This window comes from Leuresthes tenuis, unplaced genomic scaffold, assembly GCF_036924035.1.
Source record: "Leuresthes tenuis unplaced genomic scaffold, fLeuTen1.0.hap1 SCAF_24, whole genome shotgun sequence".
In the NCBI taxonomy this organism is placed as follows: domain Eukaryota; kingdom Metazoa; phylum Chordata; class Actinopteri; order Atheriniformes; family Atherinopsidae; genus Leuresthes; species Leuresthes tenuis.
In genome coordinates this window covers 27973082-28045170 of record NW_027325378.1, presented here as the reverse complement: position 1 = coordinate 28045170, position 72089 = coordinate 27973082, and the positions used below count along the sequence as shown (strand labels likewise).

Here is a 72089-nt window from a genome sequence, read left to right as displayed (position 1 = left end):
CCACCTGACAACACTACACAGATACACAGCAGAGGGACCTTAATTAACTCTGCCCTCCTGGCTGCTCCACTGTTGGGGTTCCCCGTTTGGGTCACCGCGATGGAGGACTTGCTGCTATGTATCGGGACACATACACATCCAGAGGGATGCACACAGAAATCATCTCCTTCCAGTCTTAAACTATGAAGATTGGGTCTACTAATACATTCTAATGTGTGTTAATCAACCGTCCTCCTGGTGTCTTTTTAAATGATTGTACCGACATTTTATCCTTTGTCACTGAATTGGAGACCACTTGAGGATTTTCACAAGGCGGTGTTTTGGACCCAAAAAGCAGACTGAAACGCTGGAGATAAAATCCAGACAGGTTTATTGACAATGATGTCATGCTCTAAAGACTATCAATGAATCTTAACTGAGTTCTTTGTTGGTTTGAGGATCCCCGGAGCAGAATACAGGGACGAGTATTAGCGAGGCAGGCAGACAGGTAAGCTTTCCAAGTCCATGGGGCTGAAAAATGTCAGGCAGGTATTTCTAGAGGTTGGTCCTCTGAGCAGGTGAGTGCAGGTGTGGCTCGACAAATGGTGCAATTCTCCAAACGCTGACAGCAGGGATACCCAGATATGTGGCAAACAGTTTTCCAGTTGTGAGTTCTTCAAAGAACCAAAGAGAAATTCGGTTAGATCAGGATTTGAGATAAACAGGATATTCAGGAGACTTAGGGTGGCCGATTGTACCACAGAGGTATTACAACAATCTAGCGCTGAGACTGGAGCATATATGCTGCAGGAACTGATGAGCTTGATGGGAGAGAGCTATGCCAGGAGAACCTGCTGAAGTACAAAGGCAGCCACACCTGAGATTCACTGAGATTGAACCACAAACACAGCAGGGGGAGGCAATACAAGCACACACGAGGGAAAAGGGAAAATGACATAAAAGGGGAAAAAAACACCTGAACCTGGAGACTCGTGACATCCTTCTGATCAAATGCCCCTGAAATTAAGGACTCAAAGACGCATCATTACTGAGACTTCTGCTGAGTGGCTTTCAATTCTATCCTGTATTTAATTCTAAAAGCCAGGGAAATGTCAAATAGAGTAATTACATAGTTAGACAGTTTCGTCCCGAAGCGCTCGGGTTCAAAGATAACAATTTCAGTTTTGTCTGAATTTAGAAGCAGAAAATTCAGTCATCCAGGTCTTTTTGTCTTTCAGAGAGGCTTGTAGTCTAAATAACTGATTTATGAGGTAAGGTATGAGGTATATATACTGTCAACAAAGACAGATTGATCAAATCCAATATGAAAGTGTCAATTAAGAGAAAAACGCTTAAATCTACAAGAGTCTTGTCTGGTTGGGATTGCGTCTGAAATCCACATTGTTACCATACTACTACTATGTTACCATACTACTACCATAGCTAAGGCTATGGTAGTTGTTAGCTCAGAGAGATTGACAGGACAGAAACAATCTAAACCCAAATCAGGTCCTGAAGACATTTCTAAAGTTGCTGTACTTGGTGATTGATCAGCTGAAATAGTGGGAAGGATTGTGTTAGAAAAATTATGCAGTTGTACTATGAGAAAAGCTGAAAGAATAAAGGTTTATGTGATGGGGTGAGGCTTCCTCCTACCTTTTGGTTCTCATAACACTGTGTAGCGAGTGAAATTGTTTTTGACTTTTCCCATAACATTGTGTGGCCAACAAATATAAACTATATAAATAGCAATAGCACCATTTTGTTAGTCAGACAACTCTGAGCCAGCTTCCTGACAGGTTGTGCGGACTTGTCTCTTTCTTGCAAGAAATAAATGTTTTGTGTGAATAATTTGTTTGGTTGTTTGCTGCAGTGGTGTTATGTTTGCTATGTATGTATAAAATTGTGAAAAAGCTGCTGGTGGTCTATCTGTGTTGTTGTTTGTGTAATGACAGGGGTAATGTTTCACTGACTAGTTCAGATTGGGTTGAAGCTGTGGTGAAACAGCTGCTGCAAACCTTACGGTCTAGTTGTACTGTTGTTGCTGGTGACATAAAGACAGAAGTAGCATTTCATTAACTAGTTACTCAGTTTAACTATTAAAAATTGATTAGCTGCGAGAGAAAAAATATGGGAAATACCTGTTTCAAAGCTAACCGGTGGGAGTGCTAAAATGATGTTTCAGAAAAACCCAGATAATATGAGAAACTTAGACAGATGGGAGAAGAAATTTGGTTTTTGAAGGAGGTTTCGATGTAGTAAAATGCACAGAATTAGTGAACGATAGCAGGCTGTAAAAATAATTATAATAAAAAAAAACTGAGGCACACTGCAGGAAATCAGAGAAAGAGAAAAAATAAGCAACAAAAAGAGCTGTTGACGCAAATAGATGAAGAAGATGTAAATGCGGTTTCTAAGAGGGGGCATCCAGATCCTCCCTCAACATTGACAGAACCACCAGTTTATAACAACTCGGGAGCTACAGGCGGGTTGAGACCCCAACCTAACTCCCCACCTTTAGAACCGTTGTAAACGAACAGGAGAGTTAAAAAAGATCCTTAAGGGGGATGAGGCACATTTAACCAGGTCAGGGAAAAATTTTAGGTCTGCATGGAAGGTGTACCGTAATACACCTGGGAGGGAAACTCAGACACAGAACACTGTAGCGAACTCAAGTGTGGAATTTAATACAAACTTAAAACTTTAAATGACTCCAACATTCTTTTGTGGGGATGGTCAGTGTGGAGATACCAGATGGGGGATTTCTACATCAAAGAAGAGAAATTTACACCAACCTATGGCCCCATGAAAGCATTTTGGGGGAGTTTCTCAGCCCCTCTTTCCACAGACCTGTGCCATAAATTTAGGTGAATGTATTAATAGCTTAATGCTAACTAAGCTGAACAAACAACGAACCCTGTCAAGAGCGTATTGGAGAAAACCAGAACAGGAAATTCTGATCTTATCTGGGTCAAAGTAAACGAATAGTGACAGTTGCCATGACTCTGCCAGGAGCAGATGCCTCATGGGACCTCTCGTAATGACCTCCCTCAGATCCACTTTTAGCTGAATCTTGAAACTGTATTAAATGTGCTTTATATCTTAGTGCAAGTTCTTTCAGGTTCTCAGTGAAATATTTTTTGATATCCTTATATAACAGATGTTTATGAGACGGAGGAATGCAGGAGTCGAGTTGATTTGAGGCACCCTCGTTGCAGTTCGTCTTACAAAACATGCCCAGGCAGACATCACAACAGTTTCAGGCATACCATTGGCTGAAAGTGTAGCGTAAGCCTACGTCATGCCCCGCCTCCGCGAATCAAACTCCGGAAACCGCGAGTCTGTTCAGCAGTCCAGAAGAGTCCAGAAAAGAGCTCTGGAGTCCAGATCAAATGAGAAGATGAAGAGCAGAGAGTTTTAAGATTGATGGAATGAGAGTCTGGCGGAGAGTCTTTGAAAATGGCAGGAGAGGAAGATGAGATGGAAGAAGAAGGTCCGAACAAAGACAGAAAGAGAAGAATGTAGTAGAAAGATGCGTTTTGCGTTTTTGTTCGACCATCATCCCGTCTCCTTTCCATAATGCGTTTTAAACTCTGCTGCTGCAGCTTCCTCACCTATTTGCTCACCAAGAAAGCCACCGTTAAGGTTGTCAACCTTTTTGTCAATCTTTGGTGAATTTAAGTTCACCTCATCAGAGTTGGTCAGCAACCAAAACCAACTCCACCCTTGGACAATTTCATCATTATTTTGCTGTAAATTCCGACACACCACCCCGTTTGTCTTCCGAGCTACCAGAAGCCCTACGGCGTGGGAGAGCGACCAGTTCAGTCCTCGAAAGGCAACCACGACGAAGGCCGTGAGACGCGGAACCGAGAGAGACCCAGTTGGACCCCCTGGCTTTACCTGTGGTTCGGAGCTGACAGTAAGATCTGTGCTGTTCTTACATTTCAGACGGTATGCGGTGGGTGTCGAGAGAATTTGCTGTTAAAATGATAAATTAACCCAAGCTGTTAGTCTTTGAATTCAAATAGTAACAAACCTACATTTGAATGACTCCGGTATCCATCCATCCCTTCCCCATCCTTTCTTTTCAATTCACTAAGTGTTTCTTATATGAGCATCCATATTCGAAGCATTTCTCCTGTTGTCTTAAGGTTCATCTCTTTGGTCATATCATTTAAATAAATGGTTCTGTTGGAAAAATTATATAGTTATACTATGACAGAAGAGTCCCTCCATCTTTTCCTCTTCTGTGATTCAAGCAAAAGTGTTTTGACTCTTGTACTAGTCTTTCCCATAATATTAACTGGTGAGAAATGCCTTTTCCCATAACATTGAATGTTCCTTCCCATAATAATGAATGGTGAGAAAAGCGCCTTTTCTCATAACATTGTGTGATCAGCAAGCATAAACAACATAAATAGCTGGAGCACCATTTTGTCGGGGAGACAACTCTGAGCCATCTTCCTGACAGGTTGTGTGGACTTGTCTCTTTCTTGCAAGAAATAAATGTTTTGTGTTAATCGTATCCAGCGACTCTGAGCCTAATTTTTAAGAGAATTTTTCTAACAAGTTCATATATATACATATATAAAATCAACCGTTTTTTGTATATGTGTTCTTTACGTATGTGTGAGTCCAACAAAACGAGAATTCACGAGTAGCGACTATATGAGACTGGAATTAATTATTAATTCATAATTGATTATTAATTTAACATACCAGAATCGTAAGATTCTGTCTTTTACTTTCGATTGAAGGTGGTGCCCAAAACGAGATTAAATAAGGCTTATTCAGATAGTGAGAACTTTCGGATAAATCCTTATATTTGATTTCAGCCTAAAAGAACACACGTCACCCCTCTGTTCATTGAACTCCTCTGGCTGCCCTTAGCCGCCCGCATCAAATTCAAGTCACTGATGTTAGCTACAAAGTGCTTAATGGAACGGCTCCCATCTACTTGAATGCTCTTGCAAAGGCTTCTGTCACAACTCGGTCCCTCCGTTGGTCCCAGGATTGTCGTCTAGCAGCTCCTACACCACGCCTAAGACAATCCAAACTCTGTTCATGTGTCGTCCCACGATGGTGGAATGACCTACCGAGCGCTACCAGAACAGTCCCTGTCTATCTTCAAGAAGCTCCTGAAAACCCAGCTCTTCAGAGAGCATCTCCTATCCCAGCACTTACCTTGTACTTACCTACCCCCTCTATCTCTGCACTTTATCTTTCTGCACTTCCTTCTATGCCTGCACCCTATCTCTACTCTGTCCCCTCTGACAGAGTCGGACTCCTGGGTTTCTTCTATGTAGTTTATTGTTAGCTTTATATATAGCTGTTATATCTTGATTTGTAAGTCGCTTTGGATAAAAGCGTCTGCTAAATACATAAACATCACATCACGCTACGTGTGTCCGTTATTTATTTATATATTGTTGGTGCCCCATGTGCTGGCTATAGAAGGCCACGAGATGTGTAACCGGGAGAGACGCAGTTGGATCTGCTGGCTTTACCTGTGGTTCGGAGCTGCCTTAACATTAAGATCTATCCTTTTCTTAGATTTCAGACGGTATGCAGTGGGTGTTGAGAGAATTCACAGTTAAAATGATAAATTAACCCAAGCCGTTAGCCTTTAAATTCAGATAGTAACAAACCTAGACTATTTGAATAATTCCAGTATACATCCATCCCCTCCCCTTAGTTCTTTTCAATTCACTGTGTTTTGTTGAGGTCAACCTGTACCTCTTTCCGAGTCCGTTGATGCAGTGAAGGAGGAAGACAGAGGAGACGATATAAGAATCAACACAGTTTTATTTGCGCAGTTTGCAAAGTGCGGAGAGCAGTTCAGTACAATGCATGCGAACAGCACAAAGTACGGAAAAGCTCTGTCTTTGTCTAGGGGTGTGATGTTATATAGACTTGAGTTCAGTCTCCGCCTTATGAGATGTGTGTGCGTCAATATCTTATCTCTTCCTCTATGTGTGTGCGTGTGTGTACTGGTATAAGGCGTTACTTTCAGAAGACCGTTGTGGGTGCGGTCCTAGTTTTACAACATGTTGTTCTCAGAGATATTTCCTTATCAGGCTGCTGTGCAAGCACAGAAATGAGCAAGCCAGTTATACAGGATATCACCTTATACAGCTATCCTCACTCACAATACCCCCTTTTGATCTCTATTAAGAGATCACACAAATGGCTGAGTAACAATACATGACTAAAAATAAATTGAAAAACCCCACGCCCCCTTTTGATAACAACAAGATGATCACACAATCTCCGACATTCTGATGATATCATCTTCATCTATATCAGGATCGGGAGGGTTCAGCAGTGGCATTACCAAAGGGGAGGGAGCCTTCCCCTCTATAGTGGTAGTTATAAGTCTAATGGCAAGTGAACGAATACATGGGATACAGCAGCAACCACAAGTCACCAAAATAGCGACGAATATAGCAAGAGATACAAAAAGTGACATTATCAGAGTCTTCCATTTCCCAAACACCTTGGTCAGCCATTCATCCAGCGGATTGTCAATCCCCGAGTGTTCATGCATTGTTTTAGAGAGCGTGCGCAAACCTTGTAGGGCTTTCGATACCGAACCATCTGGAGCCGTATTATTGGGGATAAATGTGCAACACATATCACCAAACATGGCACAAACACCACCTTTTTCCGCTAACAACATGTCTAAGGCCATCCTATTTTGCACCGCCATGAGCGAGGTGGGAGCGGTCTGTTCTGCCAAACCTGCAACAGCATCCCTGGTCAAATTGGTCAGTCGCAACACGTTATAATGTACATAATTAATCCGATCCACATTTTTATTCGGAGTCACCGGAAAGAAGGCCGCTATAATAGGAATATTCTCGAATCCTGCCGCAACTTGATCCGCCAATTTAAATTCGTTAGGAACTCCACGTGGTACTCCTATAGCATCCACGTAGGTGGGGTTATCAACTGATAAATCAAAATTGTGTGTGCTGCGCCGTGTAAGAATATGGCGACGTCGTCGGCGAGTCAAAGCCGCACTGCTGTCCCGTTCCCCATGTAAATGTCTTAACCTATCTCCTAACAGGATAAGAGGAGTACGTAATCTGACCATCGCGCAAACCCCCCTGCTGTGAGGTGGGACCCTGACATGTAATTTAGGTTGACCACAATAGAAATACAATCCTGCTCTCGCCCACCCTCCTAATTCATTACCTGGCCTCATCCCCCGACACCATGAGGGATCTATAGCGCCTAACTGAACATCGGGTGATGGCTTGGTATGATTAACCCTGCAGCGCGGGGTTGTAATGTTAAAGCACACATACGAACCATTACCCTTCTCTGGCGTAAATGGGCCAACTATAGTCTTGTTGCTAATTGGTGGGAAAAGACTGCCCAGAGTCTGGCAGCTTGTATCTCTGCCCCAAGTGAGATTCATCATACATTGATACCCTGATGTGTCATTAGTAATTAGAGGAGCTGGGACGGTAACCAGTTTAGGGCGCGCAGACGCACAGGCCACGCAATCTCCTTTACTATTTTCCTGAGCAGTTTGAGCTACCCAAGATAGCCATAAATTTTCCTCTGAGACGCCAGTGGCCATACGCACTACATCTGCGGGTTTCAGTTGAGAAAAGTCAATTACCTTAAACTTAGAATTACTGTCTTGGATTACCGATTCGGCCAGTTTCTTATCCTGTCCAACTGGTGGGTTTACAGTTGTGTCTGGCGAAGGGGTGCTAGTTAAATTGACTGGTGGTGTGATGAAATTGACTTTTACAAAAGCCTGAGGGTCATTACCTGAGGTCTCCACCCCGAGAATGAAATACACTGTTTTGTCATGATTTTGCCCTTCCGGGTGAAATCCGCCTGTCATTTTATCAATTGATAACATGAGAGGGTTCAGACCTTGCTTATCATTAACCCATCCTTCTCTGGCTAAGGCGACTTTCGCAGCTTTGGTTGCATTCCCATACGTATAAGTGGGCGTCCATGGCCCTGTATAACCCACCGCCTGACCCCACGAGTGGCACAGACGCTTCCACCACGTGGAGCCACCTGGCGTTCGGCGCCTTGCGCAATCTTCACTTACAAAGGAGTCAGCACAGAGATAAACATCATATCCTCTCCAACCCGCTGCATTGCCTCCGCATTTAATAACGTCGCACAAATCGAATTGAAACGCTGTGGTGGAGCCTACTGTGTAATTCAACTCCAAGCCGCCATATTGGTTCAGACAAAAATCTTGTTTTTGAGTTTGTCGTTTGGGTCGTTTGTGTGCAGGACTGGGTTCACATAACCAGAAGATCAGGGGGACAATCACGCACGTGATGGCTACACAACATGTGAGAATTTTCCAACTCCCAAACAATAACATTCTAATATGTTTCACTGTGTCTCAAGTATGATAAAAATAGCAAGCAAAACTTTCTTGGTAAGTCAGACCGTATCCGTCAGGGTGCTCTAGGCGGGGTTACCCCTAGAGGAGCTTTAAACCTTATAGTTTGTCAACATTACCCAACTCCTTAGCAAATAGCACACATTATTAAAAAGATAACATAAGAGTGATACTGCAATGATTATAACTTGGTATGACCTGTAAGAGCAAGTTTAAGCAAAGCCCCAGCAAACACGATTATGAGTATAACAAATCCAAAATAAACGAATTCAACTGCGATGACGTCATCTGGTCCCGTTCTTCTGAGAAGCACAACTCCGGGTGCTCTTTAAGGAAAATCAGTCGCTGGTAATATGAAGAGGGTGAGGGCTGACGTTTCCAGATGAGGGTTGAGTTGGAGCCCGGGTCTAACACCCTTCCTGCTCGTAAATGATGTCGTTGCAAGGAGGCAGAAGTGTACTACTTCTGCCTGCAAAATGCCACCAGGGGATTATTCTGCCCCTTGTTGGTTGGTGGTCTTTTCCTCTGTACCAGCTGGTACAGTGTGCAAATCTTTCAGCGCCTGGTGAGTCGCTGCTAGGGAGCGTTGAGGTTCCTCGGCTGCCGCACACTGGCTCCAATGGAACCACGTATCACCTTTCCCTTTGACTCGGACTGCGTGGGAGGTCCTCTCGGTCACCTGATAGGGCCCTGTCCACCTTGGCTCCGACCACTTTCTTTTGATGACCCTCAGCAATACCCACTCAGCCTCTGGAGCCGGCGCTGGTTGGCCCTCTCCTCTGCTACTCGCCACCTGCTTTGAAAATTCTGCAACGAGACTTTGGAGTTCATGGAAATACATTTTGTGGGTTAGGTGTTGTTCAATATGTCCTGTTCCTGGCAACTTAGATTGAGGTCCAGGAAAAGCTCTCCCTGTCTGGAGCTCATGTGGTGTAAACCTTGTGGACTGATTAACAGAGCTCCTGATGGACATTAAGGCTAAGGGCAACGCATCTAGCCAATTCATTTTGGTCTGTGCACAGATTTTAGCCAATTTGCTCTTCACTGTCTGATTCATTCTCTCAACCTTACCCTGTGATTGTGGATGGTAGACAGTACCAAACTTGTGTTTTAGCCCTAGCATGGCCTCAACCTGTTGCAACTCTTGGTTTTTGAAGTGAGTGCCGTTGTCTGACCTGATCCTTTCTGGAAATCCATACCTGGGGATATAATGGTTGATCAGAAATTTTATTACCGACTTACCATCCTCTTTCTTGGTAGGCCATGCTTCAGGCCATCCTGAATATGCGTCCACACACATCAGAATATACCTATACCCTTTCACCGGTGTGATCATGTCTGTGTAATCAATGATGATTTCTTTCCCTGGCTTTACCTCCAATGGATAACGTCCAGGGTGTGGTTTCACTGTTGATCTGACATTGTACTTTAGACACTCCTCGCATGACCCCACAAAATGTTTGGCCATGTCCTTTAGGTATGGATGCCACCAGTGCTCTAGATTTCTCATCATTTGAGCTACCCCCACATGTCCCACTCCATGTGCCTCCGCCAACGCTGTCTGTCTGATCCCTGGAGGTAGTATAGGTCGTCCATCTGGGCCCCTCCAGAGGCCGTGTACTTCTGTCGCCCCTCTCGCTTTCCATAATGTCTTTTCTTGTGGAGAGGCCGCAGCTTGCTCAGCTATCAGTGCGGTCATGTCTGTGTCTTTCTATGTCTCAGCGCACATGAGGATCGCCTTCACCACATATCCTGCCGCGGTTTTAGCTGCCATATCTGCTGCGTCGTTTCCCTTTTTTGTAGGTGAGTCATTTTTCTCATGGCCCTTACATTTGATAACAGCTACTTTGCTCGGGAGTAGTAGGGCCTCCGCTAGCTCTTTCATTTCTGCCTCATGTCTGATGGGTTTATTTGTTGCGGTTAGAAATCCAGCCCTCAACCACTGTTTCAGTTCCACATGTACTGCTCCTGCTGCATAGGCTGAATCTGTGTAAATGTTTACTTCCTGCCCTTCCCCTAGCCTCAGTGCTGCTATTACTGCCAGTACTTCTGCTCTTTGTGCTGACTGCTGTCCTTCCAGTCTCTCTGTTTGTCGTGTGATCAGTTCCCCTTGCACGTCTTCTACAACTGCATATGCTGCTTTCAGTCCTTCTCGTTCATCCCTGAAGCAACAGCCGTCTGTGTACAGTTCTCTGGCCCCTGGTATCGGTTCTGTTTGTAGGTCCAGTCGTACTTTCTCCTCTTTCTGCACTCTGTCCGTACACTCATGTGGCTCACCTGTTCCTAGCTGATCTGCCATGTTTATGCCTTCATGAGTGAAAGTCAGGTTTGGTGCCTCGAGAATTTTGCTCAGTCGTCTTTGTCTCAGAGCAGTCAGCGTAAAAGTCTGTGAGTTCACATAGGCCACAACGCTATGTGTGGTCAGAATGTGCAGTTGATGTCCCATGACAATGTGTGCAGTTTTTTGAATGAGCTTTGCTATCCCTGCTGCCTGTTGTGTACACATAGGATGGCGCTTTTCCATATTGTCTAGCATCACACTGATATACATTAGTACTACTCTCTCACCCCCTTTTCTCTGGAACAGGACGCCATTAGTGCAAAGTTCTGTTCCAGAGACATCCAAGTAGAATGGTAAGCTATAATCGGGTATAGCTAGGTCTGCTGCTGTGGAGAGGGCCTGTTTTAGTGCAATAAAGGCTTCCTCCGCCTCCTGAGTCCAATTCAGGGTCGCTGACAGGTTGCGCATGCCTTGTTCTTTCACTAGGGCCCGCAGAGGTCTAGTTAAGCCGGTGTAATTGGCTATGTAAGTCCTACTATAGCCCGTCAACCCTAAGAAAGACAACATGTCCTTTACCTTCACTGGCTTAGAGTGATGGAGAATAGTAGACCTGTGCTGAGGGGAGAGCCCTGCTCCTTTTTGGGAAATTTGCCTGCCCAAAAACGCTACCTGCCGCCGTGCAACCTGAAGTTTGGCTTTGCTGACCTTGAACCCTGTTCTTGCAAGATGTAAAAGGACATTTTTAGTTGCTTCCAAACACAGAGCCGCAGTGGGCGCTGCCAACAACAAATCATCTACATACTGAACGAGAGTCACCTGCTCTGGTAGTGGGCAATCACTCAGGATATCTTTTAAAACCTGGTTAAAAATCCCTGGGGACAAAGCAAACCCTTGTGGCAGCCTGGTGTACTGTAGCTGCTTGTGCTGATACGAAAACGAGAAAATGTGCCTGCAGTCTTCCGCCAAGGGAAGACAAAAGAATGCATTAGCCAAGTCAATGCAGGTAAACCACTCATGTTTAGGATCCAAATTGGTTAGAGCCACATATGGATTCGGAACAGGAACTGTAGGAGTGAGGAGAATATCGTTGATTGCCCGTAGGTCATGTGCCATGCGATATTTACCTGTCCCTTTCTTTTCAATAGGTAAAATGGGTGTGTTCCACTCTGAGGACGAGGGTTCTAACACCCCCTTTTGTAACAGGCCATCAATAGTGTCCCTAAGTCCTTCTTCCGCCTGAGGTTTATGAGGATACTGCCTTATCCAAATAGGGGGACCCTCACGCACCTGGAATGTAATGGGCTTGTACTTAACTTGTCCAACATCTGTCGGACCCTGTGCCCATAGGTGTTCAGGGAGGCTGGCGAGTAGAGCTGCCGCCTCCACGTGATCTGTACGTTCACGGCCATGATGTCTAGAGATCTGTGCATGCTCTAATGTGACTGTATCTTCCCCTGAAACCTGAATGCGATATGTGCGAGCTTGCGCAGAATACTGAACTTGTGGAAGTTGTGTATTTACCCAATCGGATTGTAGGAGTGCCCGTTTAACAATACTCCCTAGCTCTTTTGCCTGATGCTGTGGGTGTAATGCCAATGATACATGTGGGGCCGCTTCTTCTGCCATCATATACCAGGGAAGTTGTGCAGAGGTCAGGGCAACACCTGCCGCCACGCCTTCAGGCGCCACATAAATATTATGTGTCTTAATTTGCCAATCTCGACCTTCAAGTTGGTCCTGAAAATTTTCCTGATACCAATCTGTCTGTAACCCATCATAGAATAGAGTAACATGGGGGGAATCTGGAGGTGAGACATAGGGTTCGAGTTGGGAAATCCAGGGTTTCCACTGGAGGTAAGCCGAGAGGATACCACGCCGCTCAGATGTTTCCGGCTGTAATAGACCCCAGTATATGTCCGCGTATTGTTCATTCACTGGCTGCACAAGATATTGACCAGTGATGTTCTCCATCGGTCCAGAGCACGGCAAATGAGATCCATCAGGCATGACAACAACCAGGCCATCGGCGCTGCAGAGTATCGTGGCCCCCAGTTTTATCAGGAGATCTCTTCCCAGCAAGTTCATCGGTACAGAAGGTGAATGTACAAATGGATGTGTCACAGTCTGTTTTCCCACCTGGGTGAGTAGCGGCTTAGTGAACGGCAGTGTCTTTTTCTCCCCAGAGAAGCCCATAAGCGTGATGGTACGTGATGACAGGGAACCAGATGGTACAGCTTTCAATGTGGAACATGTGGCTCCGGTGTCAACCAAGAAAGGCAGATCTTTTTTCACAATCTGAACTGACAGCATCGGTTCTGCCGTAGTGATGCTGTCTGAGAGTCTCTGTGGGGTGTGTCAATACTGACCGGACTGGTCAGGGTTCTCCCCATTGTCCCACAATGGGAACTGACCAGCAGCAGCTGCTCCCCAAGGCTGCTGAGGATACATAGGTGCAGTAACAGGAGGTCCGGAGCCGCGACCCCTGCCTCTCCCAGGAGGACCACTATCCACACCTTTCTGTGCTCTTGGATTATGTGGGCAGCTTCTTATCCAATGATTAGGGTCTCCACAGAGATAACAACAACGAGTCTCCCCTGACTGTCCTCTTCCTGTACCGCCCCTTAGTCCCCGACCTCTTCCCCCAAAGCCTCCACCCCGCATTGGTCCTCCCCCATGTCTTCTCCCGCCTGATGGGGGCTGCGGTACCCATGGTGGGACCGGAAATAAATCAGGAACCTGTGGTGGCTCGGCAGCCAACATGACCCTCGCAGCTTCCCCTTTTTGTTTTTTATCTTTATCATTACATTTCTGTCTGGCTTCCGTTAATTGTAATTTTAACAGCTGAACCTGCAATTCTTTTAAGTCATCCTGTTCTTTCTGTGTATTATCTTGTGCACGGGTGAGATGGTGAATTAAGTGTTTCTCCCAGACATGTGATTCAGCACCGAGCATGTCCGGGTTATTAACCATGGCTGTTTTGACATTCTCCGGCACTCCATCCAGTATAGCCTGTCTAAACCACTCCCTCTGAGCTCCAGCTCTCCCTGGGTGGCATCCTGTGTGTTTCAACCATAAATCCTTGCTCTGATCCACATACTCCCTGGGATTTTGTTTGGGGTCCCATCTCATCTTTGGCATTACGGTGGCGTTAGGTAGTGGATATTTTTCTCTCATAGCTTTCCCTATTTCAGTGCTATGATGCGTGAAAGGGGTGTCATCTGTCACCCTGTCTGTATGAGCGATAGTCTCAATTTCTCTCATGTCCCCACCCGTCATGCATCGTCCTGCAATAGCTCTAAAGTCCCCCAATGCCAATTTCTGTCCTGCCGTCAGAGAATCCAATTTGCTGAGCCACAAATTTCCACCCTCGGCTACAGGTGGTAATTTCTCCACTATGGCCTGTATGTCCCCTATAGTAAATGGTCAGTACCGGTCACCTTGTCCTGGTACTGCTGTTAGTGGGTACATTGTGACCGGAAGGATTGTCCCACCACGTCGGCGCTGGCTAACTCTTCTGCCTATCGTATCTGTCAGTTCCTCTGCCGCCTTCATTCCTTTCTCTACACTTCTCACCAGTCCGTCCCTTTTTTGACAGAGCTCTTCTATCTCTCTCCGACATAACTCATCTAGCTCTCTCTCTTTCCTGACGGCTGAATCTTCCTCCTCTTCCCTCCATGATCCTGCCAAGCTAAAACTTACTGGTACTTCTTGTCTTTCACCTTCCCACTGTCCCTTTCCTTGAAAAGAAGCTGTCCCTGCTGCTTCTGCTTCCTCCTCACAATCTGAAATCTCACTTCCCCTCATGACCTGCCTCCGTGGCTGTGGTGTGACTTCTCGTTCTACCGTGGGCTGTGGAGCCTGTTCCCTTGCCCGTCTCTGCGAGAATGGGTCTGGGGGCGCCGAAAGGTTATCACCTGTGAAGGGGTTATAAGAGGATTTGGACGTCGTCCCTGTCCTTACTGAAGTCTCAGCGGTTGATGCTGTAGGTGTGGCTGCACCTGCTTCAGTCACACTGTCACTTACAAGTGTCTCTTCTGAGGATCCAACCTGAAGTGTACCACTAGTCACATATAGTGTGGGATATAACCCTGGTGTCGGTGCAGCAGGCGGTGCATATGGAGGTGGGCATGTAGGAGTGTCAGGTGCAGTTACCATTTGTTTGCCTCCTGGTTTTCCTGCGTTCTCATGGAGATGTCTCACACTTTGCCAGAAGACCGCCAGCTCAGACCAGCCCCGTCGTCGCTCCTCCTGCTCTTTCGCCTCCTTTTTTAATTTCGAACGTTGCAGCACACCTGCCTTTTGTCCCTGCTCTGCCAGCTCTTCTTTCCTCACCTTACATTCTTTCTCCTTTTCCCACAACCAGGCCCCTAACGGACCGGGGTCTGACATTTTCTTGCCCTTATATCTCACCAATTGTTCCACTTGTCCCTTTATGTCGGCTAATTTCCTGTCCCTACCCTTTTTAGGTAACACTGCCCCTGCTGCTTTTAACGTATTCTCTAACTGCAGCTCGAGGGGCCTCCAGGCACCCATACCTGGGCCCCATCCCCCATCATCTATTTCCCTGTCAAACTCTCCCTCCATTTTACTTCTCTTTTTCTAAATTCTGAGGCCAGCCGGTTTGTATGACGTACGTCCGAGCAACAGGCCTTGTAAGGTGATGATTTATTAACGGCCAGTCAGTTTGTATGGCATAACACCCGAGCAACTGACCCTTTTGACAAACCAAGCCACTTATGTTAGCACCGCTAGGTTTCGATGGCTCAGACAGATTACGTTATCACCGTTAGGTTTCCTCTGTCTGATTGTCGAGTTTGTCAAGACACCGTTTTATGTACCCATTCACCTTTAGACACCTCAGAATTTTATTTTTCCCACAGCCCGCTTCTCCTTATTTCTCTCAAACAAATACAAAACACACAAAGCACGTTAAAATCTTCACAAACTTTTTCAAAATGCACTTATAGAAAAATACCTCAGGAACCCTGTTCCTGTACTCTAGTATAGGGGACTCTAGCCCCAAACAGACTTCAAGAATTTATGAGGAGTATAACCTCAAGGGACTCTAACCCAACTCCGTAGAGTATACTACTTTAGGGGACTCTAACCCCAAACAGACTTCAAGAATTTATGAGGAGTATAACCTCAAGGGACTCTAACCCAACTCCGTAGAGTATACTACTTTAGGGGACTCTAACCCCAGGGACTCAAACCCAGTAGAATTCGGGGTGTCTTCACCTCCCCGGGACTCTAACCCAGCAGCCTCTCAGGCTTCCGGTTCCTCGTCAGGCAACCGGTGGGGTCCGCCACGACCAAAGACAGTCTGTTTTATCCTCTTTTATATTCACTTTTCTCTTATAGTTTCACGCAGTTATCGACATTAATTCTTATCGTCTTTTGCTGATTCAACCACCAGTTTCAGGACAGGACACGTTGTTTTAAAATATTCAATGTGCAGAGTTTGATAAAACAGGTTCTGCTTACCTCTGTGTTAACGTGCCGGCACGTGTCCCGTCTCTGTCACCGTGAAGGAATCTTTTATCCGAATGAACTCCGTCCTCTCCTCACCACATCCCGGACGAGCCCCCAAAATTGTTGAGGTCAACCTGTACCTCTTTCCGAGTCCGTTGATGCAGTGAAGGAGGAAGACAGAGGAGACGATATAAGAATCAACACAGTTTTATTTGCGCAGTTTGCAAAGTGCGGAGAGCAGTTCAGTACAATGCATGCGAACAGCACAAAGTACGGAAAAGCTCTGTCTTTGTCTAGGGGTGTGATGTTATATAGACTTGAGTTCAGTCTCCGCCTTATGAGATGTGTGTGCGTCAATATCTTATCTCTTCCTCTATGTGTGTGCGTGTGTGTACTGGTATAAGGCGTTACTTTCAGAAGACCGTTGTGGGTGCGGTCCTAGTTTTACAACATGTTGTTCTCAGAGATATTTCCTTATCAGGCTGCTGTGCAAGCACAGAAATGAGCAAGCCAGTTATACAGGATATCACCTTATACAGCTATCCTCACTCACAGTTTCTTAGTGTTAAAATATTCGAAGCATTTCTACTGTTGTCTTAAGGTTCATGTCTTTGGTCATGTCATTTTAATAAATGGTTCATATTAACCGGTTGTGTTCTATGTGTTCTTTACGTATTGGTGAGTCCAACAAAACGAATAATGTGAGACTGGAATTTATTAATTATTAATTTAACATACCAGAATAGTAAGATTCTGTCTTTTTCCTTCGATTGAAGGTGGTGCCCAAAACTAGGTTAAATAAGGTTTATTCAGATAGTGAGAACTTTCGGAAAAACCTTTCTACCTTATCACATCACGCCACGTGTGTCAGCTACAACTGTCAGTTACCAGAGAGGAATTCAGGACGCAGATGCAGGGTCTTATGGTTCAAGATGGTTTTATTTTCAACACAAGACAAGATCGCGGCACTGCAGGGCGCTCTCCCGGCAGTGCAAAAGAAAAGGCTATAAACGCCTGAACGCTCTCCTCTGTAACTAAGGTGGAGAAGGAGCGCGGCTATGAAAGTTAACAAACGTAAAATCTCTCCACAACAGGAGGAAAACTAAAAGCTATGAACTCTTAACAATACAAAGTCACGCTCTCAAAGTGAGGCGGAATAAAACAAAGGCACTCTTTACAAGAACAGAGGCTCTATGAAACTTTAACTGTTAGAAAGGCTCCAGATTTCAATGATTAATGTTGTTTGTTATCCGTCTTGGTAGTTCCACATTGAACAAGTAGTCCGCACCACCTTAAGAATGCAAGGTATTCTGGTTATTGTAGCGGTACCAGAGAAGTGAGCGCCCGTTAAGTTTAGTTTAGTCATCATTATATGCTGTTCAGCACCGAAGTGCCAGTGTGTGTCATTGTTGACTGTAAGTGCATTATTTAAATTCGGTAATATGTGTTTACTCATGTTGAGGTTTACTTCATTTACCGTTTCCAGACATGGTTGTATGTGTTCACGTGAGTTCCTCATTGCGTGCCTTAAGCACCGCCTTCGATACTTCTCACTTGGAATTTAATGCGTTGTGAGAATTTGTCTAGGTTGATGTGCACATTTATAAACATGAAGCATTTATGCTGTTTCACATCTGTGTTTTGTGTAGACGTGTGTTCGTGGGCGCCGCCCTTATGTCGCGCTGGTTAGATCTATCGCGGCGGGCCCTTTGATCGCTCGTTAAGCTTGTTAACGCCATTTAAGGCTATCGAGACCTTTATTTGATAACGGTTTATTGCTTACTTTATTTGTGGTCTATATAAGAGCTGGTATGGTAAATTGAGAGTGGTGAAGTTAGTGCACTAATCAAGATTATTCCTCATATCTGATCTTATACTGTGACAACCTGTATAGTGTAAATGCTACACTATCAAATACTATATTATTGCAATTATGTAATATATTATGGTATTTGTGTTTATGCTCATAATGGTTTCCTTTTCTGTTTGTATTCTGCAGAACCACACACACACTCAGACATCTATTCAGTGTTAGCACCGTCTCCTGCCATGTAAACAGTCTCATGCCTGTAACTCACCTGTGCCTGCCTCTCATCAGTAAAACTGCCTAAACTGGATTCCAATCTCCTCTGTTTGTGTCCCGACCGACGCCCCGGGAGCGAATGTAGCTTAAACTCAGAACATACCAACCCTATACAGTCCTTTATTCTAGTCTCACCAACATTAACTTTAACTAAAAGCTCTCCTTTAACGGAGGCGACTATAACAAGTAAGAACGAAAAATCACTCCTAAAAAATGGAGGAAAAACAAAGCTATGAAACTCACCGTTATAATAAATATCTAAGGCTATGGCTGTAGAATAAATTACAAAGCAAGATTGCACTGCAGGAGAGTCGCTCGCTGCAGGCTCGTGGAATCTGTGGAGACAAGACAAGGTGGCTGGTAATGACGCTCGAACAGAGACAACATACTGGCACAAGACAAGGGAAACGCAGACTATTTGAACACATGAGGGACCAAGGTGAACAGGTGAAAACACTTGGAATCAGGGAAGACAATCAGACGCTCGACACGGGAGGAAGGGCAAGATACCTGAAACGAGAGGACAAGATTAGTGCTTTTTTCAAAATAAAACAGGAAATGACGAGACAACACATGGAACAAAAAATAAACCGTGACAACAACGCTCTGAAACTTATCCCACAATCCAAGTACCAAATCCTAGAGAAGGGGATGCCGAAAATGATTTCATGTATGTCTTCCGACCATGGACAGCTGAGGATGTGAGAAAAGCAACTGAGGACATACTTCACCCAAACGTAAATGTTAAAGTGTTTGAGGATGGTATAAAAATGTTGTATGATAGCTACAGGCTGAATGAAGTGGAGTTGGAGAGATCATTGAGAAATGTGATGGGAGTGGATTGGTGTCCCACTACGATTCATGGAGTGGTGTTGCAGTACGATACAACAGATCTATATAACAGACTTGATGCGTTACTGAAACAAGCCCAAATTAGATACACAAAGTGTGCTGATTGGACTGAAATTAACAGCTGTGTGCCAAAGGAAGGGGAAGATGTAGATCTATATTATCACAGACTCAAGGAGGTGTTTGACATCCACAGTGGGCTAAATCCGCCGGATGATGGGGATAATGACTCTTCTTATGAACAGCAGTTGAAGAATGCCTTTCTTAAGGGATGTTTGCCACAGATAACCAGTTTCGTGACCAAGCACATGGTGGATCACCGTACCGTGAGGTTAGTGAGTTTGAGGGACTGGGTCAGACATGCAGAGGAGCACTTTAACAACAAAAAGAAAACCAAGAAAGGACTAAACTTTTTGTTTGAAGGGAAAGAAGAAACTATGTATGTGATGAGGGAAAGCAAAAATGTAGACCAAAACAGGAGCAGAGGAAGAGGAGGTAGAGGTAAAGGGAGAGACAGATCAGGAAGAGATTATGCATGTTATCTGTGTGGAAAGAGGGGGCATTGTGCAAAGGAGTGCAGGCGCAGGAAGAAGCACAGAGAGGAAGAATTTGAGATGAGTCAGTTATGACTAGATGAGGGGAAAACAAGAGTGTACCCAGATAGTCAATTTTGGTTTGCTTATACTTACAGGATGAAAAGATACACTTACACCAGGCTTCCACAAGGATAATGCGAATCACCAACAATATTCTCCCAAGCAATGTCAGCTAACCTAGCTAAGTTCAATCCTCCAAATGGCAGCCAAATATTGTTATATGTGGATGACATTCTTTTGGCTTCGCCGACACAACAGGACTGTAGGATAGACACCCTAGCACTTTTGCATTTCTTGGCTGGACAAGGTCACAAGGTCAGTAAAAACAAGTTGCATCTGTGGAAAACTACTGTTAAATAAAATAGGCTATGATCTCTCACAGTGTCAAGTGGCTCTCACTTTTGTGAGGTTTAAACTGCAGCTCCTCCACTTGAAAACGCAGCTTGCTCAGAAGATACGACTGGAATTCACTCAATGACCATACTTCGGACTTCTTTCTTTCTTTTCTTTCATTTATTTTTAAAATTGTCCAGGTCAAACCCAGGTGAAAAACCTTGAAATACAAACAAATAGATTGTCAAAGGAATATAATCCAAAAATGATACTTTTTTTTAATCTACTGGAAATTAACCTCAAAATAAGTAGAAAATACCCATAAGTATCCCAAAATTAATTAAATACATTTTTAAAGCATTATTTAATGATGATTTTAACCTTAAACTTTAGCAGCTTTTAACTCCTGTGACTACACACAAGTCATTTTTATCCAATTACTTTTAGCTTGAATATTTTTTAAAACACACCACATTTTAACTGTACTTTCACCCACATAATACTAAACATACATGTTATCCTGCATTTCAATCACATAATCTCAACTACAGCACATTTTCACCCACATTTGACTCCATAACCAGTCCACCACTCAACTCCAATTTGAGCTGCAAAGTCACATAACCACCCAAAAGCTCACCGGCTCCTTCTTCTGTCCATGCAAGTTTTAGTATTGCAGTCTCCTTTTCTCAAACTGAGATTCTCCAACCATTTGTTTAAAACACTGCTCGCTCTCCACTGCCCTGTGAGTGAGTGCCTCCAAACCCTGATCACCAGATCATCTCCACCTGGTGCATTCAATCTTCTGCCTCAAGCCTGGGACACACACCCAAACGGTGAGTTTTTGGGATGCTCGCGAGATTTCGTTGCGGAATAGTTAGTTAGGATAGTTTGGTGGAGTGCGGTAAATTAAAAAACAACACGAGAGGAAAAAAGTGAAATAAGGAGTGTTTAACATCATCACTAGAGTGTAGAAGGTAGGTAGAAAAGTAACTTACGGAGAGTACAGTGGGGGATATCGGCCGACGGCCTGTACAGGTCCGGTAGCGATATCCTAGCGCTACTTTTGGTAAGCGGGTGTAAAATGGAGGGGTATAGGGAGAGTAGTAACAATACGGAGATGAGTGAAGAGGAGTTTGAGATTGATAAAGAGGGTGGTGAGTGGGAGCAAGTAGGGATAGGAGGAAGGGGTAAAGGGGAATGTGGGAGAAAGAGAAAGAAAGAAGATAAAGATAGCGTAGAAGACACGGAGAGTGAGGGACAGGAAGATGAGGAAAGGAATAGGAAGAAGGGAAACTTTAATGTTGTAGTGAGATTTTAAGGTGAAGGGGGAGTTAAAAAAATGGATCCATTAAAAATTACAAAAATAATCAGAACACAAGTAGGAGAAGTCAAATACGCTAAAGTGTTAGGAGATGGAAACTTGCTAATCGGGTGTAACACAGATACACAAGTAGAAAAAGCCCGGAAAATGGTGAGTGTAGGAAAAATTTACAAAAACGTTGAGAGTTGGAGAGCAGAGACGTTTTGGATGTAAGGGAGTGAAGGGGTTCCCCTTGGAATCAGTATGAAAGTCGTAATAGAAAACCTGAGAGTAAGAAATACGACAGTTAAAGATGTTAAAAGAATGACAAGAGGGCCTGAGAAAAAAGAATCAGAAACAGTGGTTATAGAATTCGATGCAAAAACGATCCCAAAAGAAATATAATTTGGATTTTTGAAATATAATTTTAGAGAATTTGTCCCAAAACCAATGAGGTGCTTTAACTGTCAAGAGTACGGACATATTGCTAGCAGGTGCACAGGGAAAAGAAGGTGTGCAAGGTGTGGAGGGGACCATGAATATGGGAAATGTGGGACAGGTGTGAAGCCAAAATGCTGTACCTGTGGAGGAGAACATAGTGTAGCATACTGGGGATGTGAGGCTATGAAGAAAGAGATAACAGTGCAGCGGATGAAAGTGAATGAGAAAATATCGTATGCTGAAGCTGCCAGGAGAGCGGGAAAGGAGAATGATAAGCCGAAGCATAGAGAGAAACAAGTGGTGACGGATATTGGGCAAGAAATTGAAAAGAAAATGGTGGAGGAGAAAAAAAGATTGGTGACATTCATAGCAGGGGTAATAAATGCGACTGCAGATGTTAAATCTAAAACCGAAAGAATACAAATCATAGTCAAAGCAGCAGTGCATCATCTGGGTATGAGAGGGATACGATGGGAAGAAGTGAGAGATGAGTTAAGTGTTCAGGCCAGCCAAGATTCATCATGTATTGGATAGTATTAATAATAATGATAATCCTTCAATGGAATGCAAGAAGTCTAATTGCTAATGGTCAGGAATTTAAACAATTCATATATAGTCAGCAGGAAAAACCAGACATATTGTGCATACAGGAATCATGGTTAAAACCAAATTTAGATTTTATTATCACAGGATACATGGCAGTCAGAAGGGACAGGGAAGAAGGGGTAGGAGGTGGGTGTGTCACGTTTGTTAAAGAGGGCATTCCTTACAGGGTTATCGATATTGGAGTTGAGATGGAGACTATTATAATAGAAATATGGATAGGGAAGAGAAAGTTGGCAATAATATATTTTTATAACCCATGCAGGAAGTTGGATATAAAGAAACTGAAAGAAATGGGGGGCAAGAGCAATGGAAATACAGTGTGGTGTGGAGATTTTAATGCTCATAATACATTGTGGGGGAGTTAGAAGAATGACAGTAATGGGGAGATAGTGGAAGAAATGTTAGATGGACTTAATCTGGTTTGTGTGAATGATGGAAGAGGGACAAGGATAGATGTAAATACTGGGAAGGAGTCGGCTATAGACCTGACAATAGTGACCAATGTATTAGCACCACTGTGTGAATGGAATGTGTATCAAAAAGGGACCATAGGAAGTGATCACTACCCTATATATAATAAAATAAATATAGAGACAGTACAGGACACGGAGAGAGTAGGGGGAAGATGGATCTTAGAAAAAGCAAATTGGATAGAGTTTACAAAGGAAAGTGAAAAAAATCTGGATCGGGTTAATGATAACATGGAGGTGGAAATGATGGACAGGGACATAAAGCAGTGGATCATATCAGCAGCAAACAGATGTATACCTAAAAGTTCAGGGAGAAAGAAAAACAAGTTAGTACCATGGTGGGATGAAAAATGTAAACAAGCAATAAAGAGTAGAAATAAAGCGTTTAAGTTAGTTAAAAGATACCATAACTTTCAATACATGATTCAATATAAGCAAGCACAAGCAATGGTAAGGAAAACAATAAGACAAGCAAAGAGGTCGTATTGGAGGAAATTTTGTGGATCGATTGGGAGCAAAACTAAGATAGGAGAAGTATGGGGAATGTTGAGGAAAATGGGTGGGGATAGGAAGGATTGGACTTATCCAGTCCTGAGTTCTGGAGAGGAAGTGGCTATAACTAATAAAGAAAAGGTGGAATTAATGGTTAAAACCTTTGTTGCGGTGCACGGTTCAAATAATTTAACTGAGGAGGGAATAAATGGAAGGAAGAAAAAGAGAGACGAAAACAGGGAGGTGTTAAAAAGAAAGGAAAGTAGAGAAAACAAATTAGATGTACCATTTACAATTAGAGAAATGAAACGAGCTATAGAGAATACAAGAAGGAGTGCGCCAGGCAAAGATGGGATATGTTACACTATGATCAAACATTTAAGTGAGGGGGGATTAACAAAGATATTATCATTATTCAATAAAGTCTGGAAAGAGGGGAAAGTACCACGAAGTTGGAAGGAGGCAATAATAGTACCAATTAGGAAACCGGGAAAAGATCATAGTAAGACAATAAATTACAGACCCATAGCACTAACATCCCATATAGGTAAGATAATGGAAAGAATGATAAATGAAAGAATGATGTATTATATAGAAATAAGGGGATTGGTAACTAGACATCAGAGTGGGTTTAGAAGAGGTCGGAGCACTATTGATCCAGTAGTATGCATTGAAGACGATATAAGAAAAGCACAAGTAAATAAAGAAACAGTGGCAGCAGTGTTTTTTGATGTGGAAAAGGCATATGACATGTTGTGGAGAGAGGGATTGCGATTGAAAATGCATCGAATGGGAATTGAGGGAAACATGTTTAACTGGACTATGGATTTTTTAAGTGAAAGAGTTATACAAGTTAAAATAGGGTCGGAGGTGTCAGAGAGCTATGTGGTAGAGAATGGCACACCGCAGGGGAGTGTGATAAGTCCAACGCTATTTACAATAATGATAAACGATATATTCGACAGTATACCAGCAGGAATGGGACGATCTTTGTTTGCAGATGATGGGGCATTATGGAAGAGGGGAGGCAACATAGATCACATAGTTAAGAAACTACAGGAAGGGATAGATCAAGTGGAGAAATGGAGAGAAGAGTGGGGTTTTAAATTTTCAGTGGAGAAAAGTAAAGTAATGTTCTTCTCAAAAAAGAAAATTAGTGAAAATAAAAAGTTAAACTTGTACAGAAAGAACTTAGAGAGAGTAAACAGCTTTTGATTCTTAGGAATGATTATGGATTCTAGATTAACATGGAGAGAACATGTGAAGGGAATTGTAGAGAGAAGTAAGAGAGTATTGAATGTTATGAGGTGTTTGGCTGGGTTGGAGTGGGGTGCGGATTTTACAGCATTAAGATATATATACATAGCATTAATAAGGTCTAGAATAGATTACGGTTGTGTGGGATATGGATCGGCAGCAAAATCAGTGCTCTCGCAAATAGATATAATTCAAGCCAGAGCATTAAGAACTTGTCTCGGAGCAATAAAAACAGCACCAATATGTTCACTACAGGTTGAAGCAGGAGAAATGCCACTATGGCTCAGAAGAAAACAGCTCATAGCCAACTACTGGGTAAATTTAAAAGGACACAAAGATGAACATCCAGCAAAGAGAGTTCTGGAGATGTGCTGGGAAGAGGGGAAAGAGGAAAAAACGAGTTTTGGGTGGGTCAGTGAGGGTTTAGCAGAACAACTAAAAATACAACATATGGAATTCAGCCCAACAGTTCTGTGGACAGTAGATTATGAATTTTTACAGTGTTTAATTCTTGTTTTCTCATAGCATAAACAGGAGGGAAATGTTAAAAAAAATGGAGTTATACTATGAGAAAAACTGCAAGAATAAAGGTTTATGTGATGGGGGGGACTACCTCCTACCTTTTGGTTCTCATAACACTGTGTAGCGAGTGAAATTGTTTTTTACTGTCTGAACTTGTTTCCCCATAACATTGAATGGCTAGTAATGTCATTTTCCCATAACACTGTGTGGCCAGTAAACATAAATAATGTAAATATACAGCTCTGAGCCAGCTTCCTGACAGGTTGTGCGGACTTGTCTCTTTCTTGCAAGAAATAAATGTTTTGTGTGAATCGTATCCAGCGACTCTGAGCCTAATTTTGAAAAAATTGTCCAGACTTTTCTTTCTGATAGAAACTATTTTATTGGTGAAGCTCATGAAATAATCACAACTGAGAGTTAAAGGAATACATGGCTCAACAGAGCTCAGACTCTTCTTCAGTCTGGTTATAGTGCTGAAAAGAAAACTGGGATTATTCTTATTCCGATCTATCAATAATGAATTATAAGCAATTCTATCTATGCGAAGGGCAATCTTTTATGCTAAAAAAACTACCTTTTCCAACTAAGTGAGATTCTTTAAAATTCAAAAATTTAAATCGTCACAGGGAGTTGATTCATTAATGCTAACATGAGGAGTGCTGTAGGAGCGAGGTAGATGTAGGACGTGTTTCGCACAGGCTCTGGAATGTGACTTTTTTACACTTTTATATTACACTTTTTATTTTGTTTTGCCAGCATTAAGCCCTCTCATTGAAGCCTTTCATTTTATGTAATTTTTTTTCACTTGTGGGCACTCTATGATGGCAAACTGGGAGAGAGGTGACGCTGCTAAAGCAGGTCATGGCAAGTCCCGGCTATCACCTGAACCACAATCCCTATGTCAGCCAGATGCTAATGCCACCTTGTTGTTGAGCATTACGCAGATGATGGATGAAATATGCTTGGACATCCTCTGTAAGTTTGAAGCCACCATCTCGGCAGCAGTTAAAATAGAGTTTTTGATGGCTTTGGAGCCCTTTGAGAACAGACTCGCTTCATATGGCGAAGCAATGGCGGACCTTGAGCGCTTGGCGAATGCTAATGACATGGAGCTAGTCGACCTCCGAGCTAATGTTAGCAAGCTAACCACCACTGTTGACTCCCTGTGAAAGAAGTGCGAGGACCTGCAGAGTTGTTCAAAGTGGAATAATGTTCGCCTAGTGGGTTTGCCTTAGGGCACAGAGTCCTCGTCTCGCCAAGTTCACAGCTCAGCTCCCCAGTGGTGGCTACAAAGCGGTCCGCCTTTGCTGTAGTAAAGAAGGAGCTCCACTCCTGCCCGAACTTCAAGTTTGGTTTTTATCTACTCGGCAATGCTACGCATCAGTCCACCCAGCGGACAGACCCACAGGATCCGACAGTGGCGCGGAACTTCATTCAGCAGAATATAAAAAAGGGAGTCACCCCGGACCATATTTAGCTTAGCATGGCTACCAGTTCTCTTCCTCTATCTCCTGCTTTCACCTGCTCCTTGTGTCAGATGTTTAGTTACTCCTCTGCCTCCTTTAGTGGTAATGGTACATGTAACAAATGTAGTCTTTTTGTAGTTTTGGAGGCAAGGTTATCTGAATTGGAAGCTCGGCTCTGCACTGTTGAAAACCACCCGATAGCGAGCCAGGCCCCTTTAGTCAGTGCGGAGCCACCTAGCGTAGCTAGCTCTGTTAGTCGTCCCCGAGCAGATCCCGAGCAGCCGGGACTTAAGAGTGGCTGGGTGACTGTCAGGAAGAGGAGTCATAGTCCTAAAGTCAAGCCTGTGGTTCACCATCAACCTGTCCACGTTTCTAATAGATTTTCCCCACTCAGTGACACACCCGCTGAGGACAAAACCCTGGTAATTGGCAGCTCTATAGTCAGAAACGTGGCATTAGAGACACCAGCGACCATAGTCAAATGCATTCCAGGGGCCAGAGCGGGCGACATAGAATCCTATTTAAAACTGCTGGCTAAGGATAAACGTAAATACGGTAAAATAGTTATTCACGTCGGCGGTAATGACACCCGGTTACGCCAATCGGAGGTCACTAAAATTAATGTTGCATCGGTGTGTAATTTTGCCAAAACAATGTCGGATTCCGTAGTTTTCTCTGGACCCCTGCCAAATCTGACCAGTGATGACATGTTTAGCCGCATGTCCTCATTCAATCGCTGGTTGTCTAGATGGTGTCCAGCAAACAACGTGGGCTACATAGATAATTGGCAATCTTTCTGGAGAAAACCTGGTCTGATGAGGAGAGACGGCATCCATCCCACTTTGGAAGGAGCGGCTCTCATTTCTAGAAATATGGACGAATTTATTAGTCATCCAAAAACATGACATCCCAGGGTTGAGACCAGGATGCAGAGTTGTAGTCTTACACACTTCTCTGCGGCTTCCCACCTGATGCTGCCCCCCCCTCAATCAAAAAACACAAAAGGAGCAAATCCTCTTGTGCAAAAAAAAATTAAAACAAAAACTTTAACTGAACAAAAACATCAAACTATTAAATGTGGTTTGCTGAATATTAGATCTCTCCCTTTGAAGTCTCTGTTAGTGAATGATTTGATTTGTGATCATCATATTGATATATTTTGTCTTACAGAAACCTGGCTGCAGCAGGAGGATCATGTTAGCATTAATGAATCAACTCCCTCTGACTATTTAAATGTTCATGTTCCTAGAACCACAGGCAGAGGAGGAGGAGTGGCAGCTATCTTCAGATCAGGGTTACTAATCAGTCCTAGACCCAAGATTAGTTTTAGCTCTTTTGAATCTCTGATTCTCAGTTTTTCCCACCCAAAGTGGAAATCACAAAAACCTCTTGTGTTTGTTGTTGTGTATCGTCCGCCTGGCCCTTATTCTGAGTTTCTGTCTGAATTCTCAGAGTTTTTATCCCAGTTAGTGGTGAGTACAGATAAAGTCATTGTAGTGGGTGACTTTAATATTCATGTAGATGTTGAAAATGACAGCCTAAATATTAACTTTAATTCTATATTAGACTCTATTGGATTTTCTCAAAGTGTTCACAGACCTACTCACTGCCTTAATCATACCCTTGACCTTGTGCTGACTTATGGCATTGAGAGTGAACAGTTAACAGTGTTCCCTCATAACCCTGTCTTGTCTGACCATTTTTTAATAACTTTTGAATTTACATTACTTGACTACACGGTTTCTGAGAAGAATTCTACATATAGAAGGTGTCTGTCAGAGAATGCTGTAACCAGATTTAAAGAGTTGATTTCATCATCCTTTTCTTCACTGCCATGTGCTGATATGACAGAGGACGGCTACCTAAATTTTACTCCAGTAGAACTTGACTCTCTTGTTGACAGCACTACAGCTTCAATGCGTACAACACTGGACAATGTTGCCCCTCTGAAAAGGAAGGTAATCAGTCAGAAGAGGTTGGCTCCTTGGTATAATTCACAGCTGCGTGCGTTAAAGCAGACTGCAAGAAAGCTGGAGAGACAGTGGCGTTCCTCTAATTTAGAAGAGTCTCAATTAGTCTGGAAAGATAGTTTAATAACGTATAAGAAAGCACTTCGTAAAGCTAGAACTGCGTATTATTCATTATTGATAGAAGAGAATAAGAATAATCCCAGGTTTCTTTTCAGCACTGTTGCCAGGCTGACAAAGAGTCCGAGCTCTGTTGAGCCATGTATTCCTTTAACTCTCAGCAGTGATGATTTCATGAGATTCTTCATCAATAAAATTGTTTCTATCAGAGAGAAGATTAATGGAATCCTTCCCATTATTATCACTGATGTATCATCAAGTAGAGCAGCTTTAGAAGTATCTTTCGAACCTGATTTGTATTTAGACAGCTTCTGTCCAGTTGATCTTTCTGAGCTAACAACAGCAATAGTCTCTTCTAAACCATCAACTTGTATGTTAGACCCAATCCCAACCAGACTGTTCAAGGAGGTTTTCCCCTTAATTGACACTTCCATATTGGATTTGATCAATCGGTCTTTGTTGACAGGATATGTACCTCAGACTTTTAAGGTTGCTGTAATTAAACCTTTACTTAAAAAACCTACTCTTGATTCAGAAGTGTTGGCTAATTATCGACCTATATCCAATCTCCCTTTTTTGTCCAAAGTTCTTGAAAAAATTGTTGCAGTTCAACTTTGTGATCATTTACATAGAAATAATCTGTTTGAAGAGTTTCAGTCAGGATTCAGAGTGCATCATAGCACAGAAACAGCACTGGTGAAAGTTACCAATGATCTCCTGTTAGCTTCTGATAGCGGACTTGTTTCTGTGCTTGTCCTGTTGGATCTCAGTGCTGCATTTGATACGATCGATCACAGCATTCTGTTACAGAGACTTGAACATGTTATTGGGATTAAAGGAACTGCATTAGGCTGGTTTAAGTCATATTTATCTGATAGATTCCAGTTTGTTCTTGTAAATGAGGAATCTTCCTCACACGTTGGAGTAAGTCATGGAGTTCCTCAGGGTTCTGTGCTTGGACCGATTCTTTTTACTTTATACATGCTTCCATTAGGTAACATTATCAGACAGCATGGCATAAATTTCCATTGTTATGCTGATGATACTCAGCTGTACTTATCTATGAAACCAGATGAAACCTACAGGTTGGTCAGGCTACAAGCCTGTCTTAAAGACATAAAGACCTGGATGACTCAGAACTGTCTGCTTTTAAATTCAGACAAAACTGAAGTTGTTCTCTTTGGACCTGAGCGCTTCAGGGAGAAATTGTCTAGTTATATAGTTACTCTAGATGGTATTTCCTTGGCTTCTAGTTCTACAGTGAGGAACCTTGGAGTTATTTTTGACCAGAATTTATCATTTGACGCACATATAAAACTGGTTTCTAGGACTGCCTTCTTTCACCTTCGTAATATTGCTAAAATCAGGAACATCCTGTCTCAGGGTGATGCAGAGAAACTAGTTCATGCATTTGTTACTTCAAGATTGGACTACTGTAATTCCTTATTATTGGGCTGTCCCACATATTCTCTGAAAAGCCTCCAGCTGATCCAAAATGCTGCAGCCAGAGTTCTGATGAGAACTAACAGGAGAGATCATGTTTCTCCAGTTTTAGCTTCTCTTCATTGGCTCCCTGTTAAATTCAGAATAGAATTTAAGATTCTTCTTCTGACATATAAAGTTCTTAATGACCGAGCTCCATCATATCTTAAAGATTTAATTGTAAGATATTTTCCTAACAGAGCACTTCGCTCCCAAACTGCAGGTTTACTTGTTGTTCCCAGAGTTTCTAAAAGTAGAATGGGAGGTAGAGCCTTCAGTTATCAGGCCCCTCTCTTGTGGAATAAGCTGCCAGTAAATGTCCGGGAAGCAGACACCCTTTCCACTTTTAAGATTAGGCTTAAAACTTTTCTTTTCGATAAAGCTTACAGTTAGGGATGGCTCAGGTAATCCTGAAACATCCCATAGTTAAGCTGCTATAGGCTTAGACTGCTGGGGGACCTCATCTGTCACACCTTTCCTCACTTTGCTCTCTTTTTCCCCCTGTTTAATTTCTAATTTTATTTTATGTACATGTGACATTATTGTGGTTATTAACCTATGTTTCCCTGTTCCAACAGATATCCTTTGAATGGCGTTATGGTGTTTTTCCCCCCTCTTTTCCCTCTTTTCTGTCTTCTCAAACCCCAGCTGGTCGAGGCGGATGGCCACCCTTCCTGAGTCTGGTTCTGCCAGAGGTTTCTTCCTGTTAAAAGGGAGTCGTTCCTTTCCACAGTTGCCACAGGCACGCTCAGGACGGGAGATTGGACTGAAGACACATTTCGGTGCAATCTGTTGGTTTCCTTAGCTAGGATATTAATTTTTTGAATTAGCTCTATATGAATTAATTGGATTATGATTACAATGAATTGAATTCCAATTGGCTTGAATTGGACTATATTATTTAAGTGCCTTGAGATGACAATTGTTGTAATCTGGCGCTATATAAATAAAATTGAATTGAATTGAATTGAATTTAGCTGATGTGTTAACTTGGTGTTTTGCTGTTATTGTTGCTGGCCTTGAGGACTACATTTGCCCCTCACGAGGGTTGACTTGGTTTCTTATTGTGTTCAGTGAGCTACAGTTCTGAGGTGACGCTGATTTTGTTTTCTTGTTTACTCCTTTCTTTCTTGATTCTCCCTAACTTGGCTTATGGTGGCTATTTGAATGGAATACAGGAATACCTCAGGTGAAAACTGTAGTACGTATGTACCCTTTTGGTTTATCACAATTGATTGCGAGATGCTGCAAGTTTTTATTTTATTTTATTCTTCTTCACATAATTGTTCGATAAGATTGTTTTATGTATCGATTTAACATTCAGCTTTAGCTACACAGTTTAATTCTTAGTACATTTATTACGGTGTAATTTCATTTACGTAACTTCATATCACATTTCCAATGCTTAAGTAGTTGTAGTTCATTAGATGTTTGGTATAGGCTTTTTTTATGAACTATAAGAGGTGTGACAGATTGGTTGTTTAAGGGGGTACATAGCGCACATCCCGTTTGGGGGAATGCTTCTGCTAAAGTTCGTGTAGGTGGGAAGGGAAAGGTATGTGTGTGTAATGTTTGTTTCTGTTTTTTTTCTTTCTTTTTGCTTTACATCAGTCAAGTTTGTGCTTTCAGTTTTGCTTTAGATCATCACTATTACATAATACTATTGTTACCTAGCCATGATCCCATCTTATGTAACAACATCATTCTGGGGCCCATGTAATTTTTTTGCAAGAGACTCACCTCAAGGTCTCAGACCACTCTAAATTGAGGAGGGGATGAGTAGGTCAGGCTTATCATTCCTCATTTAAAGGCAAATCTCGGGGTGCAGCTATCTTGTTACATAAATCTGTTCGCTTTGGTGCATTCAAGTACTATCTCTGACCCTAACGGTAGATTTTTTTATATTTGCTGGCCAGATTCATAACACTTGGTCTTGGCTAATGTTTATGCTCCCAATTTTGACGATGATGCTTTCTTTAAATGTCTTTTTCTAACTCTCCTTGATTTGTCATCATACCACTTAATACTAGGTGGAGACTTTAATTGCTGGCTTGACCCTTGACCCTCAGCTGGACCATTCTTCCCCTTCCCGAGTCCTTTGTGAAGGAATTTGCTGTCACCCTTTTAAGAGGGAATATTATTTTTTCTCTCATGTCCATCACACTTTAACCTGCGTTGACTATTTTTTGTTTGATAATAGATTTCTCCCATTGGTATCTAATTGTAAATACGATGCTATTGTTATTTCCGATCATGCCCCTTTTTCTATGGATATTTGCATTAAGAGCTTTAATTCTACACGCGTCTTAATACACATCTTCTTTAAAATTATGATTTTCTTAATTTTGTCTCACAAGAAATGGACTTTTGTGTAAGTTTGAATAAAACACCTGATGTGTCTGCCTCAATACTTTGGGAGGCCTTAATTGCATCGGGGGGGCAATAATCTCCTACGCAGGATATGAGAAGATACTCAGGAGGGAGAAATTAACTAAGCTGATGCAACGCATATCTGAATTTGACAGGTTGTACGCCACTTATAAAACTCCAGAGCTAGATAAAGAGTACCTCTGTCTACAGTCAGAATTTGGAGATCAGTGGCCGTATTCACAAAGCTTTTTATCTTACCGCAAGGAGTGTGCCTAACATGCGCTAAAACATTTCACGTAGGAGTTTTTCCTTAAAAGAAATTCACAAAGCTGCTGAGACCTACTCATACTAAGGATAAATCACTGAGCGTTAACTAAGAGTGACGCTCCATTGCTATGGATTACGTCGATTCTCGTGCACAACTTTAGAAGCGCTCAGTATGGTGATTAGTTGTTTGAGTGCAAGTGATCTCGGCGAAACTCTTCCCACAAACGAGCCCACTAAATCAACGAAAAATCGGGAAATAGCCTAGACTACAAATGAACTCCTATCAAATAGTTATGGACAGTGCAGTTAGCAGAACACACGCATGATGAGAAGTTTGTGCAGACTACGATAATAACGTTATGCACGTTAAAGAGAGAGAGAGAGAAAGCAAACAATATAAATACGTCAACAGCATTAAATCAATGAGGTAATTAATTTACACCATGTAAATGATCAATTATCCAATGAGCATATTTTCAGCATTTAAACCCTTTAAATATCAACCATTCAAGTCCACTCTGTTTGACGCGGCCAAATTCAGCATCGTGGTCATCTTCATCCTTATCATCATCATCATCTGGCTGTGGAATGTTCCTCTGCTTGCAGTGGTTGTGGAGAAGTGCACATACAGGGATGACTGTACTTGCCCTCTCTGGGCTGAGGTGTATTTCGCCGCGCAGCACATGAAAACAATGTTTCCCCTGCCCAATTCCTCTCTCCACAACACGTGTATTTTTGTGTGTTATATGGATGCAAACAGTTAACAATAATAAATATGGATTCCAATAAAATAAAAGGCGACACCGAGCCAGCATGATAGGGATGATAGGGATAGCCACTCACCCAACAAGTGACATCCAACTGGTACATAGTGCCTCTCAAAAACCTCAGACCACTCTTCATTAAAATATGCGAATTATGGGTAGATCCAGGCCACTGGATCAAAAACAACCTGCATGTTGATGGAGTGTACAAACACGTCCTCGTCTATTGATGGCGCAAATATTTTGATATGAGTCCCAACGCTTGATAATTCTATGGAAAGGTTAGAATGAATGCACGAACATAAGGCTGGTAACGAACACACTGGCATAGGACAAAGGGAGACGCAGACTATAAGTACACATTGAGGGAAATGGGGAACAGGTGGAAACACTCGGGAATCAGGGAAGACCATGAGGAAGGGCAAGTGACCTGAAACGAGAGGAGAGTTAATCCTTCAAAATAAAACAGGAAATGATAAGACAAGACAAACTAAAACCCAGATAACCTAACCGCGGTGTGACAGAACCCCCCTTTCTAGGACCAACACCTGACGGTCCTGGCAGCTCAGGATGCTTCTTTTTATAAAAGTCTTGAATAAGGGAGGGCTCATCAATGTGACTCTGTGGAACCCATTGTCTTTTGTTGGGGCCGTATCCTTCCCAGTCCACTAAGAACTGTTTTCCCCGACCTCTGTTGCGTACGGCCAACAGTCTCTTAACTCTTGTAGAGAAGACCTCCGTCAGCGGCTTCCAGTGGCGGTGGGGGCTTGGTGGGTGGGACCATGGGACTTTCCTTGGTGGGCTTGAGATGAAAAAACATTGGCGAACCAAGGCGTGGGCGGAGGGGACTGACACTTCAGTCTCAGAATTGGAAAACACAAGACGTTGGCAGCCATAAACACATTCAAAAATAGACAGACCTGTGGCAGAGTTAGGCAAGGAATTGTCGGCATATTCCACCCAGACCAGGTGGGTGCTCCACGAAGACGACTTCTGGAGGTCCACGAAGACGGATTCTGGAGGCCGGTTTCCAGTTGTTGGTTCAGGCGTTCGGTCTGGCCGTTGGCTTCTGGTTGATAGCCTGATGTCAAGGAGCCGACAGAACTCCCTCCAGAATCGGGAGATGAACTGGCGCCCCTGGTCTGACACAATGTTCTTGGGATGGATTCTGAAGGCAATGGGTAGAGGTTGCAGTACTGTCATGCGTGACCCGGAGGACGTCTTTTTCCGAGCACAGACCGAGCATGCATCGATGTCCCAGATCCCCGATTCCATGGACGGCCACCAGAACGGTTGAGCTATGAACCAATGAATGAATCACCTGTGGGTGCAAATCAACCGGGACAAACAAATGATTCTCTGGGCACCCACTAGGTGATGGCACCCCACCATTCGCTTGCTTTACCTGTTGTTCTATTTACCACTCCAACCACACGGTTAAGCGAAAGGATGGGTTCTGGTCCCTTGGCAACAGGCTCAAGGTCGTAGATAGAAGACAGGGCGTCTGGCTTGACATTCCGGGACCCCAGCCTGTAAGACAACGTGATGCAGAAACAGTTAAAAAACAATACCCTCCTGGCCTGGCATGAAAGGTAAGACCTTTAGAAAGGTAAGACTTTCAGGTGCCTATGCCCCCTTACACTACCTGCCTGCTGGTAACAGCCTGGATAAAAGCATCTGCCAAATGCATAAACATACAAACATACAAACATTGTTTGATATATTCAAGATTCTTATGGTCTGTCCAGACAATGAATGGATGCAGTGACCCCTCCTGCCAGTGTCTCCACAAGGTGACTTTAACTGCCAGCAGCTCCCGGTTGGCGACTTCTTCCGGCTCTCAACGAAGGCAGTCGCATTTCTCCTCTCTCCTGATTCTTCCCTCTCCCATATCTCTCCTGATTCTCTTGTCTTGTCCTGTCCTGTTTCAACTTCAGTGCCTCTCTCTGCATTGCTTTCAAACTAAATCATGGAATTGATCAGCTGGTCTCTAAACGCAATTGACAAAATCATTGCTACAAGAAGCTCATGTCCAGGGGAACCCGCCTGTCCCGACTGAACGTTTGCCGCTGGGTACACAAGGGACTCCTGGGAGACGTGGAGAGTTGTGTGCCTGTCGATTATTTCCGTTGAAGACGTGGAGGATCTATACATATTCGGAACCATGATAACGGGCTTTCTGTTGATTGGATTAGGCATTGCCCTGGTGTATCGCAAAATTCGGAAGTCGGAGACAGCGGTCACAGGCCCCAAGCTGTCCGGCATGTTTGAATCGGTGGGCAGAGCTATTGGCGCTCAGACTGTGGTCATTAACCAAAATATGGAAAACATCTTGGAGAAGCTGGTGGCTTTGCAAAGGCGTATGGATCGTTTTTGTGACCAGAATGGACAAACAGAGTGAGTCGTGTCCATTGAAAATGACTACTCGCCCTAACCAACAATCATAATCTAATCTGCATTCCTGCTCTCCTGGCAACGGCCTCGGCCAAGGCCACTGCTGAAACAACTCTCCTGAAATCACTGCTGTGAGAGCTCTGAACTACTTCTCCCCCTACCTTCTTCTTGGACACATGGAGATTGTTGACTCCGACTGGGACTCAATCAAGGACTTCCCCATGGCAACCTGCTGTGGTATCACGATGACATCTTGTGAACTGAAACATTGGTTGAGAGCTAGACGTAGCAACTCTCTGGGCTTACCCCCATCCCACGCCTTCGGATGTCTTGAGTTTTTTATGTGTGAAACGAGCAAATGTTTGTTTATGTTTTTTGAGTTTTTATGTTGGATCGTGACCTATGTTACTGTCTGTGGCTGTGTTTTTTTCAGAGCTGTCACAGCCCCTCACAGCCCCCTCTCCTCTCCTCTCCTCTTGTCCCCCGCTCCCCCCTCCTTTCTCGGATTCGGACCAGATGATAGGCATTGCGTAGTTTTATTAAAAACTTCCTTGAGGTGGTGGTAACAGGTGGGAAGGGATGTCAGATCCGTGTACTGGGACTCTGTGACAGGGTGAGCAGAAACAGTGTTAAATACCATTGTGGTTTGTTTGAATGATTTCTCCCTTAGACACCTTCCTTCACAGTCTCTACCCCATCCAATAATTTTGCCCATAGGCCAGTCTATATGAGGATTGTGGCTAACGAGCCATGGATGTCCCAGTACCAGTGTGTGTGTGTTTGAACGAAAAAAAAAAAAGTTAATCAGTTCAGAGTGATCCTTTGTTTATGGATAGAACTGCAGGTTCTGTGACATGTGTGAACATGAACAGTGCATCAACATTCAATGCATTAGCTTTGATGGGTTGTGCGAGAGTCTTGGTTTTTTTCTTGTCTATTAAGCTTTCATCAGCCCCTAAGACAATTAAAACATCCAGTGATATGGCTGTGGTGTTTTACCTGGATGGAGGTCAAAACACTTGCAGAAGAAGCTGAAGCTGTGGATCGGTTACTCAAAACAAGTTGTCTTGGCTGGACAGGCGGCTACTAGATGACCAGACCCCCCACAGTAAAAACACCGCCCCTCCTTGACATGGCGTTCCTCCTGGGTGAGCCGAGTGCCGCCCATCTGCATGGGTTCCTCATCTGCAATGTAAGGAGAAAATCGACACCAATCAGGTGACGACCGATATGGGACCACCCAGGAGACAGTGGGGATGTGCTGGGGGTGTTTTTGCGTCTGCGGGCATCCTCCCTGAAGAGCCTTGAACTTATATGTCCCGATAGCAAGAACGATGAGGGAGTTAAGGTCTGGAGGAAGATCCAGGGGAAGCAGTCGCTTCTTGATGGGAGTAGCCAATCCTTTCAGGAAAACATGGTAAAGAGCCATGGAGTTCCAACCGCTCTCCACTGTCAAGGTCCAGAAGCGAATGGCGTTGTCACAAACCGACTTCTTTCCTTGTTTCAACCCACTCAACTGCCTTGCCTTTTCTTGATCTGTAGAAATGGGATCAAAAGTCTTATGGAGACCCTCCTTAAATTCCTGAATGGAACTGCCGATCCTGGATCCCCTATCCCACTCTATCATGGCCTATGCCTTCGCCCTTCCCATCAGGAGTGAGATTATGTAGGCGACCTTAGCTCGGTCTGTGTGGAATTGATGAGAAGAAAGTTCAAAATGCATATCACAGTCTATGAGGAAGACTTACATCTTCCAAGGTCTCCTGAATATCGCTCGGGAGATGCCAGTCGAACTCCAGCTCCGGCAAAGGCAAAGGTGGGAACGGGCGAAGGTTCAGGTGTGGGCAATACTGGATCCTTAAAATCATCTTGGTTGTGAGCCAAACCTTTGACTCCTTGACTTAGAGTAGCCAGCTGCTCCTCCTGCAGGGAGAGACAGGCTCCCTGAGAGGCTAGAGCAGAAGCGATTAGTTCGGATCCTACTGAGCCTACTTATATCCGAGTCAAACTATAAATTCTGATCAAAAGTACCTCCAAGGTTCCTTACTGTACTACTAGAAGCCAAGGAAATACCATCTAGAGCAGTGTTTCCCAATCCTGGTCCTCAAGGCACACCGCCCTGCATGTTTTCCATGTTTCCCTGCTCCAGCACACCTGATTCAAAATAACGAGTCAACCTCAGTCTTCTGCAGAGCTTAAAGACCTGACTCATTCATTTGAAAAGCATGTGAAAAATGCGGAAAAATAAAAATAACAATAACAGGAAGAACAATGTTTGATTTAGACATAAATCAAACATTGAATTTAGATATTCATGTAGATGTTGTCATTTTCAACATCTACATGAATATTAAAGTCACCCACTACAATGACTTTATCTGCATCAGGTGGGAAGCCGCAGAGAAGTGTGTAAGACGCCTTCGTATGTCTTGCATTTTTTTACCTATGTTACTGTCCTTGATGTGCTGAAAGTTTTTTTCCCGGGCCCACATTGTACTCGATGGCTGCGACATTTCTAACTCCTGTATGTTTCTTCACACACTGGAGTTGGATAAACGCCATTTCAATCTACGTGCAATGTAATGTTGTAATGCTTGATTGACAATAAATGCTACTGATTCTGATTCTGAAGTAGCCACAGAACCGCACCTATGAACTAAAATAGCTATAGTAAAAGTTCATTCATTGATTCTTCTTAAAGTATTGGTGAAATAAAGACAGATAATGCCTTACTTAGAGGCTGCATCGTCCCTGCCCCATTCACTCTGTTATATGGATATACACTGATCGCAAGTTATCTAAATAGCTTCCGAAGGACTCTGACTTTCGCCAAACTGTTCTCAGTGAGTAGATAAACGTATTTCATGCCAGAAATAACTAACTAAACTAAAACTTTAACTAAAACTTGGTTAGACCAAAATCACAGTGCTGCTGTTCTCATTGTGTGGACCCCTCCTGGTTACAGTTTTATCAGTGAGGCCAGAGTGAGCAGGACAGGAGGAGGGGTCGCAGTCTTATTCAAAGAATCATTTCAATGTAAGCAGTTATCTCCTGGAAGTTTTCAGTCCTTTGGATGAGGCCTTCAGCTGTATAGCCATATATTCAGAGTCCTGTTTCTGAATGTTTACAGGCCCCCCGAATGCTGTGCCGACTTTTTCTGATGACCTCGGTGAACTGCTGTCCATGATCTGTGTTGATTTTGACTGTATAATTATTGTTGGTGATTTTAACATCCATATGGACAACCTTCAGGACAAAGGAACTAAAGACCTGAGTAACACTCTGGACAACTTTGAGCTGACTCAGCATGTAACAGAGCCCACGCACAATAGGGGGCACACGCTAGACTTAGTGATCTCAAAGGGTCTGAGCATTTCAAAGATTACTGTGTCTGATGTGGGCCTGTCTGACCATTCCTGTGTTTTCTTTGAGAGTACGATTTCAGTGCACACAAATGTCTCAACAGCAGTGATCTCAAAACGGTGTATAACTGAAAACAGTAGTGAGACCTTTAACCAGGTCTTCTCTTTAACACCTGCCCTGTCCGGGGGTTCAGTCAGTGAGCTCGTCAGTAGCTTCAATGCTAAAACATTAAATGTTATGGATACTGTAGCTGCCATTAAGGTGAAGGTTATCTCTGGAAGGAAGAAGTCTCCATGGCGAAATTCCACACTGTTGAAAAATTGGAAAAGGGAGTGTCGGAAAGCTGAGCACAGATGGAGAAAAACAAATCTCCACGTTCATTATGACATATATGTAATATATAGAGTCAATTATACAGCAGTAATATGTAGATTTATAATTACACAAAATCTGTGTAAATAGTTATTACCTGACATGTCTGACCTCCTGAGTCAATATGTGGAACGTTTGAGACTCAGTTTTTGTACCTCAACGTTCACTTTCGAGGGTCCCTCCTATATATGTGTCTTACGCTTTTGCCTCTCCCCTTTTTGCTGTTGTTTGTACTCCTTGGGAGAGGTAAGCGACACTGTGGTCACAGAAATTTCAGAGTTTTAGCCTCTGTTAACTTGCTAGTGCGATAACATATTTCTGTGTCATTTAATGTGTAGTTGATCACGATTGACCGGAGGATTTTTTTGTTTTTTTACACCTTCAGAATAAACGGAGAAAGATATCCTGATCTGGGCCTGTTCATGTTCATAAAAACACAACTCAGACAACACTAGAACCTAACCGGTTACATATACAAAGAGAAACTTCACTTTTATAATTTACAACTGAGGAATGCAAGGAAGTCCTACTTCTCTGACATCATCACCAAAAACAGTCATAATGCTCTGGCCTTATTTGCAACAGTTGACAGACTAAGAAAACCTCCTGTGTCAGTGGGAACTGAACTTCATTCCACCATGGCCTGCAATGACTTTGCCAAATTCTTCCCAGACAAAGTCCAAAATATTAGACAAGCAGTTGGTACATTAGCAGCAGGTTCAGCATATGTACTGTGTCCACCGAAAACCGGTTTAAACACCATGACACTGTTTCAACCCATTAACAGTATAGACCTGGAGGACATCTTACGTCAACTGAACTTCTCCTCTTGCTGTTCAGACATCCTGCCAACAGATTTTTTCAAAGGGGCCTCAAAGACTTTGGAATCAGACCTGTCACTGATCGTGAACTTGTCCTTAACGTCAGGTGTGTTTCCAGAGCCACTAAAAACAGCTGTAATCAAACCTCTGCTGAAAAAGGAAAATCTTGACAAGATGCAAATGAACAACTATAGGCCCATCTCAAATCTCCCATTTTTAAGTAAGATCATTGAAAAAGCGTTTTTTTCAACAGCTTAATTACTTTCTAACACAAAATAACTGCTATGATACCTTCCAGTCAGGTTTTAGACAGCACCACAGCACTGAGACTGCTCTGACCAAAATGTTTAATGACATATGTCTGAATACAGACAGTGGAAAAATGTCAGTCTTAGTTTTACTGGATCTCAGTGCTGCCTTTGATACAGTTGACCACAATATATTACTCAAATGACTGGGGAACTGGGCGGGTCTTTCCGGAACTGTACTAAACTGGTTCAAAACATACTTAGAGAACAGGAAGTACTTTGTGTCAATAGGTAACTTTACATCTGAGCAGACAAGAATCCCATGTGGAGTTCCCCAAGGTTCCATCCTGGGACCTCTTCTGTTTAACATATACATACATGTACATGCCCACTGGCACAGATTATAAAAAAACAACAAAATAAACTACCATAGCTATGCAGATGACGCGCCAATATATATTACAATGTCACCAGGAGGCCGAGTCTGGAACAAACTCCCAGAAAGCCTCAGATCACCTGAAACACAGTGTGTTTAATTCCAGCTTGAAGACACATCTATTTTCACCTGCATTTGAATAAAGCTCCAAATAAGCCTGAGTTTCAAAACATAATAGTTTTAACTACTGATTACATTTTTATCATTTTTATTACAGTTTATTTTATCTTATCTGTCTCGTATATGTCATTCGATTACATTTTTATCCAATCTCATCTTTATTGTTCTGATTTTATCTACTGTTCTTATTTTTTTCTTTTTTGTTTAAAATTCAAATAATGCTTTTTATTTCTACTATTTTAATGTCTCTGTAAAGCACTTTGTAGCCAAATTATATATCGCCGGCACACAAGGCACCAACAATATATATTTATAACGGACACACATAGCGTGATGTGATAAGATATAAGGATTTATCCGAAAGCTCTCACTATCTGAATAAGCCTTATTTTACCTAGTTTTAGGGCACCACCTTCAAACGAAGGAAATAGTATGTTAAATTAATAATCAATTATTTATTAATAATTAATAAATTCCAGTCTCATATAGTCGCTACTCGTGAATTCTCATTTTGTACGTACGTACAGAACACATACACAAAAACCGGTTGATTTATATATGTATATATATGAACCATTTATTAAAATGACTTGACCAAAGACATGAACCTTAAGACAACAGGAGAAATGCTTTGAATATGGATGATTATATAAGAAACACTTAGTGAATTGAAAAGAACTAAGGGGAGGGGATGGATAGATACCGGAATCATTCAAATAGTCTAGGTTTGTTACTATCTGAATTTAAAGGCTAACAGCTTGGATTAATTTATCATTTTAACAGCAAATTCTCTCGACACCCACCGCATACCGTCTGAAATGTAAGAACAGGGCAGATCTTACGGTTAGGTCAGCTCCGAACCACAGGTAAAGCCAGCAGGTCCAACTGGGTCTCTCTCGGTTCCGCGTCTCGTGGCCTTCGTTGTGGTTGACTTTCAGGGACTAGACCGGTGGCTTTCCTGCGCCGGAGAATGGCTTCCTTTTGGTGGCTCGGAAGACGAACAGGGTCGTGTGTCGGAATTCACCGCAAATAATGATAAAACTGTCCAAGGGTCGAGTTGGTTTTGGTTGCTGACCAACTCTGATGAGGTGAACTTAAATTCACCAAAGATTGACAAAAAGGTTGACAAACTTAACGCTGGCTCCTTTTGGTGATCAAAAATAGGTGAGGAAGCTGCAGCAGCAGAGTTCAAAACATGCTTTAGAGAGGAGACAGGATGACGGACGAACAAAAACGCAAAACGTATCTTTCTACTACATTCTTCTCTTTCTGTCTTTGTTCGGACCTTCTTCTTCCATCTCATCTTCTTCTCCTGTCATTTCCAAAGACTCTCCGCCAGACTCTCATTCCATCAGTTAGAGCTCTCTGCTCTTCATCTTCTCTACTGATCTGGACCTTCAATATTCTCTTTCAATATTCCGTCAATATTCTCTTCAATAACTTATTCAATAACTTACTTTCCCTCGCGGTTTCCGGAGTTTGATTCGCGGAGACGGGGCATGACGTAGGCCTACGCTACACTTTCAGCCAATGGTATGCCTGAAACTGTTGTGACGTCTGCCTGGGCGTATTTTGTAAGGCGACCTGCAAGGAGGAATTCGACTCCTGCATTCCTCCGTCTCATAAACATTTCTTCAGAGGATTCTAAAAACACCATAACTTGTTAAGATATAAAGGGTAAAGATATCGCATTAGGATGTAACTTAGGATGTAAAGACATCAAAAACAACATAACATAACAAAACATAACATAACATGATGGTTATGAGTCTCAAAATTCAGATGGATATCTGTAGAGTTATGAAGTATGAATAACGAACCAAACAATGTTATTTTCCTGTGTTAAACACAGAATACAATAAGAAACAGCTGAAGCGTTGGTTAATAGTTGCATTATTTCATATAAATGTCACATGTCATACGCAAGTTGTTGACTTAGTTTTGGGTTTAACTATTCAGTACTACGAACCACTCGGGGGCAATGTGGCTCCATAAGCTGATTAGCCATTTTCCAAATTAATTACTTCTTTTGTATGCTTCCGCGTACGATCATGAAAAAGGTATTAAAATACAGCTTGTGATATCACTGAGAACATGAAAGAACTTGTTCAAAGATATAAAGCACATTTAATACAGTTTCAAGATTCAGCTAAAAAGTGATTCTGGGTGAGATCCTTTTGAGAGGTCAATGCTGCGACTATCTCTGGCTTGAATCAGAGTCAGGGAAAACTGTCACCATTATTTACTTTGAACCATATAGGGTCGGAAGGGTCCTGTTCTGGTTTTCCCCAATACTCTCCTGAAAGGGTCCGTTGTTTGTTCAGCTTCGTTAGCACTAAGCTATTAATGCATTTACCTAAATTTATGGCACAGGTCTGTGGAAAGAGGCGCTGAGAAAACTCCTCCAAAATGCTTTCGTGGGCAGAGGTTGTTGTAAATTTCTCTTCTTTGATGTAGAAATCCCCCATCTGGCATTTCCACACTGACCATCCCCACAAAAGAATTTTGCAGTCATTTAAAGTCTTAAGTTTGTACTAAATTCCACACTTGAATTTGCTACAACTTTGAATCACCTTGTTGTTGAATTGTGCTATACAAATAAAATTGCCTTGAACTTGCGTAACTTACGTGTGCTTGAGCAGATTTACTGCAGTGATGGGCCACTTTACTTCAGTTTTTGAAGTTTCCACTTTAGGCCCGTGACATGCTGTCCTAAGTCCCTCTCCTGTGTGAGCCTGACTGTAACAACGCCTTCAGCACATATAACGGTATTTCGAAATACTTACAGTCAATAATGAATCACGAAGTGGGCCTGAAACGAGTGGAGGCACATCCGAGTTGGGAGTCAATGGAAAGGAGAAGTTAAGCTTTATCTCTTTGTTACACAGCTGTGTCCCGATGAGTGGGAATGACATGGACAACAGGGGTGCATGCAGTGGCGGCTGGTGAAAAAAAGCCTTGGTGGGGCTGGTGTGCCAACAGATTTCCATGCCTAATCTAGTATAAGCATTAAAATGAACAGTTGAAAAATGACTGCAGTTCCACAAAAATAATTAAATTTCACAGTTTCCAGTTTCACAGAAAAAATAACAATTTACAGCTATATTAGACTTTATGCTACCAAATACTATACAATACAATAGAAGGGATAAGTTCACAACAAGGGAATCATGCCCTTGTGTCCTAAGTGTCTAATGTGAGTGTGGGTTGAGAAGAGAGAATGAAACAGAACTTTTCAAAAGCACCACAAAATTCAACACAATTGATGATCTTAGATAAAATATTACATTTTTTATCTTGTCACCGCCATCATCTCTCTTCGTCGTCACACATATTTTTTTTCCCCGTAGCGTAGATCAGAGTCTGGGAGTCGCACTATGAAAAAAAACCATCACTGGCTCCTCATGTAGCTTCAGCTATCCTAAACCTTCATGCATTTTACGCACTCACGAACAGAAGCACAATCAATCGCGTGTTCGTGCAAACATATTTGCACACGTACTCACAGGATGCTTTTAGCAAGTATCCAGCACTCATTACGTTAATCTGAGAATGTCCACACTGAGGTTTATTTCATGGGATGTGCATGGAGCTGGGTCCAGGGAGAAGAGATTAAAAATCTCCAATAAATTGAAGGATTTACAGGCAGACATTGTTTTATTACAGGAGATTCATTTATCAAAGACTGCAGTTGATGTTCTCACCACAGCACAGTTTCCTCATGTGTACTCAGCCTGTTACAACTCCAGACAAAGAGGTGTAGCCATTCTGATAAGTAGAAGAGTAAATTTCACCATAAACAACAAAGTTATAGATCCAGAAGGTAGATTTATAATAGTTAACTTATGGTTCTCATTTTTTCCACTCTTTTTTCACTTCACTCTCTGATCACTCAGATAACACACTCATCATAGGAGGGGACTTTAACATGGTTTCTGACTCAGGAGTAGACAGACTCAGTACTACAGGAAGTCAGCGGAACTGGCAGTCCACAAATATTGTTAAACAGTACATGAATGATTTTGGTCTTTGTGACGCTTGGCGCTCCCACCACCCCACTCTTAGAGAATACACCTTCTCATCAGTACACCACTCATATTCAAGAATAGATTATTTCTTAGTCAGCAGTTCTTTGATGAGGGATATTTCAGATACCAAAATCCACCCCATCACTATCAGTGATCTCCAGTTTCTATCACACTGAAGAATAACAGAGTTACGCCACTAGCTAGGAATTCAAGAGTTAATACATCTTTACTAAAAGACCCTGATTTTATTAATTATTTCAAAAGGGAATGGTCTGTATACTTGGATAACAATGACCTGCCAGGAATGTCAGCTTGTGTTCTCTGGGAAGCTGGAAAAACAGTTATGAGAGGCAAAATAATCTCTTTTTCATCTAATAAGAAAAAGAGGGAAAGTTCAAGAATATCAGAATTAGAACTCAGGACTAAATCATTAGAAGTTGCCAACAGTGCCTCTAAAGAGGAACACATACTGAATGAATTAAGAAAAGCTAAACTTGAACTAAATTAAATTATTGATAAACAAACACAGTTTCTGATACAAAGACTTCGCTTGGAGAACTTTGAGCATGGCAATAAATCTGGAATGTTCCTAGCTAATCAACTAAAGAGAAACAAAGAGAAAACAACAATCACTTCTGTTAAAGACTCCAAAGGAAATGTCACCCATGATGTAATCAACAATGCTTTCAGGGACTTCTGTAAAACCTTATATTTATCACAAAATGATCCATCAGACAGTAACATAGATCAGTTTCTTAGTAACATCAACCTTCCAAAATTACACCCTGAACAGGCCATGAGTCTGGATCCACCTCTCTCAATAGGAGAACTCCATGAAGCCCTTCAACATATGCCTAGTAACAAAGCCCCAGGACCAGGTGGTTTTCCAGCAGAGTTCTACAAAGAATTTTGGACTGTTTTTGCACCTACATTTCACAAAATGGTATTACAAGTTAAGCAGAATGGCAGATTATCCCCAAACATGAACTCTGCTAACATTATCCTGCTACAGAAACCAGGAAAAGACCCCATACTTCCATACAGCTACCGTCCAATATCTCTCATCAGCCCGCGCTGCTGCGACTGGTGTGACTGCGTGGTTTGTTTGTTTATTTTTTTCTTTTCTTTATTTGTAGGGGCCCTCTGGGGTGGGGCAGGTGGGTGCCTTCTGGGTGCACAGTAGCTCCCCAAATAAGCCGCTGCAGGCCCCGGACCTGGTAGACATCAGGGCCCAAGGAAACAGAGGTGCCTATTTCAGCCAGTCTCTGGCTGCCCTCTCCTGGTCTATATCCCATACCCCTCTCCCTTCTGGCTCCTGTTAACAGCACACACTCAAACACATAGGGTTTTGGGGGAGTGTGTGTTCTGTGGGGTGTAGTGGATGGGACCACATTGGTGGTCCCCTTTGCGGCACTCTGCAGCCCCCCGCCCCTGTTTTAATTGCACCTTACACATTGCTACTTATCAGACACACACACACACACATTAGGTCTTGGGGGGTGGTAGCACTGAGTGGTGCTACTGAGTGGTATCTGGGCGGGACTCTTTGGGTATGTAGGCTGCCCAGAGGCCCGCGCTCCCAGTTCTACAAGGTTGCCAGCCCCTCAATTTTAATTGCTCACTATTAGAAAATATATAAGAGCCAGAGGGGCAATCCCTGTTGCCTGGTTGCTGCCTGGGGCGGAAAAAAAAAAATTAGATTTCTGCCTTAGAAAATCAGAGAAGCCTAATCAGCTTTAAAATTTTACATGGCTGTTCCAGGCATATAAGTGGTGAGAGTGTCAATCACTATTAGAACCTATGTTTAACCAGAAAATGCCTCAATGGGATCAGTGGTGTCTTTTGTAAGAGAGTTCTAACTAAGACAGCAGCAAAAGCACAGTTAACACAACACACTACATATCCAGACATTTGACAAAAGCGCAGGAATCATACAAAGTTTACATAAAACTAAAAGTGAAATGACAACGTGCAAATGCATCATAAAATAACCAGAGTATACATGAAGCAGTGGTAAGAGAAACATTTCGAATTAGTTATAAACCGTTAATCTCCATGATAGACCATATCTAATGCATGTAAACATAAAGAGGAAGAGTATGTTGTGCCCTTAAAAAGGTGAATGGTGGGTAGAGATGAATGAAGGAAACCAGAAAACTGTTCTTCCGTGCACTCGACTGCACTGAGTTAGGGAAAAAGATATGACTCCCCCCACTGGAACATTGAGGTAACACCACTGGATTAACTCCCACTCACAACACACTGTTAAAGGGTTATGTGTTACTCTCCAGCGCATATGAAGCACAACCAAGCAAAAATTAATCAAAAAGATAACTGAGAAAAATGTTGGAAATTATTATCCTTTATATCGTACCCACCGCATATACATGAAAACAATGTCACCATAAAGTTATACTCTATGATGGTAAACAATAAATCCCCCTCCAAAGTATCCTGGCAGGACAGAGGAGCAGCTGCAGTGAGAGACTGCAGGACTGAGAGGTTCAGGAGGTCCTTTGTCCCCACAGCCATAAGGCTTTTTAACAATGACTGTTGACATGTTCTTCTCTAATTTCTTTGTTCATTTATTTTTTTAATCTATTACACATTCATACACAATCATAAGATATTCTATTCTCTGTCAAGTCAGTTCAATGTCAAAATGTTTATTTATAATAAACAGCAGGTTGAGGATCTCCACACAAAGCAAAAGAAAATGCTGTGAAACTCCTGAGCACTCTCCTCAATAACTATGGCTGAGGTGAGTGCAACTATGAAAGTTATAACCAAAAACTCTCTCCACTCCAGGAGGAAAACTGGAGGCTATGAAAGATAACAAAATAACTCAGGCTCTCCTATTGAGCCGTACTTAAACAAAAGGTGATCTCTTAAAACAGAGGCACTATGAAACTTAACAATAATACTCTTGCAAATTCCCCTTAAATAGTCATTACTATGCTTGGTCTATTATGTTGATATGTCACGCACTCATACTGGTTTCCTGTCAGTGCAGACTAGGCTTCAGAATCTCAAATGAACTAACAGATTGTTCCACACAAGACTACATGTACACACAGATACACACACACTTCTGTGGAACTTCCTCTAGCTCAATGACTTATCATTCAGTGACATTGTGTCAGACTCTGGTCTTCCGAGTCAGAGAACAAGCAGAAGCCTCTCTGCTGCCCATGTGGTAAGACAAGCTTATTCCCACAAATATCTGCTCCTATTTCCCAGGCTCCTCTGAGATTCTCTTTTAAGATAAATGATTTTGTCTTGTTCTTCTTCTTTTTCTTCTTAATAACCAGAAAATATTTTCAAAGTCAAATCAAAGTTCGCACTAATGGCATGCCATTGTGAATTCTATGTATGTTTTCTCCATTACTATTTACAATACATCTTTTTGTTAGCATTTGACATGACGATGGAAACAACAACATGGGATTATGACTACGGTAATGTAACTGGTGAGCCAGTCCCACCATGTAGCAGGGACGGGGACAACAATCTGGGAGCTTGGCTTTCCATCGTTTACTACTTTATGTTCGTCTTCAGTCTGTTTGGCAACGCGCTCGTCATCATTATCATCCAACGGTGAGTTGACCAATAAATCTGTACATATAATAAAAATAGGGCTGTTAAAAAGCTTTTTATAATGATGTAGCTTATAAATATACACACTTTCACATAAGCCATGAATTGTACTCACAGTAATATTTGTCATCCCAACAAACAAGAGCTCCAAATGAAACGCCCATGTAGGTCCTCATAAAGATGAAGGTGATGGGGAGAATGACCCAGTTATGTGCAGAGCCTTCAATCAATTGTATATTCAAAACCAACACAAATTTCTTCACTATTGAGTTACAGTTAGTAACACGACAAACTCGTCTGCCACTTCCTGGTTAAGTTTAGTCAGTAACCCTCCTCGATTAAGGTTACAGAATGGTTTACATCTAATAGATAGATAGATAGATACTTTATTAATCCCGAGGGAAATTCAAAGTATTCAGCAGCTACATAGGTGCCCAAAGGCAGGTTAGTATCAACAGCAAAACAACTCAGAAACAACATACAGTAGGATATAAGTATAAAAATGTGTTCATGTGCAAATAGATTGTGTTTGTCCACAATTCTCAAACTCTGTTTCTAATGATTGAAAACACACAAATCCTCCTAAACGGTCAAACCCAGACCTCCTCTCCACTGAGAAATGCAACAAATATGCCAACTTTTTTAGCCAAAAAAAAATCAAAACAATTAGACAAAACATTCACCAAGTCACTAAAGACAGCTGCCATTAAGCCACTCCTAAAGAAGAGAACTCAAGACACCTCTGTGATGAACAACTACAGACCTGTGTCTAACCTCTCTTTTATATCCAAGATTATTGAGAAAGTTGTATTTAACCAGCTCAAAGACTTTCTGAATGAAAGTGGAAGTCTTGATCTTTCAATCCGGCTAAGAGATCTGAACATCACACCAGTTTTAAAATCTTTACACTGGCTACCAGTCAGTCACAGAATAGATTTTAAAAGTCTGCTGATGGTTTACAAATCCCAGAATGGGAATACATCTGTGATATGTTCAGAGAATATAAACCCAGCAGAGCTCTTAGATCCAAGGACTCAGGTCAGCTGGTCCAGTCCAGAGTCCAGACTAAACCTGGAGAAGCAGCATTTAGCTGTTATGCTGCAAACAAGTGGAACAAACTGCCAGAGGAGATTAAACTGTCACCAAATGTAGACATTTTTAAATCCAGGTTAAAAACATTTATTTTGCCATGTTTCTATGCATGAAATCTGTACGATATCTTTTAACTTATCTAGACTGTTGCTCGTTTTTAATAATTTTAATTAATTTTAATTATTTTATTTGTTTCTCTTTATATTCTTTTATGCATTTCTAATGCTTCTTCCACTCCCCACTGCATTGCTTTTATTTTATGTAAAGCACATTGAATGGTTTTGTATATGAAATGTGCTATACAAATAAATTTGACTTTATCACAGTTTATGTTGGGATCTTCATGTTTTCAGGTGATGTTCTTGTCATGTTTCTCCCCTGTCACGTTAGTTTCACTCATGTCACCTGCTTCATTGTTAATAGCTGCACGTCATCACTGATCACTTCCCCACAGTATTTAGTCTCCTGGTTTCCTTTCATTCATTGCAGAATCCTCACTTACCTGTCATGTCACAGTTGTAAGTTAAGGCTGGTTATGCCTCATAGTCTTGTTCAAAGTATTTATTGATAGTTTTGTTTTCATAGCCTGTTTATTGTTTTCCATAGTTTTCAAGTATTTTTGAGATCCGGCTCTGCTGCGCCTTTTGTTAGTGCTCATTGTCTTGGTTGGAATAAACCTGTTGATTTTTGAAAGTTCTGCATCTGGGTCCTACCTCTCCACCGATCGTGACAGACTTGACTACTGTCATTCTCCTGAAAAGACATAGCACATAATCTCTAAAATAATGTCATACATGTTGATAAATAGTCCAGTATGATTAGGTGTCTATGTAACCATTTCTCACACCAACGTCGTTATTCTTTATTAAATTAAAGTTAATCCTGTTGCTGTTTCAGCCTTTTGTTTGGTGGTGGCATTATACTGAAATGAGATGACAAAATATTTTGGCTAGTGTTGACGTTACTTGGGAACACTGACAAAGTTAGCAGTTAAATAATGGACGAGTCACCATCCCAGGATTAAGGTGACTTAACTCAAAAGATATTGTGGTGTATTGGGGATGGTTGCCTTCAAACAGCCTGTGTGTAGATGATGCAGGAAGAACTCTACTGACACAGACTTGGTCGAACACAGAAACCTTTATTGTCAACCAGGTCCGTATCAGAATTACAGATTTGATGCTTCAAGTCTGGAGAGATGTGTCAAGCCCGGATTCCCCAAAATCTCTGACTTACTGAGGGTGCAGCTCTTCGTTAAGTAGAATCCGCTTGTTCTTAGTGACCTTGAAGATGTTGCATGTTCCCATCACTAAGCACAAAGCCCGGACATGGTGTGTGCGTAACTTTGAGCCTATTCTTGGACAAACTTACTGGGGAGTCTGTTATTCTCAAAATGTCCTGATTTATACCCATAACTCCCTTACACAGATGGCAATTAACAGACTTTTTACCATTTTCCCAAAACAACTTTGCACAGGTGGTAAACATCAGACACTACATATTCCTGCCTTCGGGACTACTTAAGAGTCTCAGGATCTGAGGTGGAGAGAGAAGGGAGGACACAGATGCAGACTTCTCAAAATCAAAAGGTTTATTCCACAAACACAAAAGCACGAAGGCAAGAACAAAAGGCGCGGCTGAGCCGGATTATCAAAAAGACTTAACATTAGCAAAAACAAGACTATGAACTACAGACAAGACTATGGTTAGAGGCGAAAACCAGACTGGACAAAACTGTGGCATGAACGGTAAACGTGAGGAATTCGCAATGACTGACGGAAGCCTGGAAACTATATACTGTGGGGAGGTGATTGGTGATGACGTGCAGCTGTGAAACAGAAAACGGGTGACTTGAGTGAGACTAAGTGACAGGGGAAAAAACATGACAAGAAACCTGAAAACAAGATTAATCAAAACATAAAACATGACAAAGAGTCCCAAAAAATTAAATGATATCTCGAATGTGTCTTAACGAATGACCAAACTCTGTGGACCCGTGTCAATAAAAGCGTCATTGTTCAACATTATCTGTAACTAAAAGTCCTAATGTTTATAGATCCTCAATTTGAGCGTCAATTGAATTAGACCGAATTCAGCTACAATAAAACCAGCCTACAGGCCTTCTTCCAGTCACACAGCTCATCACTCTCCTTACGTGGCAAAACCTCCATGTCTCTCTCACCTATGAATTCTGTGTGGTCCCGTTGGGAACCTGCAGGTCAGCCTTCGTCCACTCAATAAAAAAAAAAAAACACCCTGTGTAAAAGGTGGGGAAAAAGAGTGAACGACCTAAGGGAATCTCACTCTTGAGCCAATCTAAGCAAGAAATCCCTGTTTTATACTAACAATTAGCATTACCATCTAATTTTAGGACCTTTATGGCCAATTTGGTCCGGTTCCAACCTATTATCAAATATATCCACAAAGTGTGGTCCCTACTGCGCAAGAGAGTAAGATATTCCAAAGCGTTATAGCATCAAGATTACAGTTAACATAGATGTTCACAATCCTTGACAGTATATAAAGAGATTAAAATGATTAATAACGACAAAGATTATGGCATTTCAGATTACGATATCAGAAATGATAACAAAATCAAAGAGTATAATCATGAGACATAAAAATATCAAAGCTTTTGCAGTGAAGTAACTGTGCAACCTAGTTTTCAGTTTTCCATTATCGTATTGTACTATCCAGGGGCCCATAGTCCATTTACATTGTCCATACTCGAGTTTCCTAGTTTGGGTCCCCAGACAGTTAGTCCCTCGAGGTTGGTCTCCCAGTTGTCTTTTTCTATGTAATTGGACCCCGACGTGCACAAACCTTTCTTCTAGCGTCCAAATAACTTTGCATGTATCTGCTGTTTAATAATCCCCTTTTTATTTCTCTGTGTGTGTATCTGTTTATGTCCACCCATCATGTCCTGCTAACAGCACACTCTAGACTCACTCTTCTCCACTTATATCTGCTTTAAGTCCATTACAGAGCTGGGACACCTCAGTGTCCGGCAACACCACTGCAATAGTAGGTCATTTAGTAAAACAGTGGACTAAAAGTCAAATGTATGAAAACCCATCATGCATTCAAAGAACAATTAAATTAAACAATTGAACGTAGGCAATGTTAACAAGGCTAAATACTTTCAGAAATAAGGGATCAATATATATATATATATACATGTCATGCTTAGTTTAACGGAAGCCTAAATAAAACATGGACAAGATACAGCTTTTCTGCATTACAGCTGGACAACTGCACAAAAGATACAGGTTGAAAATAACTGTCTGATGCTGACATGAACATTCCTCTTACAACAAATCGATCGCAGCAATGTCGGAGTGGACCATGGCCAAAATAACAAACAAAACAGGTCTATCTTGTATACAAGCAACTTTCCAGACCAAAAGAATGCCAACAAAAATACAGTTATCTTACCTCCCTGTAGCAACATAAACAGGGTTAACAAAAATGTCAGTCCACTCCTACTGCACGATTATTGTGAGAATGCTGTTAACCTTTGACCTTTTTCATGAGAACCGTTCATCTGTGTTGAAATACTCTTCAGCTGTCCCCCTTTTACAATTCAATTTAAGGTTCCAATTAAGATGGCATATCCATTCCATTTCACCTTTTTAGAATGATTTTAGCAAAAGGTCAAGACTTTTCACTGATTTTTCTTATGCTTGAAATCCTTTTGTTGTTTTTAACCCTTCAGCTTTTCTGTGCTGACACAATTTTTTTCAGCCATTTAAACAATTCTGCCTTTTTTCAATCAGTTTCAAATCGTCTCACTAATTTCTTTTTACCTTTAAATTCTTTCTACCAAAACTTCAGCAATGAGTTTTCTCCTAAAATCAAACTTTTCATTTTTATTATTATCATTTTTTTTTAGCATGGTCTTATCCCATTTCAACTTAATCAGCATTCTCACTGCTGTTTTGCAGGAACAGTTTTCTCTAGTTTGAGTTGCCACTTCAAACCTATACACCCTCAGCCAGCAAGCAGCCGGTTTGGGTCATGATTATAACAAACAATATAAAAGTGGTTACATGTCAATGATATCATCCTCTGCTCGCTACTCCTCTGTGTCTTTATCACTTATTTTCTTCCTGAACATTATCAGCTGTTATGTCTTTTTGCTGCTCGTGATCAGGTGATTCTCTGCCTGTTTCCTCACCAGTGGTACCTGATGGCACCATATCCTTCTCCTCCACGCCTGGTGGTTGGATAGGTTGTATCATGGTATACCCAAAAACATTAGTACTGTTTGAGGTAATGGTTGTTGTTGTCACAGTTCCCAGAGACGTTGTAATCGTAGAGTATTCTATAGTCACCCCCTCATTTGAGGCTTTGACCCTCACTGAAGTGATAACCTGTGTAGTACCCGCTGTTGGTGTATTTATTCCCTCAGTTGTTCCCCATCTGGATGCAGGGGTTAGTGGCGGAGATGATGTTGAGATGTTTAATGTGGTATTTCTTCAAAAAGTCCCAGCTTTGTACCAAAGCTGCCAGTAATTACAACTAAAAACACCATTTCAACTTTGGTTTCAAGTCTGTTGCTTAACTCCAACCACCCAGGTTGGGGGTCATAATATATACACTTTTAGAGACTATAAAGACTGCAGTCCCCTTTTCTTTTTCACTCTCCTAACATCATTAAGCAGTACATACTTGACTGGAGAGGAGACGTTTGAGAAATCTACCAGTCTTCCGTATTTGTCTTTCCACAGCGCTCGAAGAAGTCTGTCAAGATTCCATGCTATGCACTGGCATGGGAGCTGAACCGACTTACCCAGGGTCACTTCAGCTCTGGTTCTCGTAACGCTTGGGCTTGGTATTTTTGCGGACTGACCTTGGTTTCCTTGGTGCAACTGGCTCTCTTGTCCTTCTCGAAGTGCCGTTGTCGAGTCTTTGTTGGAATCGCCTTCTGGAGGGGAGGCTACCGTTGTTCCTGGCATATGTTGCAGATTGATAACACTGAATCTTCTTCTCTGTTCATTGACTGGTAGGTTCTTGCTGGCATCATCCCCAGCATCGTAAGTGTCCGCGGCATCGTTAGCCTCTTCTTCTGGATCTTGATATCGAGCATCCTTTTGTATTTCTGGTTTGTCAGTTCTCTCTCTTTGTCCGCCGGAGTCTTCGTCTCTTTGTGCTTGAATTTGGTATTTTGTTCTTGGACTGCTGTTCCTGTACTGCGAACAACTTCATCACTTTCTCTTTCATCACATACAGTTATTTATACATCACCTTCCACCATAAAGCTTTGTCCCTTTTTGTTTCTCTCTTTGTTCTTAAAATGTTGTTATGCATGTCTAAACAAATCCATTAAATTAGATCATTTTGGCAGTACGGTGATCTACCATGAGCTTGGTCACAAAGCTGCTCATCTGTGGTAAACAGCTCTTCAGAAAGGCATTCTTCAATTGATTTCACTAATTTTATGTAATAATTTTGTGATTTCCTACAAAACTACACTTCTTTTCCCATCTGTCTAAGTATTTAGTATTATCTGGGTTATGTTAAAACATGTATTTTTCCCATCTAATTCCTTGTTTGCTTTAAAACAAGTATTCCCCATTTTCTATCCCTTCAGTAGCCAACCAGTTTGTATGGAGTACAGTCGAGCAACTGGTCCGATCAGTAAATCACTGCTTTTGTTGTCACCACAAGGTTTCCCCCGTCTGTTGTTTCACTGAGACACTACTGAGTAACTACAACTCAACAGTTTATACACATAACATCCATATACATACAAACAAACAATTATTTATCGCAGTTTTCTCATCTCTGTTTTAACGTACACCCAGGTAAATATTCCTGTAGTCTTCTCATACCGACTATGGACTCATTCTCTAACTTCACTGCAGATCCTCATTGAATATTACACATTAACATTGAGCTTTACTGGATCAGCAGGTCTTCATTAGAACTCAGCGAGCCACACTGCTACGCTTCAAAACTTCAACTCTTTATGTCTGTACTTCATTAGAAGTCAGCGAGCCACACTGCTACGCTTCAAAACTTCAACTCTTTATGTCTGTACTTCATTAGAAGTCAGCGAGCCACACTGCTACGCTTCAAAACTTCAACTCTTTATTTCTGTACTTCATTAGAACTCAGCGAGCCACACTGCTACGCTTCAAAACTTCAACTCTTTATTTCTTCACTTCATTAGAACTCAGCGAGCCACACTGCTACGCTTCAAAACTCCAACTCTTTATTTCTGTACTTCATTAGAAGTCAGCGAGCCACACTGCTACGCTTCAAAACTTCAACTCTTTATTTCTGTACTTCATTAGAAGTCAGCGAGCCACACTGCTACGCTTCAAAACTCCAACTCTTTATGTCTGTACTTCATTAGAAGTCAGCGAGCCACACTGCTACGCTTCAAAACTCCAACTCTTTATTTCTGTACTTCATTAGAACTCAGCGAGCCACACTGCTACGCTTCAAAACTCCAACTCTTTATTTCTGTACTTCATTAGAACTCAGCAAGCCACACTGCTACGCTTCAAAACTTCAACTCTTTATTTCTTCACTTCATTAGAACTCAGCGAGCCACACTGCTACGCTTCAAAACTTCAACTCTTTATTTCTGTACTTCATTAGAACTCAGCGAGCCACACTGCTACGCTTCAAAACTCCAACTCTTTATTTCTGTACTTCATTAGAACTCAGCGAGCCACACTGCTACGCTTCAAAACTCCAACTCTTTATTTCTGTACTTCATTAGAACTCAGCGAGCCACACTGCTACGCTTCAAAACTTCAACTCTTTATTTCATTAGAACACCAGCACTGGGTTGGCACTGAGCTGGAAGAGATAGCTTGTCTGGCGCTAAGGCAAAGGAGGCGGAGGTAGAAGGAGGAGGAGGCGGAGGTAGAAGCTTTTTCTGCTCTCGTTGGTTATGGGAAACGCTAATTCGCTACCAAATAAGTGTGATGAGCTAGAGGTGCTTGTGCGGAACCAACGGCTGTATAAGGAGAGCAGTTTGATCTGTCTGTCTGAGTCCTTGCTGAACGACTCATGCATCGACTCAACACACCAGACTCATGTGTGGACATACCCGGCTTTACAGCTGTACGAGCGGATCGTTACCGGAGTACGAGCCGTAAGCAGAAAGGCGGGGGTATTATCCGTTTTTTGAATCAGATGAGTTAGCCCCCGCAATGTGACCGTTAAGGAGAGGATAAGCTGTCCAAACATTGAACTGCTGTCAGTTGGTTTCCCTGTATTCTATGCGCCCAGAGAATCCTCATATACAGTCGTCATCGTTGTTTACATTCCACTAAGGGGGGCACCTAAAATGTTGTGTGACCTCATCTATGGCGCTGTTGCTCGGATAGAGACCCAGCATCCTGAGGCATTCATTGTGTTGCTGCGCGAGTCGTGATGGATGGGGAATTATCCAAAATAATTTGAATTAAACTGATGAATATAGTGATGCACAGTAGCCCTGACCAGCCAAGCCAAGTCTGTGTTCACACACCTTTAAACAGGCTTCATGGGAACACTTCACACACAATGTTACAGTTCTTTGTGGAGATTAGTTTTGTCAAGGTTTTCACACACAGGCTATAGTCAGACCCTGGTGGAAAGTATGTTGTGGAGACGTCGTCAATGTCCAGAATACATTGATAAGAATCCAGGACAAAAAATAGTACCGTTACAGATGACAGAAGTGTCAGAATGAAACAGATTCATGTCCCCACACAGTGATGATTACCAGAACACACACACTCTATCTGAAGGGAAGGGCCCGTTTCTCAGGACACAGCAGACAGAGGGGAGGGAATACCACCACCCGACCACCAGCACCGCCACCACCAGGCTCCAGCAACTTAAAAAAATAAATCAATAAGGAAACAAGCAAATTAATCAAAAAGAGGAAAACAATTTAATCACTTCCAAAGTCGTCATAATAACACAGACACCTAAAAACCCATTCAACCAAACACACAAGGGCTAAGCCCTGGTTAAAGCAATACACCGTGGGGACCAATACTAATCGCACCAGAGCAGGTTTCAGAGGCAGACCGGCAGCGTGCAGGCAGCGCAGTGTGGAGACAAACTTCGGTGGAGACAAAATGGCAGCGACCCCAATCAGCTGATGACAGTGGCTCCTGATTACAGGTGAAATACCATTACTGTCATTTATAGAGTACTGCCGTTGCTCGCGTATACTAAAAACACACATACCCGTTTCCGGATGCACGCTCGCACAGAAGGAGGGAGGGAGAGAGGATGATGCTGGCATTTACCTGCGACCACACTAGTGTTAGCCCTGAGATAGCATCGACAACGCCAAGAAAGAGATGGACACTCACCAAGCCACATCACCACTGCACAGAGGAGCACGCCTAAAGTCGCCCTACAACCACACAAAATACCGTGAGCACACAGAAGAGCCTAAGCGTCCAACTGTGCAGAAGCAGCATGCAGCCATACCTGTCGGACCAAGCACCCTTTGGCCCAGAAATGATGCACCAATGCAAACAGAGGAGCAAGAGGAAGAGCCGGTGGAGGAGTGCCCCTTTTATACTGGCTCACCTCATGACAGTCACCTGTCACTAAATTCACGCAGGGTCACCCTGTAGCATAGCACCTCTATACTGCTACATTCGCAATCACAGGGGATTTCAACCACGTCTCTCTATCCTCCTGCCTGACTGGCTTTGTACAGTATGTGGACTGTCCAACACGTGAAGAAAGGACATTAGATCTGTTTTATGCAAACATGAAGGAGGCTTACAGGGCAGTGTCTCTTCCACCACTGGGTAGATCTGATCACAGCATGGTCTATCTACAACCCATTACAGACCTTGTGTACAAAGACTTCCTGTTACTACCAGATCTTTCAGGAAGTGGTCACCAGAGGCGAGTGATGCATTGAGAGACTGCTTTGATCTCACAGAAGAAGAAATGGACATTGACAGGAGGGTCAGCACCATCACAGACTACTTTAACTTCTGTAGGGACACTGTGATTCCAGTGAGGACTGTAAGGTGCTATCCTAATAATAAACCATGGATCACCAGTGACATCAAAGACCTCCTGAACCAGAAAAAGATGGCGTTCCAGAATGGGGATGGAGAAAGGCAGAGGAGTGTACAACGGGAGCTTAAAAAGACACTACGTCGAGCTAAGGTGGAGTACAAGAAAAAGGTAGAGATAGAGCTGGAGAATCGTAACACCAAGGAGGTGTGGAGGGGCATGAGGGCTATCACTGTATACAGACTGAAGAACTCTGAGCCGCCTCCTCTGCCTAACTGCACCTCCACCTCCACAGCAAATCTCACCAACAAGGCAAGGTAAGTTTATTTGTATAGCACAATTCAACAACAAGGTGATTCAAAGTGTTTTGCAGAGACATTAAAACAGTAGAAATAAAAAGCATGATTTCAAATTTAAACAGAAAGGAAAGAAATAAGAACAATAGATCAGAGCAATAAAGATAAGATTGAATAAAAATTTAATGTATATATGAAAGATAAAATAAACTAATAAAAATGATAAAAATGTAAATGATAAAATCAGTAGTTAAAATATGATTCCGTTTTGAAACTCAAGCTCATTTGGAGCTTTATTCAAATGCAGCTGAAAATAGATGTTTCTTCAACCTGGACTTAAGGCTTTCTGTGAGTTTGTTCCAGACATGTGGAGCATAGAAGCTTCTCCATGTCTGGTTCTGACTCTGGGAACTGCTTTTAAAAAAAAAAAAAAAAAGATCCAGATGGCCTGAGGGGTCTGGAAGGTTCATAGTGGGTCAGGAGGTCACTGATGTATTTTGGTCCTAAACCATTCAGAGCTTTATAGACCAGCATCGGAACTTTAAAGTCTATCCTCTGATGGACCGGCAGCCAGTGTAAAGACTTCAGAGCTGGACTGATGTCGTCCCCTTTTTTGGCCTTAGTGAGGACTTGAGCAGTTGAGTTCTGGATGAGCTGCAGTTTTCTAACTGACTTTTTAGGTAGGCCTGTAAAGATGCTATTACAGTAATGAAGCCTACTAAAGACGAATACATTGACTAGTTATTCCAGGTCCTGCTGAGACATCAGAGCTTTTAACCGTGATATATTCTTAAGGTGGTAGTAGGCTGACTTTGTTATTGCCTTAATGTGTTTGTCCAAATTTAGGTCTGAGTCCATCACTACACCCAGATTTCTGGCCTGGTTGGTAGTTTTTAGGTGTATAGATTGAAGCTCTGTGGTGACCTGAAAACGTTTCTCTTTGGCTCCAAAGACAATTACCGCACTTTTGTTTTAGTTTAGCTGGAGAAAGTTGTGGCACATTCGGTCATTAATCCCCTCAATGCATTTACCAAGGGCCTGTACAGGGCCTCGGTCTCCTGGTGACATTGTAATATATATCTTTGTGTCATCTGCATAGCTATGGTAGTTTATCTTGTTGTTTTTTTGTAATCTGTGCCAGTGGGAGCATGTAGATGTTAAACAGAAGTCCCAGGATGGAACCTTGGGAACTCCACATGCGATTCTTGTCTGCTCAGATGTAAAGTTACCTATTGACACAAAGTACTTCCTGTTCTCTAAGTATGTTTTAAACCAGTTTAGTACAGTTCTGGAAAGACCCACCCAGTTCTCCAGTCGTTTGAGTAATATATTGTGGTCAGTTGTATCAAAAGCAGCACTGAGATCCAGTAAAACTAAGACTGACATTTTTCCACTGTCTGTATTCAGACATATGTCATTAAACACTTTGGTCAGAGCAGTCTCAGTGCTGTGGTGCTGTCTAAAGCCTGACTGGAAAGTATCATAGAAGTTATTTTGTGTTAAAAAGTAATTAAGCTGTTGAAAAACCGCTTTTTCAATGATCTTATTTAAAAATGGGAGATTTGAGATGGGCCTGTAGTTGTTCATTTGTGTCTTGTCAAAATTTTCCTTTTTCAGCAGAGGTTTGATTTCAGCTGTTTTTAGTGGCTCTGGAAACACACCTGACGTTAAGGACAAGTTCACGATCAGTGACAGGTCTGATTCCAAAGTCTTTGAGGCCCCTTTGAAAAAATCTGTTGGCAGGATGTCTGAACAGCAAGAGGAGGACTTCAGGTGACATAAGATGTCCTCCAGGTCTTTACTGTTAATGGGTTGAAACAGTGTCATGGTGTTTAAACCGGTTTTCGGTGGACACGGTACATATGCTGAACCTGCTGCTGATGTACCAACTGCTTGTCTAATATTTTGGACTTTGTCTATGAAGAATTTGGCAAAGTCATTGCAGGCCATGGTGGAATGGAGTTCAGTTCCCACTGACACAGGAGGGTTTGTTAGCCTGTCAACTGTAGCAAATAAGGCCCGAGCATTATGACTGTTTTTGGTGATGATGTCAGAGAAGTAGGACTTCCTTGCATTCCTCAGTTGTGAATTATAAGAGTGAAGTTTCTCTTTATAGATGTCATAATGAACCTGGAGATTTGTTTTTCTCCATCTGCGCTCAGCTTTCCGACACTTCCCATTTTTCACCAGTGTGGAATTTCGCCATGGAGACTTCTTCCTTCCAGAGATAACCTTCACCTTAATGGCAGCTACAGTATCCATAACATTTAACGTTTTAGCATTGAAGCTACTGACGAGCTCACTGACTGAACCCCCGGACAGGGCAGGTGTTAAAGAGAAGACCTGGTTAAAGGTCTCACTACTGTTTTCAGTTATACACCATTTTGAGATCACTGCTGTTGAGACATTTGTGTGCACTGAAATCGTACTCTCAAAGAAAACACAGGAATGGTCAGACAGGCCCACATCAGACACAGTAATCTTTGAAATGCTCAGGCCCTGAGACATCAGTAAGTCTAGAGTGTGCCCCCTATTGTGCGTGGGCTCTGTTACATGCTGAGTCAGACCAAAGTTGTCCAGAGTGTTACTCAGGTCTTTAGTCCCTTTGTCCTGTTCACTGAGGTCATCAGAAAAATCTGCTTACAGTGAAATGATTTATTAAATAAGACTGCGACCCCTCCTCCTTTCCTGCTCACTCTGGCCTCAACCAACAGGCTTCTTCTGTCCAGCTGTACATACACCTCTGCGGCAGCTTCCACCACCAGGCATGCTGAGCACAGCTGCACCTCCACATCTGTGGCTGCTCCCACCACCTGGCCTCCTCAGTTCAGCTGCACCTCCACCTCTGCAGCAACTCCCACCATTAGCCCTCCTCTGTCAAGCTGCACCCCCACCCCCATCACAATTATTGATAGCAACATCACTCCTGTCGCCATCCCTCTGCTACAACCTGGGCGGCTCCCTCTGTCTCTAACTATAGAGGAGGTTGGAGCTGAGCTCAGGAGAGGGCTGCAGGCCCAGATGGAGTCTGTCCAAGCCCTCTGAGTAGCACTCCCTCTTCAGAGGCTCTTCAATATGAGCCCTCAAATGGAAAAAGTCCCATTGCAGTGGAAAACTTATTGTCTCATATTGGTGCCCAAATTAGGGCAACCGGTGGAGCTTGCCTAACAGAAACACATAGGAGTGGAAGACGCGATTCTGTACATGATGCATCGGGCATATACTTATCTGGATGTGACTGGTTTATATTTGAGAATCATGTTCTTTGACTTCTCCAGTGCCTTCAACATAATATAGCCTCCAATACTGAAAGACAAGCTTCTAGGTATGTGTTAGGTAAGTGATTATGGACTACCTGACGTTATGGACTATGCGTTTCTGGAACACTGGAATGCAGTACTGGGGCTCCACAGGGTACTGTTTTAGCTCCTTTTCTTTTCACCCTGTACACAACAGACTTCAGGTACAACTCAGGGTCCTGCCACATACTGAAGTGTTCTGATGATACGGCTGTTGTGGCATGTGTGTGCAGTGGACAGGAGAAGGAGTAAAGGGACCTTGTGGAGTCCTTCAATGGCTGGACCAAAAATAACTGCGCCTTCAGGAGATCTAAAATTCCAACCAAGTCAGTCTGTATTGATGGAGGGGAGATAGAGTGTTCAGACCTGCAAATACCTGGGGGTGGATAATAAACTGGAGTGGTCTGCCAACATAGAAGCAGTGTACAGGAGGGGCCAGAGCTGTCTCTTCTTCCTGAGACAGCTCATGTCCTTCAATGTCAGCAGTGACATGATGTGCATGTTTTATCACACTGTCTTTGAGAGTGCACAGTTCTATGCTGTTGTCTGCTGGGGGAGTTGCACTACAGACAAAGGCCGCGTTACCCAGAAGCTAAGAGCTTCTTATCCAATCTGGGAAACGCGGCCAAAACCTGTAGGCGCCTGGACAAACTGGTAAAAATGGCCAGTTCTGTGGTAGGCAGAAGGCCATACCCTATCAGTGCTGTGGTGGAGCAATGGACGAGGAGAAAATTATATTCTGTTTGGAGAACAATAAGCATCCTGGTAGGTCAGAGGTGCAGCTGTAGTGAGAGGCTCATCTCACTGCGCTGCAGGACTGAGGGGTTAAGGAGGTCCTTTGTCCCCACAGCCATAAGGCTTTTTAACAGTGACTGCTGACATGTGTTTATTTATTGATTGATTATTATTGTGGTTGTTATAATATACAATCATTGTAAATATATATTTTTTTAAAGAAATTTTGCACTAATTTTCAATATTGACTAAAATTCAGACTGGTGGATTTACGGATTTCAGCCGGATTTAGCCACATGAAGTAGCCAGATTTTGTCGACTTAGGTGCAGAAGTGGCGAACAAGCAACACTAACATCCTCCCCTCTTGTTGTGAATGCATCAAAACAGAAAGACCTTCATGACTCATCAGACCACATGACTTTATTTCGGTTGCTCGAAAGCCCAATCTTTATGCTCCCTCGAAGCTTAAACCCTTTTTGCCCGAATTAGCCTCAGTGGTGTGTGCTTTTAAGGCTTCACTCTGATCACAATCATTTAAGATTTCCCTAAAACTTCCTTAAAGATTATGGCTCACCGCTACCCTTCCTGGTTTCAACTATTTTTTAGACATTTCTTAACCCAGTTTTTAGTTGTTTCAGCAATCTCCCTAGTTTCTTTGTTAGCATAATGTGGAGGAATATTGTAATTTATTTTTGCAGGCAATGACTTTCTATCTTGTGTTCTTTTTTTTTTCTGTTCAAAAACAAATTCACTCCCTGTTTTCTGAGATAATAATAAAAGTATTATTACTTACATACAGTCTATATTGATTTATGGCTCAAAATGTAGCAAAGGCTATTGTTGTCATAGATAGTCAACAGTAAACTGGGGCTTTTACAATCACTGGATTATACTGATAACATCACACTTCATTCACTTGGAGTGAAAATTATGGATGTGACAACTGAATAGAAATGACAGAAAGAGGTAACTGGAGAATTTAACTACATCAAATTGGCAATTATGAAAAAAAACTTTAATTTTCATTGACTTTTTTGATCAGTACTTTCATTTAAAAGAAGCAGCATCTTACTGCCATATCCTGTCTGCCTATAAGTAGTTATCAAAGAAAATTCTGAAACACCCATCAGTATAGCGCTGTATAGCACTGAATTTGGAGGAAAGAGAAAAGACAAGAGACGTTCTGTTGCTTCTCAGGGCGCTCACACACTGCAACTCAAATCAGCTGCGTGCAGGAAGACTTTTATTAACCACGCCCATCAGACAGGTGACTTGTCATCACAAATTAAATCACAAATGTTTGCCCATCATGAATAAAAACAAATAAACATTTAATAATTGAGAGCACCATTCAACACCCCGACTTGGTCTCATTACAAACAAAACCCATTACATTTACATTCAGTCAAAAAGGGGAAAATATCATCACCCTTCCCGGGTCTTTTAGTTATCTCCAAACATAAACTTAGCAAATTTAACCAACTTAAATTTTGTTGCAGGTTTGGTCATCAAATCTGCTATCATCTGGTCAGTTAAACAATACTCCAATAATACATTTCCATCATTCACAATGGACCGTATGAAGTGGTATTTTATATCTACATGTTTACACCTCTGTCTACTGGCAGGATTAGCTAAAGCCATTGTCCTCATACAGCTTAGGTAGTGCATACCAATGTTTATCAATGCCATCTAAAAGTTGTGTAAGGTACAGACACTCTTGGATGGTTGCAGCCAGAGCAATGTACTCTGCCTCACAAGTAGACAGTGCTACAGTGTGCTGCTTTTTGGTCTTCCATCACACTTAAGGTTTTATTAGATTATTTTGAAATTAATTAATTGGATTATGATTACAATTGACTTGAATTGGACGATATTATTTACGTGCCTTGAAATAACACGTTTCACTGTACCAAACTGCTGTTCAGTAGGTTCACTAAAATACTGTGACAGCTTTCTTACAACAAACTCAAATCCAATCTTGGATACACAGTCAAATAAATCAGACTACCCACTGCCTCTCTGTAAATTGAAACATCACTCATGAATGCGACATCATCTGTGTAGTTCCATTTTTGTTCACAAGGTATTGTTTTTTCTACGTCGAGGGAACACGTTGCTCTGCAGTTCTCCACCATGCCGCTAGGGGGTGTGGCTGTGTGTTTGTGTGGTTTCAGGGGTTATAGCTGAATCCTTGCTTTTTCTTCCGCTCAGAGTTAACCACAGTAACCAATGGCAACCGAGGTGGAGCAGCTGTATTTGCAGTTGGAGCTTATCAATATTGAAGAACAAATGCTTATATTGCAAGTGTTGGGAACGGGTGAATTCACAACACTGGTTCACCCACTGAGAGACCAGGATGAACAAGTGCACTTTCGATACTTTCAAATGTCAATGGACCGATTTGATGAGCTTCTTCGCCATTAATTAATTAAGACCGGATAAAGCAACTGCTGGAAATTACGTTCTGAGCAGACCAATCACAGCCCATACGGTCCGCGTCAACGCGACGTGTAGTTGGAATTTTTTGGAGGTGCACGTCAGGCTACGGCGTAGGGGTCCACGTCGACGGCTTATAATCTTAAATGATAATCTTGTCTTAACTAAACTGGAGAGGTACTTCCAACTTCTCACCTGGCTGTAGAAAGCTGGAGCCTTTGACACCACCAAGGGGTGTGGAAACAGTTGCAACATTGCACACTTCTGACCACACCCAGACTTAAAACAGGTTTGAAATGTTCAACCGGAACATGCCATCCAACACTATTTCCACAGTGATGTATTTCATTGGGGAAGTTTGGTTTGTGTGTCCAATGCTGTGTGTTTTGCTGAATAAATCATGACACTGAGGAAAGGCTATTTTTTGATGCCATACATTATAACAATGTCTGTTTTTTCTCAAAGCTAAAAAAAGGATTCAACATTTTTAATGTGTATACTCTTGAAAACAGTTAGTGATAAAAGAGTGAGTGAAACACAAAAAATTATTTCAACATAAAGTGAGACTGGGGTTGAACTCAACTCTTCAGCTTGAATGTCATGTATGGTTCTACCACTCAACCCCTTTTACTTTCCAAACTGGAATTTTTACAACTACTAAGCTTGATAAACCAACCTTTTATGAAAGTTTTTAAAGATTCCTTGAGACTCTTTTCCTTTATGTAGTTATTTAAGTAACACCAAAACTCAGATAGATTTTCTATTTTAATTGTCAAGAGACAAGAATCAATGATAAGGTTTCGCTGTGAGGGTGGTTTGGAATCCTACGACTGGCATTGTCTATCCATATCCTGTAGAATGACACTGAACTGTTTCTGATCTTATCCCACCCTAGTTTAAACTACAACAGAATGGAATTAATGAAAAACACTTAATCCCAAAAAATACCATTGTTATCCCATATGGATAGTTACCTGATCACAGCTAAAATAAACACATAGATCTGATTACCTTGAAACTACTCTGAATTGTAAAATAAAACTGTCATAAAATGCCTCACAACTCTGTATTTTCTCAAATTAACACTTTTTTACCTGACTACCTCCCAGGTTTGAGAGGCTAACCACTGTGACCAACATCTTGCTGCTGAACCTGGTGTTTTCTTCCCTGATCTTCATGAGCAGCCTTCCCTTCACAGGAGTCTACATGCAGCTCTCCAACTGGATTTTTGGCAAAGTTATGTGCAAGATTATTGGCAGTATCTACTATCTGGGCTTCTACAGCTCTGTGCTCTTTTTAACACTTCTGACCTTTGACAGACACCTTGCAGTTGTGTACTCCCTGAGTACATCACAAGTGAGAAATCGAAGCTATGCAGTAATCTGTTGTGCTGTGGTGTGGCTAGTCAGTGGCTTGGCTTGCCTCCGGAACATGCTCCTGCACAACACTTCTGTATATATCAACAAACAAACCTTATGTGATGAGTATCTGGGTTACAGTCCTAATATTGATCTGGAAAAGCTGAGAAAATCTGGATTTTACCTTCAACTTTTCCTTTTCTTGATCTTCCCTCTAGCTGTTATTATCTACTGCTATGTTAGGATTGTGATCACTGTTATATCGTCAAGAATAGCAACCAAATTCAAGACAGTCAGGCTGATATTCATCATTGTATTGTTGTTTTTCATTTGCTGGATTCCATTCAACATTGTTATACTGATGCATGGTAAGGACACCACCTGTGAGGAACAACAGAAACTTGGTTATGCCCTTCAAATCACTCGTAACATTGCTTATATTTACTTTTGCGTTAGTCCCATCTTCTACACATTTGTTGGGAAAAAGTTCCAGAACCACTTCAGGCAGCTGCTTGTGAAACGTTTTCCAGGCTTGAGACAGTACATATCTGTCAGTCAATTCAGCAGAACCAACATGTCCACAAGAAGTACACCAAATGTCTGAAAAGCAAACAGTGGTTTTATACACAACTGAAGGAGTGCTTTGTGACTTTGCTCTCTTTTCTGAGTTGATGTAAAATAAAATCTGGACTGGGTAACAGACTTCTGTCAAAAGAGGGAGAAATAATTTTTAATCATATGAACAAATGAATGTACATGGCAATAATGTCGGCTGCACCATCCAGAAATTAATAATTGTATAGACCAATTATGGGTGTTGGGTGCTGCAAGCTTCACAAAAGAGTTCCTTTTACCTATTCAGATACCAGCTCCAGTATATTCTGGTTAACGTCGTAAAATACAAGGCTCAGAACCAAAGAACAAGAGATCTCCTGTCAGAATACATGCCACTCTTTCTCTGTGTATGTCCACAGATTTTTATTCAATTGACAAATGTATCTAATCATAGAACTGGTTCAACTTGACTTGCAAGATTTATTCATGTATGGCCTAGTTTTAGTGTATTCTACTGTGTAGTAGATAGGAACTATGTGACTTTGAACCTCCAAATGGCTTTTTGTGATTTTATTTGTTGATTTTGTTCATGCCTAAATCTTGTGGTGTTTTGTTTGATATTAATGACTGAGACTGGTTATTAGTCATATTTACAGCGAATAAGAATGTGCTTTTACATTTGTCAAAACAAGTGACAGTAATTTAATCTTATAATTAATTTCTTCGTTATCTTGGTGAAGTTTTGAAATGAAGTTTTTTTTCATGTAAAATAACAATGCGGATACTGCCTTGATAAGGGGCATTAAGTGCTTCATTGTTGCTGTTTGTTTAATTTGACTTAATAAACATTTTGTTAGTTGGTTTCTTGTTTTTCTTTTTCACATCCTGGATTTCCTTCAAATGTAATAATTTCGGTGCTGATACCGCTCCTTTTTGCCAACAAAAAGGATTGTTACAGTAGAATAAATGTTCACAGGCATGCATGCATACTGTATAAAACAAATAAATCCTATACAAACAGAATATCTTTTGGACAACTGAAACAAGAATTAGGGTCACATTAGAAAGGGATAAAAAGAAAAACTTTCCGGCAGTTTGCGGCTAACTGGCAGGAGAGGAGCTTTTAAAGCACAAGCCCCAGGTGTGGCTCAATCAACCTGGTGAGCCCTCGGACTTACTCCCTGCAAAAGGGAAGAAACATCAAAAAAGACAAGGACAACTAGTGGAACGGAGTGGTCGTCACAGAACCAGGCTCCAGGCTCCCTGGCCAGGCATACGCACCCGTCCTCGAGCATGCACTCCCATCCGCAACAGCTGTGGCTCCGCGCCCCTGCATAATACTCTGTAAAACAACCTGGCTCGCTGGCCAGGCCCACACACACCCACACTTAAGCATGCTTTTCCCCGGCTTCAGGGACTCTGTAGCAACCAAACCTAGCATCCTTGGGATTCGTACCCCTGCTCTTACACAGGGAAATCATAGCCAAATATGGTGGGTCTGGGGCACCAGACACTGGTATTTGGCGGCGATGGCCGGGTATGGACCATCCATTTTCAGGGCTAGTTGATTTGGCATTTAAGGCCACTCCTTAGTGGATTCCAACTTCAATGGCCACCGTCCTGCTGTCTATATCAACCAACGCCTTTTCTGGGGTCTGATGAGCGTCGGCATCGGGCGCCTTAACCCGGCATTCGGTTCAACCCCCAGCGCCAGTTCTGCTTACCAAAAGTGGTCCACTCGGCAGCTCGCATTCCACGCCCGGCTCCAAGCCAGGCGAGCCAGGCTTCTTACCCATTTAAAGTTTGAGAATAGGCTGAGATAATTTTGGCCCCAAGACCTCAGATCATTCGCTTTACCAGATAAAACTGCGAGACTCTGAGTGCCAGCTATCCAGAGACAGACCCCCTGTCACGGACTACGTTTCCATTCAGTTTAAACAATCAAAAAACTCCAGGACACAGGTGATTCACTTCCATGAAGTTTACTGAGACTCTTGTAAAACTGCAACACAGAGCAATGAGATATCTTTGTCATTACAGAAGCTAAATACACAGCATTATTGTAGATAGCACCGCTTAGCCAACGCAGCTGTTCAGCATATATGATGCCATACGATCGAGTCGGTAAAAACAAGCAGCAGCAAACATGATTTTTGGTCAGTGGCCAAGATGGCGTCGTGAGCGGGAGTTTTTGAATGTCTCCTTCAAGACATTCAAAGCCGGTATCGCAGTATGTGACCGTATTACTTAAAACTCATTGAAAGTCAATTAAACATAATTCTCCAGACCCGTTTTGTTTAGTTTATACAAAAGGTGTTCTACAGGCGCTATTTCTTCTCTTTTTAATGGGAAAAAAAGGATGGAAAAAAAAAATGCGGCAGAGCTAGCTTCAGATCTCAGCGATATGGCTGAAATCATAGATGATGACTCCTCAACTGAACCTTTTCCGTTGACACCTAGCAAAATTACCAAATTAAGAGCAATTGACAACGGCAACTCAGCAACTCGTGTCATCCTGGAAAAACTCTCCTCCATTTAAAAGTTGTCTCAAGCTACTGCCAAAGCCATGGAAGCTCTCACAGCTACAGTGCAGTCTCTACTAAATCAGGTAACCACCCACAGTGAGAAAATACAGAAAACTGACTTAGAGACAGGGAAGCTGCTGAAAGAAAACCTTCAACTGAAGATAAAACTGAATGATATGCAGCATCACGGTAGACTGTGGAATCTAAAAATACATGGAGTGAAGGAGGAAAATGGGGAGGACATAAGACAAATCACAATAAACATTCTCTCCAAAATGGCACCACAAATTAGCGGCATGATAGCACTCGCTGTGGACACCGTCCATCGATTGGGCACTGTGAAAAAGATTGGCTCTCCTCGCACAATCATCATTAGATTCACCATGAGATTCTACTGAGACATCATCTGGTGGGAAGCGAAGAACTCCGGGTATCTGCGCGACAACAATCTCCGCATCAAAGAGGCCTTAACCCCCGAGGATGCAACTGCCAGAGAGAAACTGTGGCCTTTGGTGAAGAAGGCCAGAGATGAGGGGAAGAGAGCATCACTCAGAGGCCCCTTCGCTTACATTGAAGCAAAGAAGATTGACTGCTTGGAGGTGAAATGAGAGAAAAGAAAAAAATTGGTCTAGTTGAAAAACTAGCCTCTTACTGTTATATGACTTCATTATCATCTATGTCATGAGATAGCATTTCATCATATTATAACATACGCTTAACATACTTGCAGAGACTTTTACTTATGATCTCAATTGACTGTTATTTCTGAATGAAGAGACTTATGCAATATTTCATGATTCGTTCTTATGTTCAACAGACGCATTGTTCTTCATCACCGGGTCTGCTCTTTTCAACACGAGGCATATGCTCACCTGCTGCCTTGTTTTTGGGGGTGGCATAGTTCATCTAAGCTCAGGTTCCTTGCTATCACTAAGCTTTCTAGTCTTTTAAGTAGGTTTTTGATTCTTGTTTTTTTTGTTGCTGTTTTTGTCTATCCCTTCTTTTGTTCATTTCACCTGTAAGGTCATGCAGAATTTTGAGTTCAACTCACTTAATATTGTCTCCTTAAATGTGAGAGGTCTAAGAGACCTAACAAAACGAAAAGCACTTTTTTTGTTTTGTAAACACACTGCAGCAGATTTGATTTTTCTACAAGAGACTAATTCTGGTGACAATGGGGAAATTCTGTTTTCTTTGACCATGGCACAAACCACTCTGCTGGTGTTATGATTTTACTCCACAAGTTTAGAGGTGACATTATCGAATCGATCACTTCTAGTGAAGGAAGGTGGTTGATATTGATAGTAAATGCAGCCAATGCCTGCTTTCTTCCATGTAATATATATGGTCATAATTCTCACAACTCCAATAGGATCTTCTTCTCTAATCTTATTAGCAAGGTAATTGAGTTACAAAATAAGTATACTAAATGATGCTCAAATGATTTTAGCAGGTGACTTTAACGAGACCCCCGACAGCCTCATAGACCGATTCCCTCCTCGTACATCCCAGGGCTCTAAAACAAATGACATAATCTCTTCCATATGTAGCCAGTTATCTGTAGTTGATGCTTGGCGTTTCTTTAACGACAACATGCAGGATCTTTACTTGGTGCAATGGCTCTAACCCTTAGATCTAGAATAGACTTTTTTCTTGTCACACACCCTCTCCTGCAGTGTGTTAAAAGTGTCTGTCATCTTCATGCTCCTCTAACAGAGCATAAATTGATATCTCTGAAATTGTTAACCTCTGATTCATCTGATGGATGCTGCGGTTACTGGAAATTTAACACTTCACTTTTAGATGACTCGACTTTTAATTCACCTGTCATAGAATGCCTGTCTGAGTGTTCTGATTCTGATGCAGAATCATCATATGGGAGCAAATGGGAACTATTCAAGTTTATCGCT

The 72089-nt window shown here is 42.1% G+C and overlaps 1 protein-coding gene across 1 annotated transcript; it reads left to right on the top strand.

Annotated features, from left to right (window-relative positions):
- Positions 1-48706: 48706 nt before the first annotated feature.
- Positions 48707-67854, top strand: LOC140284674 (C-C chemokine receptor type 3-like). The gene is made up of 2 exons (XM_072378617.1): positions 48707-48885; positions 66851-67854. Exons 1-2 carry the CDS (start codon positions 48710-48712, stop codon positions 67701-67703), a joined length of 1029 nt encoding a protein of 342 aa, XP_072234718.1. The 5' UTR covers positions 48707-48709; the 3' UTR covers positions 67704-67854.
- The last annotated feature ends 4235 nt before the right edge of the window (positions 67855-72089 follow it).

What these genes read in the sequence shown, in the direction of transcription:
- LOC140284674 (XM_072378617.1), top strand. Translation starts at nt 48,710, where the DNA reads ATGACGATGGAAACAACAACATGGGATTATGACTACGGTAATGTAACT. An exon ending in GTCATCATTATCATCCAACG is followed by an intron (nt 48,886 to 66,850) that starts GTGAGTTGACCA and finishes ACTACCTCCCAG; the next exon opens with GTTTGAGAGGCTAACCACTG.